Source organism: Mobula birostris, chromosome 10, assembly GCF_030028105.1.
Source record: "Mobula birostris isolate sMobBir1 chromosome 10, sMobBir1.hap1, whole genome shotgun sequence".
Taxonomy (NCBI): domain Eukaryota; kingdom Metazoa; phylum Chordata; class Chondrichthyes; order Myliobatiformes; family Myliobatidae; genus Mobula; species Mobula birostris.
Genome location: NC_092379.1, coordinates 110,470,021 through 110,533,987, shown reverse-complemented (window position 1 = coordinate 110,533,987; position 63,967 = coordinate 110,470,021). Strand labels below are relative to the sequence as shown.

The 63,967-nt window shown below is 41.8% G+C and overlaps 1 protein-coding gene across 1 annotated transcript; it reads left to right on the top strand.

Moving 5' to 3' along the window:
* Positions 1-4,262: 4,262 nt before the first annotated feature.
* On the top strand, positions 4,263-16,687 carry shisa2a (shisa family member 2a). Its single transcript, XM_072271290.1, has 2 exons — positions 4,263-4,966; positions 15,183-16,687. The coding sequence occupies exons 1-2, from the start codon at positions 4,678-4,680 to the stop codon at positions 15,710-15,712; spliced, it is 819 nt and encodes a 272-aa protein (XP_072127391.1). The 5' UTR covers positions 4,263-4,677; the 3' UTR covers positions 15,713-16,687.
* The last annotated feature ends 47,280 nt before the right edge of the window (positions 16,688-63,967 follow it).

Here is a 63,967-nt window from a genome sequence, read left to right as displayed (position 1 = left end):
CGCAGGAAAGCAGCATCCGTCATCACGGAGCTCTGCCACCCAGGTCTCACTGCTGCCATCAGGAAGGAGGTACAGGAGCCTCATGTCCCACATGACTGGGTTCAAGAACAATTATTACCCCTCAACCATCAGTTTCTTGAACCAAAGGGTATAATGTCACTCACCCCAACACTGAACTAACTCCACAACCCAGGACAACTTATGGACTCTCGTTAAGAACTCATTTAAATGAGGAATTAAATGCTTCATGTGACTTTCAGCATTTTTTGCATCTAATGACTGTTAACAATTAAACTATTATATACAACTGTCTTAGCAGCAAATGAAATCAACAAAGTATTTTTTCACAATTCAATAGTGTTCCCCTTTCCATAAGACAAAATTAAAATATTGTGGTTTATGAAATCCGAAATACAAATAGAAAATGCTTTAGTGACTGTGTCAAGAAGCAATAAGTAAGGGGAAAAAGCAGTTAATCTCTCAGGGAAGTATATCATCAGAATTCTCCCACTCGCTGAAACAAAATTACTCAAAATTAATTGAGCAAGTATAAAGATTTTAATGAATCTACGGCTACTCCTCAAATAATTTTGAAAAGCATTTCTACAGAAATTGCTGGAGCTAAAGTGGAAGGGTGAAAAGCCAGAGGTTGTGGTCCATGTAGGTACCAATGACATGGGTAGGACGGGTGTTGAGGTTCTGCATAGGGAGTTCAGAGAGTTAGGTGCTAAATTAAAGTTCAAAGTTCAAAGTAAAATTTATGATCAGAGTACATACATGTCACCACATACAGCCCTGAGATTCTTTTCTGCGGGCATACTTAACAAATTTATGGAATGGTAATTGTAAACAGGATCTGTAAACCAGGGTTGTGATCACAAGTTTCCTACCCGTGCCATGTACTAGTGAGGCCAGAACTGGAAAGGTTATACAGTTTAACATGTGACTAAGTGTAGGAGGGAGGGCATAAGATTTTTGGATCATTGCGCTCTTTTCCAAGGAAAGTGGGACCTGTACAGAAGGCATGGTTTGCATCTGATCCAGAGGGGGATACTATTTTATAGAGAATTGTGCGAGAAACAAAAAAAATCCAGTAAGCAACAGTCTGTGGGTAAAAATGCATTGTTAGTAAGATAGATCAGGGCAGAATGGTCAGTCTACTTTAAGCTTACAGGGAGACTACAGTAACTCAAATAACCATGCATGACAACAGTGGTATGCAGAAGAGCATCTCTGAATGCACAGCACAATGAACTTTGAAGTGGATGGGCTACAGCACAGAAGGCCACCAACATGAACTCAGTGTCAACTTTTCTAGGTACAGGAGGTACCTAATAATGTGGCCACTGAGTGTAGATCGAGGTATTTAAGAACCAACATGACTTGGGCCAAGGAGTCATTTATTGAAAGCTACTATTTTTCCACACAATACTGGATTAGCCAAATATATGTGAATCAGAAGATGCAAAACAGCTCCATTTGAGATGTAGTCTAGACCACTTAATAATACATTTCCTGATATTTTTATCTAAAAAATTTTCCCTAACATAGTGAGTTTTAGGGTTTTGATTACCCTTTCTGATAACTGGGATTCTGAGTTTCCATCAGTCTGAGATTTCAGATGCATTAACGTTAATATAGTACATTTCTGATTTAAGTTTTTTAAAGAAGTTTCTATTCTATTGAACTGAAATCTGCAGTACTCAATGACTGGACACACCAATAGAACATCAGGGATGTCCTTCTTCAAAGAATATCAGAAATGTCCTCCTTTTTCGAAGAACAGGTTTTCTCTTCCTCCACCATTGAAGCCGCTCCTGTCCGCGTCTCCTCTATTTCAGCAACATCTGCGCTCACCCCATTTTCCCGCCGCCTTAACCAGGATAGGGTTCCTCTTGTCCTTACCTACCACCCCATGAGCCTCCGCATCCAACACATCATCCTCCGCAACTCGGCCATCTCCAAAGGGATCCTACCACTGAGCATACATTTACCTCTCTCCAACCTCCACCTCCAACACCTTCCGCTTTCCGCAGGGATCGTTGCCTCCATGACTCCCTTGCTCATTCTTCCCTCTTCGCTAATCTCCCTGCTGGCACATCCCTACAAGTGACCCAAGTGCTACACCTGCCATTCACCTCCTCCCCCATCTCCATTCGGAGACCCAAATAATCCTTCCAGGTGTGGCAACACTTCACCTGCGAGGGTCCTGGGGTCGTTTATAGTGTCCAGTGCTCCTGATGCGGCGTCCTCTACAAAGGGAGACCATTGTAAATCCAAAGGGTTCTGTTGAGCGCCTCCGCTCCATCCAATAAAGTGGAACTTCCAGGTAGCCAAGCATCTTCATTCGATTTTCCATTCAAGTTCCGATATGTCAGTCCATGACCTGGTCGTGTGCCAAGATGAGGCCACCCTCAGGATGGAGGAGCAATAATTTATAGTCCGTCCGGGTAGCTTCCAAACTGATGACATGAATATCAATTTCTCCTTCCAGTAAAAAAATTACCCCCTCCCCTCCTCATATTCCCCACTTGGTCCTCTTACCTTTTCTCACCTGACTATCACCTCCCCTGGGTTCCTATCTCCCATTGTCTACTCTCTTCTCCTATCAGATTCCTTCCTCTCACAAACAAGAGAAAGTCTGCAGATGCTGGAATTCCAAGCAAAACACACAAATGCTGGAGACCTCAGCAGGCCAGGCAGCATCTATGGAAAAAGTACAGACGATATTTCAGGCTGATACCCTTCTTCATGACTTCATCTCCAGCCTTCTACCTTTCCCACACACCTGGCTTCACATTCTAGCGATCCTCATCCCACACCCCCACCGTTCCCCCCCCCCACACTTTTTATTCTGGCGTCTTCTCCTTTCTTTTCCAGTCCTGAATCGTCGACTATTTATTTGTTTCCATAGATGCTGCCTGACCAGTCGAGTCCTCCAGCGTTTTGTGTTTGTTGCAAAAGAAACAAAGAACTGTAACCTTCACAATCATGTGAATTGTTGGTCTTATTGTGAAATAGGGGACTGTAAGGAACTGGAGCTATTCTGGCCTGACTCCACATTCAATTCCATTTTCCAACAGGAATTACAAGAGGCGGAATCCTGTAGCTACTGTATTTGGTTTCCTAGCCCAGTACCAACATACCACCAACGAGATCACTCAGCTCAAATCGGGAACTTTTTATTCTGTACAGCTCCGTCTCCCAACAACAAAGTTGACGTTGAAATACTTCATTCATGCGCGTTTGTAAATATAGACGTGTGAAACAAATTATATCTTCATATCGGATTTCACCATCCCGAATTTTTTTAAAAAATCAACATTTTAATACGCAAACTAAAAACGTCTTTCTAAGTCAGACTCAGGGCAGATTTGTATTTTACATCCTCGAGATCTCGGATTCCACGTGAGTAAACCAGACAGCGAGATTTGTTGTAGTTTCTTTGATCCCGAGACTAAAAGTCCTTTGGGATCAAATAAAACAAGGCAAAGAAATCTGTACAATTGTTTCATTTTATCTCCAGCTTTTCAAATAGATTGACCCACTCTCATCGCATTTCCCTGTGATTTCCCATAAAAAAGATCCAGGTGATGAGAGTGTCTGGCACCAATGAAACGATACCCCTCTAAGGTAAAGTACCTGGAACCATGCCGACAATTTCTGGTAACGTGGATCCAACGCACTTCGACCATTTTAGTTTGAATGACTGGTTTCCCCTGTTAAAAATAGCAAAGAACGGAATTAATTTGCATTCATAAATTATTAATTCGCATTCCATCCTTCCGTTGTCAGTCAAATCAGGCGATGTGTTTGCCAAAGGTTTTGTCGCATCTAACTTATTTCCCTATGCGCTGTATACTGCTAATTTCCCCATCTTCCATTTTAAATACCAAGTTTTACTTAAAGCACATCAGTTCACAGATTACCATGATGCTTGCAAATATCAGTCCTGGCACCTCCCAGGAACCATCTCACTCTGGTCTGCAATGAACCACGCTGCACTTTGCTTTCATTTTATCGATATATTGCGATATAGAGATCCTCTAATTGTCTGTTTGAACAGTGTCCCGTGCCATGTGGGGATCAAGCTGGGGACTATAGCCAAGAGGCGGAGCACAAACCCTTGAAGGCGGCACCTCGCTGGGATTTGTAAACAGGATTGGTGAAGGGATACAGTGGGTCGAGCCTATAAGGATCCACCTACCAGAGTTTAAGCGAAAGATTTTTTTTTCCGCTCAGAAAACAGCGAGCCAAAGACGAATGGGAGGTGGGCAATGTTTCAGGAGTGCTTTAGTATTTGAAAACTGCACGTCCCAGACATTTTACCGGGGTGGATTTTTTTGCAATTGTGCCATTGTTTCCGGCTGAAAGACGTGCTTGCAGATGGAAAACTGGTTGCAACCCTCAGCCTGAAGTTTAGTAGCCGAGCGCCATGAATCGGGCTATTTTACACCGAGAAATGAAGACTCCTGCCCTCCGTCCCTCATTGTCCGGAGTTTGAGGTTCAGGACACCAGAAAAAGGGGAACGAATGAAAAAGAAAGTTACGTGCCAGTAGGGAATTCGTCAAGTGAACTGATACTTTAATCAAACTTTTATCGTTTTCTTCGTCTGTAAAACTACTTTTGCAATTCACTTTGTGAACCGTGTGGTTCTCCTTGCACAAGTTTCGGTAATGGGGGCTGTTCGGTTTGGAACATTGCTTTTCTTCCTTGCGAACAGTCTACTCGGTGCTTGCGCCGGTTCGGGGGAATATTGCCACGGCTGGTCAGACAGTAACGGTAGCTGGCATGCGGGGTTCCAGTGTCCAGAGAGATACGACGGTCAGGAAGCCACCTTGTGTTGCGGATCCTGTGGTCTCAGGTATTGCTGCTCTCTCCTGGACAACCGACTGGACCAGGGCGTTTGCAGCAACGACAACAGTGCGCACCAAGAACCGGGCTCCCACGGAAAGTCGGTATCAGGTAAGAGCACTTTCTGCTGATAGCATCTTCTCTTGCAACCTCTCCACGAATGAATTAGAGCATCCTTAGAGATGCTTTACTAACGTGACACAGAATCCACACCAACTTAACTGCAGTAAAAGTCGAATCCTCGGAGTACGTGGGCTAACATCACGATAATCGGCCAGGGTCCTACAGCCTCCGATTTGGTCTATATGATACGGTTGACTAGCCGATTACAGTTGTTCATTACCATATGCCTTTGTTGCAAGTGGGAAATAAATCAGCCTCTCTTTGCTGCATTGGAGACCATAAGGCCCACTGTGTTTCTGTTAGGTAGTAGGTCCACCTATCCATTTTTTCTCAATCTCTGCTTTTCTCTCAGATTACTCCACTTTAACGTACTCGCTTTGAGGAGAGTTTGTTTGAAGTATTGCTTCTGGGAGTCATAATAGAGTTAAATGACACAATGCATGGTCTTTGCTATGGCCATGCCAACCCATCAACACTAGACCCATTTTCCAGCATTATCCCACGAATCAATCATAGGACCATTTGATGGCTGCGGTTCAGGTATGGTTAATTTAACTCTGATCTGAGCTGAGCGTGGTGATTCAAGTACTTGTCTAGCTGCTTAGGAGACTATGGACTCTAAAAGCAGTAATATATATATATACACTCCAGAATCAGAGGACATGTTGAATGAGATTAAATTATAATTGTATATTTTAAGTATCTTGGATATGCTTGTGTGCATATATCCTTTCCCGAAGATGTTAAATCCATCCTGGGGCATCGCTTTATTGTAAGTACTTTCAATTGGTGATTAGTCACGTGTGAGTGTTGGCGGTGAAGGAACTGCAGTTCCCAATCTCCGACTGGTTACAGTGTGGAAGCCACATGCACTACCTTAATGGAAATGCACTCCAGATACTTCCACTTCCCTACCTTCTCCATATAGTCATGATTTCATTTTTCCTTTCAGTTGCTAATGCAGCTCTCTTTTGAATTCCCCAGTTGAATATGGCTTTATCACTACACCTGGCAATGCGTAATCCCTCATCAATTTGAAAAAAAATCCCCATGTTGGCTTTAATTCTTTTGTCATTCACTTTCTATATATCCTCCAGTTCTTGACCAGTTGGAATAGTTTATAGAATAAGATTCTATTACCATCTGACAACCATGTGCAAGTAGCATTTAGGATTGGAAATGTTGGAAGGTTTTCTCTTATCTAGTTGAATCTGGCCATGTTGAAATTCCAGCTTTTGTCCAAGAAATGATCAGTTAATTTGTTCCAATCTTTGATTAATCACAAGACCAATTGATAGCTATGGTTCAGACATGGTGAATATCTGAAATTTAGATAGGGGTAAGATAATTTTCAATTTAATTTGTTCCCCATTCTTTGGTAATTATCTTTCTTACAAGTATAGTATCATGTGCAAGTATAATGCGATCAATCAATCTCATGGTGTTATCTGACTGGTGTTACCTCCTACAATCCTACTCCCTATATTGTGTTATTTTCTTCTTTGCTATGAACGTCCACACTACTGTTATAATCTGTGGCTCCATTGACATTTTTAATAAAGCTTTTCATGTTGCATCTGCCATCTATGTGGAAGAATGCCCCTCTTTGAGAGGAAACTAAACATCTCCATTGAGAACCCTCCATCTATGCTTCTTTGTTCTCAAGGCACTAACCAGTGGAAACTATCTCATACTACGTATCCCCTTAAAAAAATTTTCAGAACTTTGAAAATTTCTGATTTTTCTTGTAGCCTTTACAGTTCCAGTGAAAAAACTAATTCATTCACATCATATGATCCTGCTGACTCTAAAATGAATCATTTCTATAGCTCAAATATAATGACTTAGTGTTATTTTTCTACTGTTATTGATATTAAAATGTATATTTAATATCTTAAAGTGACAAAAAGTATATAGCAGCCTGTTTTTCGTTTTGCCAAGATATTCAACAAGTGCCGGAGAAAGTATACAGAGTATATTTGTGCCTGTGTATATATATCTTTATATGAATAACTTCCATTGACCAAGTGGCTAACAGGACACTCCCCTAGACCCAAAACAAACTCTCTTTCTGCCAAGTGGAGATTACGTTAGAAGAAAATGAAACTAGGTTCTTGGACCCTCCAAAAGTATGTTTATAGTTGCTTGCGTACATTAGTTATAAAGTTCAATAACAATTGGACTCCATGGAGTAGTTTTTAACCTAATTATTGAAATGACTGTATTAAAAAGAATTGCCCACTAATCTTTTCCCTTTGTAGAACTGCTGCAGGATTCATTCCATGGGTGTCAGTTACCATTCTTTCTTACCCACTTTTTGACATTTTTGTGCTTAATTTCACAGAATATTTACTGATAAGCCATTTGTCAGTGCTGGTGGGTGGGCTGGCTTCACAAATATGTACCTTTATCACTGACATCTATAACTAAACGTGTTCCAGTAGGTGTCACTCGATGCAGAAAGATGAATATAATGATAAGCTTGCGCCAATTCAGATTCATTTTTTGTTCATTTACCCCAGAGTGTAATGAGATACCTTGCTCAGGTGAAGCTCATATGAGATGGATATCAAATTCCTTATCAAAGTCTAACTATGGTATGTGCATGGTTCCCCTTGTCCACAGCACATGTTGGTTCTTCAAAGATCTCCAATAAAGTGGTCAAATATCTTTTAGGATGCTGAGCACCTGGTTGCAAGCTTCCTCCCCATTCCCACCCTGACTACCTGTCCTCAGCCTTCCCTGCTGCCAGGGTGCAACCAAACACAAACTAGAGTAACAGCACTGCATATTCCTCCTGGTTAGTCCACAGTCCAATTGTACAAACATCGAATTCTCCAATTTCTATTTCTATTCTCTATTCCTTTCTCCTTGTGATCAAGATATTCCTTTCTCATTCAGATCCTCTGCAGCCCGTTTCATTCTCCTCCCCCACCTGGTTCTGTCTGCTTATCATCCAGATGGTCGTCTTCCCCCTCTCTTCCACCCCCCCCCCCCACTGGTTGGGCACATGGCCAAGTGGTTAAGGCATTCGTCTAGCGATCTGAAGGTCGCTGGTTCGAGCCTCAGCTGTGGTAGCATGTTTGTGTTCTTGAACAAGGTACTTGATCACATTGCTCTAGTCTGTGCAACAAGGTTGCTGAAGTGGTGCCCCACACAGACTTCCAATCATGCCTTGTAAGGCATGAAAATGCCCAACGCAGGCCTCTCATGGTCTGAGTCGACATTCCCTCCCCTCCCCTCCTCATGGTTTTCATCTGCCCAGCACCTCTCTTATCTGATTCCATTCACAACTGTCCTTATCAAATTCCATAATCTGCAGCCCTTTGTTCTCTCCACTTGTCACCTCTGGGCTTCTGTCACTGTCTCCACCCTTCCCACCCACCCCCCGCCTCATTCTGCCCATCAGCCCCTCCAAATGCTGCACCTATACTGGCTCTCCCCTTTAAACCCTCACTGCCGATCCTGGGTCTGCATGTCCTGTTCCCTCCACAGATGCTGGCTGACCTGATGAATCCCTCCAGCACTTTGTTATTTGCACCATCTTAACATTGCCTGTTCACCTTGCATTTTTCTGTCTCCTGCAATCATAACTTTAGTAATAATTTCTGACATTTTCTGTTAAGCAGATGTTAAGCTTGCCAACAAATGCTGACCTTGCTCTCAGTCATTGAATTGAACAGCACACTTATGCAACTTGCTCTTGATACTACTGCTACCGTGGGGAAAGGGTTCTTACTATCAAAATCCAAAGTCAAAGTCAAATTTATTATCAAGAGTACATGCATGTCACCACATAAACCCTGAGATTATATTTTTGTGGGCATACTTAGCAATTCTGTAGAACAGTAACTATACAGGATTAGTGGACCTGTGCAAATGCAGATATAAAAGGAGAGTGAAATACCAAGATAAGAGACCTTAAAACTGAGGCCATCAGTTTTGGGAACACCAGAAATAGAATGAGTGTAGTTATCTCCTTTTGTTCAAGAGCCTAATGATTGAGGGGTAGCAACTGTTCCCGAACTTGAGTCCTGAGGTGCTTGTACCTTCTTCCTGATGGCAGCATTAAAAAAAGAATATGGCCTAGGTGGTGAGGGTCTTTGATGATGGATGCTGCTTTTGTTTTGCTATGTACCATATCAATAGCTCCAGCAATTTTATATCCCTCTATCAGGTTACCCCTCAGCATCTTTCTCTCCAGGGAAAACAAACCCAGCCATGACTCGCTTCCATAACTCAAGTCTTCCAATCAAATTCATGTACTGGTGAATCCCCTTAGCACATATCCTCCACACAGTATGGTGCACATAATACTCCCAAGTGTAGTTTGATGAGAGTTTTTGTATCATAAAATCCCAATTTTCACATTCTATATCTGGACCAATAAAGAAAAGCAGGCCACATGCCTTCACTGTCTATGTACCTTTGTTGCTAGTCTAAAGAAACTATGGACATTATCTGTAAGGTCCCTTTGTTCATCACCATTCCTTAGTGCTCTACCATTACTGTATATGACTTACCCATAGTTGACTTCCCAGAATTATCACTTCGCACTGCTATATCCTGCTGTAGCCTTATACAACCTTTGTCGCTATCCACATGCCATGAATATTTGTGTATTCCATATGGTTACTAATCATACCTCCTGTTTGGCTGAGGGTGTAATAATAACAACCTCTCACTGAATGTCAACAAAACCAAGGAACTGATTGTAGAGGGAAACCAGAAGTCCATGAGCGGGTAATCATCGGAGGGTCAGAAACTTTAAATTCCTGGACATCACTAGCTCAGAGGACCTGTGCTGGACTCATCATGTTAATAATAATTGTGAAAAAAGCACAGCAATGTCTCTACTTCCTCAGGAGTTTGCAAAGATTCGGCACGTCATCAAAAACCTTGGCAAAAGTCTATGGATGTGTGGTGGAAAGTGTGCTGACAGGCATTATTATGGTCTGGTATGGGAGCACCAAAGCCTTTGAGCAGAAAATCTACAAAAGGTAGTGGATTCGGCCCAGTACAGCATGGGTAAAACCCTACGAACCATTGAGCACATCTACATGAAACTTTGGTGTAGAAAAGAAGCATGCATCATGAAAGATCCTCACCACCCAGGCTGTGCTCTCTTCTTGCTGCTGCCTTCAGGTAGAAGGTACAGGTGCCTCAAGACTCGCACCACCAGGTTCAAGGACAGTTCCTACCCCTCAACCATCAAGTTTTTGAACAAAAGGGGACAGCTGCACCTATTTGACTCTTTATCTTGTTGTTTCATGCTTGTTATTTATTGCTATTTATTATCTGCATTTGCACAATTTGTTTACAGTTCCTGTTTACAATTACTGTTCTATAGATTTGCTAAGTGCCTGTTGAAAAAGAATCTTGAGGTTTTCAGTGGTGGCATGTAGATACACTGATAATAATTTTTACTTTGAACTTTATGTTAATTTACTATTTACTTAGAGATACAGCATGGTAACAGGCCCTTCCTGCTCACGAGCTAGTGCCACTAATTACATCCACGTGACTGATTAACCTGTACGTCTTCAGAGTGTGGAAACTGGAGAATCCGGTGCAAACCCACACAGTCACAGGGAAACGTATAAACTCCTTACAGACAGTGACAGAACTGAACCAAGTTCACTGGCGTAGTAAAAATGTTACATGAACTGCTATGCCACCGTGCCAATCAAAACGAGGGCTAACCAGAGCTGTGGATACTGCTTTGAAGTAAATAATACGGAGATGGATTCAATGCATTTGGAAAAATATGGAGTGTAGTTTTTGTATTGTTTCATGTAGCACCATGGTCCTGAAAAACGTCTCGTTTTTACTGTGTACTGTACCAGCAGTTATGGTTGAAATGACAATAAAAAGTGACTTGACTAAAGTAAAAGGGAGGGAGAGCATAGGAGAGGATCCTGAAGTCTCCAGAATGAAAAAAGGATGGAAAGTTTAGAATGACATTGGAATTTAACTTCAGGTAACGTGCAGACAAACTTAAGAAGAGAGATGGTGTATAGAGGACTAAAAGTGTTGTACAGCATTTGAATGCAAAGAGTATGTAAAACAAGATAAGTGAGCTTATAGAGCTGTTAGAAATTGGTAAGTGTGACATTGTAAATATCACAGAGTCACAGCTGAAAGAAGATCACAGTTGGGAGCAGAATATCCAAACATACACATCCTATCAAAAAGGCAGGCTATTGGGCAGTGGGGTTGGGGTGGCTGTGTTGGTTAAAAAGTGAAATCAAATCCTTAGCAATGTGTAACATAGGATCAGGTGTAGATTTCTTGTGGGTGAAGTAAAGAAACTGCAAGGATAAAAATACCCTATCTTTTGATTCAGTCATCTGATTTGTACCCAGGGTGTGGGGTACAAGTTACAACAGAATATAGAAAAGATGTAAGAAAAGCAATTTACAGTGATTACGGGGGACTTCTGTATACGGATCAAAGGAAAAAAATTAGCTTGTAACTGGATCTCCAGAGAAAGAATTTGTAGAATGTCTGAGTTGGCTTTTAGAAGATCCTGTGGTGAACTAGGTTTGATTAAGGAGCTTAAGATAAAGAAACCCTTAGGAGTCAGTTATCACAACAATTCTCCATGCTGTTTGATAAGGAGAAGCTAAGATCACATGTAGTTCAATAGTTCCATTTAATATCCGAGAAATGTATACAATATACAACCTTAAATTCTGGTTCTTTGCAGACATCCATGAAAGCGGGAGTACACCAAAGAATGAGTGAAAAATGTTAGAATCCCAAATCCCACCTACTTTCTTCCCTCCCCCACACCCCACACACACAAGCAGCAGCAAAGCAATGAACCTCCCCCTGCGCCAATTGCTTCAGCAAACAAAAAGCATCAGCCCCCTCCACCCACCAAGCAACTAATAGCAAAGCCCCCAAGAAAGACGATGACCTGCAGTACAAGAAAATCATCATTCAGCCAAGAATTCAACATAACATAGGCTCTCTCCCTCTCTCCCCAATAAAAGGACAGAGAGGTGTCACCCTTTCACAGCGAGATGAGAGACATAACGGAACAACCGGCTGATTTGTGATGATAAAATCTACCATGTCACCTTTTTTCCCCTGAGTTCTCTGATTCGAGAATCGGCAACCAATTCTTCCCCCACCAATGAGAGAAAGAGAGCGCGTGATTTGCCGAGTACAGATTCCCCCGACAGCCAATCCACTGTTGCTGATGTTCTGCTTTCCCCTGTGACACTTGTGTCAGTGGCACCGGCAGAGTCAGTTCATCGACAGGACTGCAAAGCCTCGGAACCCTGAAGGTGCTCTCTTCTTCTCGGCTGCATCCTTGGGAGATCGAAAAGCAGCTGGTCATGACCCCCCACTGCCATGTCCCACCACTGCAAAGATCCGAAGTCTGAGTGTAACTCTAGTTCAGGGTCTCCGACAGAACCCCATCCACCTTGCAAAGGAAAAAGAGAGGCATTAAGGGTAGATATTAAGCTGGTTCTGCGGATGAGCTTGAAGGAGTCGCTGTTCAGCTCCGTCAAGACTTCACCCCATAATGTATTGGTATTACATTTGAGTGAGGTGTGAGAAAGAGGTTTTCCAAAATTGATGGAAGAGGACCATAGTAGAGCAATGATGGCTGGAGTCTCTAGGAGTAATCTGGAAGATGCAGGATCATTTCATCCCGAGGGAGAAGAAACATTCTAAAGGGAGGATGAGGCAACTATCGCTGACAACAGAAGTCAAGGAAAGTGTAGAAGCAAAAGAGAAGGCAGACAATATTGCAAAAATTAGTGAGAAGCTAAGAGATTGGAACGTTTTTAAAAACCAACAGAAGGCAACTATAAAAAGCTATAAAGTGAGATAACATGAAATATGGATGTAAGCTAGCCAATAATATAAAAGGGGATACCAAAGAGGCAAGAGTGGATGCCAAAAATCTTGAGTACTACATACAAAATGCTGCAGGAACACAGCAGGTCAGGCAGCATCTATGCAGGGAAATGAATAGTTGATGCTATGGGCCTTGACCTTTCATCAGGATCTTGGCCTGTAATGTTGACTCTTCATTTCCCTCCAGACATGAGGGGAGAAATGTTTTAGCCAGAAGATGGTGAATCTGTGGAATTCATTGTGACATATTGCTTTGGAGGCCAAGTTAAATGGTATATTTAAAGTGGAAGTTGATATGTCCTTGATAGGCAAGGGTGTCAAAGACTATGGAGAGAAAGCAAGAGAATGGGGGAATGGAGTTGAAAGGGAAAATAAATCCGATTGAATGGCAGAGCAGACTTGATGGCCTGAATGGTCTATTATACTCCTGTGTGTAATGTTCTTGTATTCATATTCATGTGACAGCTGTATTTTTAAAAAGGAATAAATCTTCAATTTCATGGGATCATGTTTGAGTGACAAAAATGGTGCGGATAGAGTACTGGAATTTGAAATTCTGAATGATCATTGCCTTCTTCGTCTAAATGAAGATATTTGAACAACACACACAAAATGCTAGAGGAACTCAGCAGGCCAGGCAGCATCTATGGAAAAGAGTACAGTCGACGTTTTGGGCCAAGACCGTTCATCAGGACTTGAGGGAGAAAAAGATGAGGAGTCAGAATAAGAAAGTGGTGAGAGAGGAGGAAGAAACACAAGGTGATGGGTGAAACAAGGAGAGGGGAGGGGAGGGGTGAAGGAAAGAGCTGGGAAGTTGATTAGTGAAAGAGCTGCAGGGCTGGAGAAGGGGAAATCTGATTGGAGAGGACAGATCCATGGAAGAAAGAAGAGTGAGGTGATGGGCAGGTAAGGAGGTAAGGTGAGAGAGGGAAATAGGAATGAGGAATGGTGAAGGTGGGGGGCTTTACCGGAAGTTTGAGCAATTGATTTGAACATGTGGCAAGGGCTGGCAACAAAATTAATAAGACCAACAGGCTCATGCTGTTTACCAATATATGAATTGTGGATTATATGAATAAATTCAGCATTTTTTCTTTAAGAAATGCACTTCTATCATTAACTTTGCATAACCAGTTCTAGGAACTTGGCGTATTACTGAAGGCGATATAGTTGCCCTCTTTCCATGAATCGAAACTAATTAAGCACACTACACCCTTATCCATTTCACTCCCACAACTTTTAACTGTCATATGTGAAGAATACTGTTTTAATCTCTGATACAAAAAATCAAATGTTGAAAGTTTAGTTTTTCTTTATCAGAATTTAATTATTAGAATTTTTCTATTAAATGCGATTTTTCAATGTTTTTTCTTTTTCTTTATTTCTTTCACCTCCTCCATCCAATCCTTTCCATTTCCTTGTGTTATTTGTTTCACAGTCCCTATATCTGACTTTTTAAAGACTGTTTTACCAGTACTCTGATCCCGTGTGCTGATTTTTTTCATTTCATTTGCAATTAAGTGTCAGAAAGTGATGGAATCATAGAACGTTAGAAAATGTTGAAGGTGATTTAAGTAGCTGATTAATCTAATAACCAATACCTCTTTAGATGTGGGAGGAAATTGGAGAAAACTTGCATCGTCACAGAGAAACTTTGGACTGGCACATTAGGATTCAAACCAGGTTACTTGTGCTATGAGGCAGGAATTTCTATAATTGTGTCTGTGCCATACCCAAGTTATCAGTTGTCAGTTAATAAAACTTAAGTGAAACTTGGGGAATTTTTATGGTACATAATGTTTTTCCTTGTTTGTTACGTATGCTTGCAAATGATTTATAAAACTGACATTGTTTTCTCCTTTTTATTTCAGATTTGGTTATTGTTCTTTTTTGCTTTACACGTGTAACTTGCTGTTTGAATTGCGTCTTGACGCAGTCCATCGGGTTGCAGGCACTCCTTTTGTTCTGCATTAGCACAATAGTGCTTCCTTTTTGTTATTAAATCCCTAGGTGACATTGACCTGAAATGGTAACAAAGTTTCTCCACAATGGTACAAATCAAATAGCGAGTAATTTTGTTTTTAAAGAACTTTAAGGTCTTCCCACAATTTCTGCCCCTGTTGCGTTAGATGCAAATGCAGTAATCACTGCCTGCGCGGTATTCCAGTGATTCAAGTGAGGTTAGTGGAATGTTATTGTGGAGAATGTACATTTGCTGGAATTTCATATGTTTAACAGCTGTTACTAAGGTTGCAATTCTACCCTCTTTCTTACTATAGCAAAATGTCTTGTGCTCCATGGTAACTTATTTTTAATGTTTCCTTTGCAGTTCCTATGTACTTGCCGTTCCTCATCGTTGGTTCCATTTTTGTAGCCTTCGTCATAGTTGGTTCATTCATTGCAATTTGCTGCTGCAGATGCTTAAAGCCTAAGCCAGAGGAGAACCAGCAGGATGCCCCCACCCAGAGCCGGTTACTGGAGCCCATTCCTCCAACTGGTATCAGAACACCTTCCCGCCACTCTACCTCCAGCACCACAACAACGTCAACTAGAAGTTCTATGGGACGACAGAACAACATCTGTTCCATGGGCACAGATGGTATCAACCTCTACATGAACATGCCTACTAATTTCCCAGTTGTGGGATGTCATCAGCCTCAACAATTCCTGCCTTCTCAATCCACAGGAAATCCTTTTCTACCAGCACAATACCTCAGCTATGGCATTCCACCAGATCATACACTGGTAATGGCTCCCGCATATGTGGATAGACAAGCATATGGACAACAACCTAATAATCCTTATTCACATGGGCCATTAAATGCTGACCAGATAATATACCCTGCTGTGACTCTGTAACATTCATCAACCAAAGGAACTTGACTTGTCTTCATGGAACCTTAAACATCATATTTTGTGTTAATAGATATTGAAAAATTTAGTCAAAGACAATAATTTTTAAAATGTAATATTTCTTCATTTTAACCTTGCTGTAACATGTGAACTTTTGGTACTGGTCTGCTGTTCCCCTCTCACTGGAGTAAATGAATCACTACAGTGTGATTTGCTCCAAACCTGTCCATTGAAATTCATTGATTTGACAAGAAAAGTTAGGAATATAAAGTAAAAAATTAAATTTTATTGCCATCATGATTGTTACTAATATTAGTGATTAGAAGAAATTTGCATCTTTCAGTGATGCTGTCAATTCATTAAACCAGCAGGTAGAAGTTTCCCATCGATTGCTTGTGCTAAACATACATGCATCATAACAAGTGTGCAATGAACGCTGTTTCTGAAATTTGGTAGCATTGAAATCAATGGAGCCAAATTTTGGAAATGAAAGCCAGTGCCTGAACCAACTAAGGATGAACTTTGGACCCACAATTTTGTGAATGACCTAGTATGTTTGATCAGTGCAATATCTCTTGGAATGCAAAATCTTAGTTAATCAACATCCTTCATTTTGTTTTATGGAAGTGACCTCTTCTGTAAAGATATTAAAGAGGAGCATCTGTAGACTTCTCAGACTGAATGCAAACTGCAAGGTACAAAACTGTACAGAAAGATTCCAATTTTAGGTCATTGAACTGAGCTGGAGTTTAACGATTGGTATTTTCAGAGCTCTGACGTACCACTACAGAACTGTATAGGTTTGCATATATGCAGAATATTTGTAAATACATTTGTGTATATTGTGTGGAAAAATATTTTTCTGGAAGATAACCCTTATATATTTGCTTCTAAGCACAAATGCTTTTAACTGCTCATCGGGTTCCTTTGTTCTTAAAGTATTATACAATTTTTGTGAAGGACAGTTTTGTTGTACATTTTCTCAGGTTGTAAATAAAAAGTGAACAACTGACATTGTTATTTCCTCTGGTCACAAAATGTCACAAACATGAAAGGCAAGGAGTGTTCAGTGATAGTCTGAAGAACACTTAACTGAATGGATCTTCAGGGGCTATCTGGGAAAGACAATGAAGCGGCAAGGGAATAGGTTAAGCAGGAAAGATTTAAAATGAATTTGTAAGATACTGAAAGTTCCGATGTGAATGGAGGATTGCAGTAAAGTGGTGGGGAAGGAAAAGTGTAGAGGATGGTAACATCTAAAAGATCAAGAGTAGGTGAAGTGTTAGTGCTTGACTGACTAAAGGTAGAAAGTAGCTGGGAGTTTAATTATTTGGATGAATACATCTGTTCTACCTTTGTCAAATTGCCTGGTGTAGAATGACAGGAATACATGTCACAGATGTTGAATTTCAATTGTTGAATGGTGCTGCGTTGTTTGAATAAATTTGGAGAATTGGACTTCCAGACGATAACAAAAACTACTGGCATCTGGTTTGGAAAGGAATAGTTTGCTAATACAATACCCAATCTGCTGCTTTCTTTACAATTGTGGATTTGCTTTAAAATTCCTGTAACATTATAGGGCATGTGCCTAACTACTGAAGCTCCTGAGGCTGACATTTGTGGATGAATTGTCATGCCACTTAGATATGAATACATTCTGAGAGGAGATAGATTTCAGTATGAGTTTTCAACTGGAGTTTCAATTTTCAGACTCGGTGGGCTGAATTGTCTAATATTGTTCCTATGTCTAATGGTCTTGTGTGCTTCTAATCTATTTAACTGGATGCCATTATCCAGTAAAATAGGTTAAAAGGTTCTAAGTCAACTTCAGGATCAGAATCATATGTCATGAAATTTGTTGACTTTACGGTAGCAGTACAATGAAATACATGATAAATATGGGGGGGGGACTGAATTACAGTAAGTGTGTGTGTGGTGTTCATGGGTTCAATGTCCATTTTGACCTTTGCTTTGCATGGGATGAAGAAAAAGGAAGTAAAGAGTGAAGGAAGGGGCAGATATGGAATGGAAGCAAACAGGAGAATGGTAACAATAATGATGACTTGAACTAAATGTACATCAGGAGCAAGAGTTAGTTAGCAAGGAAAATAGTGGGTTTCCTTAGGAATCAAAGGGATAATTTATGTCTGGTTGGTGTTTGAAATAACGGGTGATTTATTCTAAAAACTGGTATGCTCCAAGAGACCAGCTAAAGCTGACTTAGCTGAACATGGTAGAGCTTTTACATTCTCTGTTGGCGAGATTAATAGTAAAACCACATTTTGGTAACAGAAATGTGGTGATATGAATACTTAATTAAGTTACAGACTAGGTCCTGATTACAGCATAAAATGATGATCCATAAGCCTAGCAGAAAATCTAGTTTTCTTTTACAACGGGTACACTCTATATCATGATTTCCTGAGACTTGGGTATCATCACTGCTGCCTTCCATGTCCCTACTTTAGTCTGTGGTTCCCTGTTACTATAAACCACATCCCTATTTACTAGTTATTAGCCCTCACTATTCTTTCCCTCACAACACTAATATTGTTTTTTCTTTGAGAAGCCAGGTAACAGCAGGCCAATGAGCCTTATATCAGTGGTAGGGAAGTTGTTTGAGAGTCCTAAGGAACAGGATTTTTATATTTGGACAGGCAAGAGCTGATCAGGATAGATTGACCTTGTGCGAGGGAAATCCTGCCTCATTAACTTGATTGAGCTTTTTGAGGAGGTTGCCAACAAGACTAATGAAGACAGTGATAGCTGTCTTGTTTAAATGGACTTCACGTGGTAGGCTGGTTCAGAAGGTTAATGAACATGGGATTCAAAGCAAATCTAAAATTAAAGTGGTGGAAGGAAGGTTGGAAGTCTGTGACAACAGTTTACCTCAAAGGCTGGAGCTGTGATCCATTTTTGTGACAAATATCAATGATTTGTGTTATATTGCAACTTTGCAAACTGGGTGGGTCTGGTTGCCACACTGTATAGTTGTCCTGGAGAGGGTGTAGAGAAAGTTTTCCAGTATCTTGCCGTATTGGAGGGCTTCAGTTATGAGGAGAGATTAGATAGTTTGGGTTTGTTTTCCCTGCAGTGAGGTAGGATGAGGAGTGACATAATAGAGATATAAAATTGTCAGAGCATCTTATTCGCATGGTTAAAAAGGCAACAAAGACAGGGAGATGAGGAAAGCGAGGAATAAAAATTCAAAATGGAATGTTCTGCCCACCTAAATGGAATGTGTGCTCGGTTGTTGAGATAGCTTCAACAATCTTTTAACTGACCTCGTACAAAGGAGTGGTGCCAGAGAACTGAATATTTTTATGCACAGCACACGTATTCCAAGATGCGATTGGGGGGGGGGGGACGGTAAACCAATGACTGCAGGTCAGTTATTCTATGGTCAATGGTGGGAAAACTGCAAAAGTCAGAAATGAGCTATCAGTTGGAAAAATGCCAGTTTCCAAATGAGAGAATAATTAACTATAGAATTCTGGGTTATTAAATATTGTTTCCCTTTACTTTTATTGACTGGCATGGATGAACTTTCTAAAGTGCTTTGAAATTTAGGTTTCTAATGAGTCTGGTTGACATCAAAAAAGTGTAGATTGTATGACAAATGTGCAATTGCTCATTCAGTACTAAATCAATATCAAACACAGTAATCTGTACCTCACTGCTATCTAAAACTTAATCTGACTTAGATGTTGCATTGCTTAGCTGAGAATTCTAAAAATAATTAAAGTAAGGGCAATGTTTAGGCTCACTTCAGATGTCTGCAAAAAGAGACCCACAGTTTGAATTGAAGCGAGGGAGGGAGAAATGGTGCAGAGGGCAATGAATCAGAATCAGGTTTGTTAATATTGACGTCATTTACGTCATGATATTTGTTGTTTTGCAGCAGCAGTATAGTGCAATAAATAAAACTTAAAATAGGAATATGTGAAAAAAAGTGAGTGCAAGAAGAGAGCAAAATAACGAGGCAGTGTTCCTGAACCGTTCAGAAATATGATGGAGGAGAATAAGCTTCTAAAGTTTCTTGAGTGTGAGCCTGCAGGCTCCTGTACCTCCTTCCTGATGATAGCAATCAAAAGAGGCCATTTCCTGGATGGTGCGGGTCATTCGTGATGGATGCCACTTTTTTGAGATTTCGCCTTTTGAAGATGTCCTTGATGATGAAGTTGGCTGTGTCTACAACTCTGCAGCTTTCTCCAACTGAGCATTGATGCCTCCGTACCAGATGGTGAGAGAACCAGTTACTCTTTGTTGACAGCCCAAATCTCTTCAAACTTATCATGAGAAATATTTTTGAAACTGAAAGCCATAAGATATAGGAGCAGAATTTGGACATTTGTCCCGTCAAATCTGCTCTGCCATTTCATCCTGGCTGATCCAATTTCCTGCCTTCCCCCTGTATCCTTTCATGACCTGACCAATCAAGAACCTATCAACCTCTGACTTAAATATAGAGTACATAAAGACTTGGCCTCCAGAGCTGCCTGTGGCAAAGAATACCACAGATTCGCCACTCCCTGGCTAAAGAAATTCCTCCTCATCTCCATTCTAAAAGGATGCCCCTCTGTTCTGAGGCTGTGTCCTCTGGTCTTAGACTCTCCCACCATAGGAAACATCCTCTCTACATCCACTCTGTCAAGGCCTTTCACCATTTGATAAGTTTCAGTGAGGTCAGCCCTCATTCTAATAAATTCTAGTGAATACAGGCCCAGAGCCATCAAATGTTTTTCATTCGATAAGACATTCAATCCAGCAATCATTTTCGTGAACCTCCTTTGAACCCTCCCCAATTTCAGCACATCCTTTCCAAGATAAGGGGCCCAAAACTGCCCACAATATTCCAAGTGAGGCCTCACCAGTGCTTTATAAAGTCTCAACATTGCATCCTTGCTTTTAAATTCTAGTCCTCTTGAAATGAATGCTAACATTGTAGTTGCCTTCCTCACCACAGACTCAACCTGAAAATTAACCTTTACAGAATCCTGCATAAAGACTTCCAAGTCCCTTTGCAACTCAATTTTTTGTATTTTCTCTCCATTTAGAAAATAGTCAAGCCTTTCATTTTTTTCTACCAAGGTGTATGACCATACACTTCCTGACACTATTCTATCTGCCAGATTTTTGCCCATTCTCCTAATCTGCCTAAGTCCTTCTGTAGCCTCTCTACTTTCTCAAAACTACTTGACCCTTCACTTATTTTCATATCATCTGCAAACTTTGCAACAAAGTCATCAATTTCATCATCCAAATCATTGGCATATAACATAAAAGGATTCAGTTCCAACACAGACCCCTGTGGAACACCACTAGTCACTGGTAGCCAAACAGAAAGCTCCCTTTATTCCCACTCTTTGCCTCCTGCCAATCAGCCACTGGTTTATCCATGCTAGAATCTTTCCTGTAATACCATGGGCTTATAGCTTGTTTAGTTCATGTGGGGTATCTTGTCAAAGGCCCTCTGAAAATCCAAGTGAACAACATCAATTAATTCTCCTTTGTCTATCCTGCTTGTTATTTCTTCAAAGAATTCCAACATATTTGTCAGGCTAGATTTTCCCTTGAGGAAACCATGCTGACTACAGCTTATTTTATCGTTTGCCTCCAAGTACCCTGAGACCTCATCCTTAACAATCAACTTCAACGTCTTCCCAGCCATTGAGGTCAGATTAACTGGTACGGGCAGAAGTTCCCACTTGCTTCAAAAAGGTAACAATTATACCAGTGCCTAAGAATAATGTGGACTGCCTTAGCACTCATATCGACAGTGATGAAATGTTTTGAGAGGTTGGTCATGACTAGACTGAACTCTTGCCTCAGCAAGGACCTGGACCCATTGCAATTTGCCTATCACCACAATAGGTCAATGGCAGATGCAATCTCAATGGCACTCGACATGGCTTTAGATCACCTGGACAACACAAGCACCTACGTCAGGATGCTGTTCATTGATTACAGCTCAGCATTTAATTCCCACAATCCTGATCGAGAAGCTGCAGAACCTGGATCATTGTACCTTCCTCTGCAATTGGATCCTGACTTTCTAACAGGAAGGCCACTCCACTGTCTGTACAGGTTGGTGATAACATATCCTCCTCACTGACAATCAACACTGGTGCACCTCAGGGGTGTATGGTTAGCCCACTGCTCTACTCTCTGTATACACATGACTGTGGTTAGGCATAGCTCAAATACCATCTGCAAATTTGCTGATGATACAACCATTGTTGGTAGAATCTCAGGTGGTGACGAGAGGGCATACAGGAGCGAGATATGCCAACTAGTGGAATGGTGGCACAGCAACAACCTGGCACTCAACGTCAGTAGGATGAAAGAGCTGATTGTGGACTTCAGGAAGGGTAAGACGAAGGAACACATAGTGATCATCATGGAGGGATCAGAAGTGGAGAGAGTGAGCAGTTTCAAGTTCCTGGGTGTCAAGATCTCTGAGGATCTAACCTGGTCCCAGCATATCGATGTAGTTATAATGAATGCAAGACAGCGGCTATAGTTTATTAGGAGTTTGAAGAGATTTGGAATGTCAACAAATACATTCAAAAACTTCTATAATTGTACCGTGGAGAGCATTCTGACAGGCTGCATCACTGTCTGGTATGGAGGGGCTACTGCACAGAACCGAAAGAAGCTGCAGAGGATTGTAAATCTAGTCAGCTCCATCTCGGACACTAGCCTAAAGTAGTTGGCTTGAAAAAAGTAATTAAAGGGGAAAAGTAGTGAGCCATGAACACAGATAACACAAAGTGCTGGAGGAACTCTGAAAGTCAGGCAGCATCTATGGAGGGAAATGGACTATTGATGTTTTTGTTTGAGATCCTTCCTCAGGGCTGAAAAGAAAGAGGGGAGATAGCCAGTACAAAAGAGGTGGGAGGGAAGTGGTACAGGATGCAGTGTTTGAAAGGACGAAGAGAGAAAATTCTCCTTATTTGAAGGTCGGGCAGTGAAATTCATCCATATGGACTTCAGTAAGTCATTTAACAAGGTCCCTCATGATAGATAAGTGCAGAAGATTAAATCATATGAGATCCAGGGTTACTTGTTAAGTTGGATTCAAAATTGGTTCGAATGTTCATGTATCATCAAAGTATACAACTCTGAAATTATTCTTCTCCAGATAGCCATAAAACCAAGAAAGAAAAGGAAATAATAAAATGGCAGCATGATAATCATTCCCTCCCCATACACAAAAAAAAACTAGAAAGATTGGTCAAAAACACAGAATACAAAAAAAAGACAATAAAGAAATCTATAGTCCAAGTCCATATCCAAAACACAGAAAAGCCTGGGTAACATTCTCTGGGCCCAGCAGCAGGCAACACAGGCTTCTCTCTCTACAGCGGTGCAGTCTCAACAGTGGTAAAAAGGCAGTCTCCCCTCTCCGTAGTAGCGCAATCTCACCAGCGATAAAAAGGCAGTCTGCCCTCTCTGTAGAGAGTGATCTCACAGCAATAAAAAGGCGGTCTCCCCTTCTGTAGCAGAGCAATCTCCTCAGTGATAAAACGACACGCAGCCCGCGCTCACCTTCCTCATTAGCCTGAATGTTTCAATCTCCCTTGTTGCTTTAATTGCCAAGTAATGGAAGCTTTAATCGGCAAAACAGAGTTGAACATCGACTCGCATCCCGTCCTGCAGGCTTCTCATCATGAGGTTCACTCAGGCTGCTTCTGCCTCCTGGCACCCTCACGGAGAGAACAGAGCGCTGAAACACCCAAACTATCTCCAAACTGCAAATCACAGGATCCAACAGTTCCAGAATTATGTTCAAGGCAAAAAAGCAAAGATAAAAAACATTAAAAAAGTGAAATTTATGGTTTCATGATCTATCCAGAAGAGGTCAACTGAAGGAGCATTGTTCCTAGGCACCATCTTTACAGCAATGGAAAAGTGTTTTCTGACTGGAAGTCTGCGAGCAATAGTGTTCTGCAGGGATTGGTGCTTGAATCTCTTTGTGTTACATAAATTACTTTGACAAAAATTTAAGCAGAGTAGTGTCGCGGCTAAAGTAGTGCTTTATTATTATCAGTGATCAGGGTTCATTCCCACTACTACCTGTAAAGGGTTTGTACGTTTTCCCTGTGACCGTGTAGGTTTCCTCCGGGAACTCTGGTCTGCTTCCACATTCCAAAGACGTACGGGGTATTCTGTGGGCATGTTATGCCGGCTCTGGGAGCATGGTGACAATTGTGGGATACCCACAACACATCCTCGGACTGTGTTGATCATTCATGCAAACAAAGCTTTTCACTCTATGTTTCAATGTATGTAGAACAAGGGTCCCCAACCTTTTTTGCACTGCGGACCGGTTTAATATTGACAATATTCTTGCGGACCGGCCAACCGGGGGGGGTGGGAGGGGGGGTGGTAGGGTTGCCAACGGACAAGAGTAGCAGTCAAATACGTTGTGTTTACCCCGAGAAAGACTACCATGACCATGAAACCTTGTGTGGGCACTTAGTGAGAGTAAGCATTCGGCACAGACTAGAAGGGCCAAGATTGCCTGTTTCCGTGCTGTAATTGTTATATGGTTATATGGTTATATAAGTCACTTATAAGTCACTAGCATCATAACATTTTAAGTAACGTTAGGATATTAAACACACAGCACATATTTTCCCCGTATGAACATATAAAATCATTGCAACACACCAATATCGCTGAATCAGTGGGAGCCCTGGGCTTGTTTCCCTGCAACAAGACGGTCCTATCGAGGGGTGATGGGAGACAGCGATACTTGAAGGAGGTTCCTTATGTCCAGTCTATTCCGCAATTTAGTTTTCGTTGCATTCATTGCAGAGATATGTTGGAAATGAAAGCAACATTTTCAGTGCTTTCATGGCTATCTCAGGATATTCAGCTTTGACTTTGATCCAGAATGCCAGCAGAGATGTTATGTCAAACATACTTTTCAGCCCGTCGTCATTTGCAAGCTCGAGGAGTTGATCTCCTTCCCGCGCTGACATGGATGATGCGTGGGTAATGACCTCGCGTGCGTCCAAGTTCAACAGTGGGCGTGACAGGGAATGAGGAAAGGTGCAGCTGACTCATATCACCAAAACATATTGTTTCCTCACGGCCTGGTAGCACATGCTTTGCGGCTTGGTACCGGTCCGTGGCCAGGTGGTTGGGGAGTGCTAATGTAGAACAAATAAAGCTTTTTTTTATCTTTAATCTTTAGGTGGTCTGACCACTAAACTTGCTGATAAGGAGGAAAGTTGTCAAAGGATACAGTAGGATATAAAGGAGTTGAAGATATGAGAGAAAGGGAGATGGATTTAATCTTGGTAAGTGCAAGGTGATGCATTTTAGAAAAATGCAAGAGGAAAATATGCAGTAAATTTCAGCTCCCTTAGGAGCATTGAGGTACAAGTGGACTTTGGGGTGCAATTCCATAATTCCCTGAAACTGACAACACAAATGGATGGGGTCATAAAGGCATATGGTATGCATACCTTCATCAATCAAGGCATTGAGTATAAAATATGACAAGTCATGTTGCAACTATATTCAACTTTGGTTAAGCCTCTTTTGGAGTATTGTGTGCAGTTAACATAGAACATAGAATAGTACAGCACAGTACAGGCCCTTCGGCCCACAATGTTGTGCTGACCCTCAAACCCTGCCTCCCATATAAGCCCCCATCTTAGATTCCTCTATAACTGTCTAGTAGTCTCTTAAACTTCACTAGTGTATCTGCCTCCACCACTGACTCAGGCAATGCATTCCACGCACCAACCACTCTCTGAGTAAAAAACCTTCCTCTAATATCCCCCTTGAACTTCCCACCCCTTACCTTAAAGCCATGTCCTCTTGTATTGAGCAGTGGTGCCCTGGGGAAGAGGCGCTGGCTATCCACTCTATCTATTCCTCTTATTATCTTGTACACCTCTATCATGTCTCCTCTCATCCTCCTTCTCTCCAAAGAGTAAAGCCCTAGCTCCCTTAACCTCTGATCATAATGCATACTCTCTAAACCAGGCAGCATCCTGGTAAATCTCCTCTGTACCCTTTCCAATGCTTCCACATCCTTCTTATAGTGAGGTGACCAGAACTGGACACAATACTCCAAGTGTGGCCTAACCAGAGTTTTATAGAGCTGCATCATTACATTGCGACTCTTAAACTCTATCCCTCGACTTATGAAAGCTAACACCCCATAAGCTTTCTTAACTACCCTATCCACCTGTGAGGCAACTTTCAGGGATCTGTGGACATGTACCCCGAGATCCCTCTGCTCCTCCACACTACCAAGTATCCTGCCATTTACTTTGTACTCTGCCTTGGAGTGTACCACCTCACACTTCTCCGGGTTGAACTCCATCTGCCACTTCTCAGCCCACTTCTGCATCCTATCAATGTCTCTCTGCAATCTTTGACAATCCTCTACACTATCTACAACACCACCAACCTTTGTGTCGTCTGCAAACTTGCCAACCCACCCTTCTACCCCCACATCCAGGTCTTTAATAAAAATCACGAAAAGTAGAGGTCCCAGAACAGATCCTTGTGGGACACCACTAGTCACAATCCTCCAATCTGAATGTACTCCCTCCACCACCACCCTCTGCCTTCTGCAGGCAAGCCAATTCTGAATCCACCTGGCCAAACTTCCCTGGATCCCATGCCTTCTAACTTTCTGAATAAGCCTACAGTGTGGAACCTTGTCAAATGCCTTACTAAAATCCATATAGATCACACCCACTGCACTACCCTCATCTATATGCCTGGTCACCTCCTCAAAGAACTCTATCAGGCTTGTTAGACACGATCTGCCCCTCACAAAGCCATGCTGACTGTCTCTGATCAGACCATGATTCTCTAAATGCCTATAGATCCTATCTCTAAGAATCTTTTCCAACAGCTTTCCCACCACAGACGTAAGGCTCACTGGTCTATAATTACCCGGACTATCCCTACTACCTTTTTTGAACAAGGGAACAACATTCGCCTCCCTCCAATCCTCTGGTACCATTCCCATGGACAACGAGGACATAAAGATCCTAGCTAGAGGCTCAGCAATCTCTTCTCTCGCCTCGTGGAGCAGCGTGGGGAATATTCCGTCAGGCCCCGGGGACTTATCTGTCCTAATGTATTTTAACAACTCCAACACCGCCTCTCCCTTAGTATCAGCATGCTCCAGAACATCAACCTCACTCATATTGTCCTCACCATCATCAAGTTCCCTCTCATTGGTGAATACCGAAGAGAAGTATTCATGGAGGACCTCGCTCACCCCACAGCCTCAAGGCACATCTTCCCACCTTTATCTCTAATCGGTCCTAGCTTCACTCCTGTCATCCTTTTTTTCTTCACATAATTGAAGTTATACCTGCTGTATTGTAGGAAAGACAAAGGCTTTGGAGAGGGTGCAGAAGAGGTTCACTAGAGGGTGCAGAAGAGGTTCACTAAGGTGTAGTCTAGATTGGAGAGTATTGACTATGAGGAGAGGTTGAACAAACTTGTATTGTTTTTGATGGAACATTGGAGGCTAAAGGGAGACCTCACAGAATGGCCTAAAAGTGAGAGGACTAGATGAAGTAGATGGTCGTTTTTTTTTCTCTCCCAACTGCTTCGAAGGCGTCTATTGAATGGTGCACAAGAGGGGCATGCTGACCTGTTATATCATCCTGTCGCACTTAAAAATGAAATGCTTTGAGATGCTGGTATGGCGTGAATTGACTTTTGCGTCAGTTGAACCGGATCCACTCCATTTTGCCTACCAACACAAAAAGTGATTTCTTTGGCTTTTTACTCAGTTCGGGACCATATGGACAACAGGAACGCGTACGTCAGGCTGCTGTTCATTGACTGCAGCTCAGCATTCAACATAAGCATGCATTGTAAATCACCAGCTTCCAGACCTGGACCTCTGTACCTCCGTCTGTACCTGGAAACCTCAATTAGTGAGTATCGGTAACAATATCCCCTCCTTGCTGATTATCAGTACAGGTTCACCTCAAGCCTGCGTGCTTGGTTCCCTGCTCTGCTTTCTGAAATAGGACATCTGGTTGAGTGGTGCTGCAAGAATCAAACTCTCACAGGACAAGAGCTGATTGCTGACTTCAGGAAGGGGAATGAGGATGAATCTGCACCAGTTTTCATTGTGACATCAGCACTGGAGGAAGTCAGCAGCTTTAAAATTCCTGGGTGTCAACGTCAGATGACCTGTCCTGGGTGCAACACATACATGCAGAAGTCATACTAGCATCTTTGCTTACTTAAGAAGTTAAGGAGGTTCAGCTCAAAACTGAATACTTAATACACAAACCTCTATAGGTATACTGTTGAAAGCATCCTGGTCTGGTATGGCAATCTGAATGCACAAGAACGTAAGAAGCTGCAGAGAACAGTAGACTCTGGCCAATGCCTAATGGGCATATCCCTCCTCATTACTGTTAGCATGTACAGTGGGCACTGACTGTATCTATTATCCCCACCATCCAGGCCATTCCATTTTCTCACACCTACCACTGGGCAAGCAGTACAGAAGCCTGAAGTTCCACACCAAGAGGTTCAAGAACGGCTACTTCTCGTCAACCGTTCAATTCTTGAACCAACTGACAAAACCTTAATCACCGCACTTTAGCAATGCTACTGTGTGACCACTCTTATCATTCTGCACTAAAATGGACTTGCTCTAATTGTTCATTTTCTTGTAAAAATTGCGTATAATCTGTTTTCCTTGTGAATGACGCTTATGATGCCATGTGCCTGTGTTGCTGCTGGAAGTACACTTTTCATTGCATCTGTTCACGTGTGTACTTGTGCACATGACAGTAAGCTTTGACAGTCCTGTGAAAGGGAGGGGGGGAATAGCTGGATATGAATTTTTCACAGGCAGATGGTATTGGTTTAAATTGTCGTCATTACAGGCTGAAGGTCCTATTTCTGTTTTGTACTCTTCTGTTCTTTCAAAAGGAATTAGATAAATACTGGAGGGGGGGGAAATCCAAGAGATTTGGAAATAGAATTGTCACAGGCTTAATGGGCTTCCTGTGATACTTAATTCTATGATTCTATAAAAGAGAATACTGCTTGGATTAGAGAGCATGTCTCATGAGTATAGGTTACCCCTCAAACATCATACTCTTGAACCAAAGGGATAACTTCACTCAACTTCACTTGCTGCAATACTGAACTGTTCCCACAACCTATGGACTCACTTTCAAGGACTCTTCATCTCATGTTCTCAATATTTATTGTTTATTAATAATAATACTAATTATTAGTATTATTATTATTTTGGTTTTGCATTTACAGTTTTGTGTCTTGTTATGTGCAGTCTTTCATTGATTCGATCACGTTTCTTTGTATTTGGCTGTGGAGAGCATTCTGACAGGCTGCATCACTGTCTGGTATGGGGGTGGGGGGCTACTGCGCAGGACTGAAAGAAGCTGCAGAAGGTTGTAAAACTAATCAGCTCCATCTTGGGCACCAGCCTACAAAGTACCCAGGACATCTTTAGGGAGCGATGTCTCAAAAAGGCAGCGTCCATTATTAAAGACCTCCAGCACCCAGGGCATGCCCTTTTCTCACTGTTACCATCAGGTAGGAGGTACAGAAGCCTGAAGGCACACACTCAGTGATTCAGGAACAGCTTCTTCCCCTCTGCCATCTGATTCCTAAATGGACTTTGAAGCTTTGGACACTACCTCACTTTTTTAATGTACAGTATTTCTGTCTTTGCACATTTTTAAATAATTTATTCAATATACATAATTTACTTGTTTATTTATTATTGATTTATTATTACTGTTTTTTCTGTCTCTGCTAGATTACGTATTGCATTGAACTACTGCTGCTAAGTTAACAAGTTTCACATCACATGCCGGTGATAATAAACCTTGATTTTGATTCTGATTTTCTGTGAATGCCCACAGGTAAATGAATCTCAGGGTTGTATCTGGTGACATACAGTATATGTATTTTTATAAAAAGAATTATTTTAAACTTTAAGCTTAAGCAAGCTAGGGCTTTTTTCTTTGGAGTGAAAGAGGATAGAAGTGACTTGATAGAGGTGTACAAGATGACAAGAGGCATAGATAAAATGGAGGCAGAGACATTATCCCAGGGAAAATCCCCCTTGTATTAGCCACTTTTCCTAGTACAGAAATGTCTAATGCAAGGGTGCATAATTTTAAGGTGATTGTTGGAAGTGTAGTATGTCAGGTGTTTTTATTTTACACAGAGTGAGTTGTATGGAATGTGCTGTCAGGGGTGATGGTAGTGGCAGATACAGTACATTAGGGACATTTAAGAGACTCAGAGTAACACATACAAAATAATGAAAGAATTTAGCAGGTCAGGCAGCATCTGGGGAAAGGAATAAACAGTCGTCATTTCAGGCAGAAACCCTTCATCAATAAAAAATGCTAGAGGAACTCAGCAGGTCGGGACTAATGAGGGGTCTTGGCCCGAGTAGTTGACTGCTGAATTCCTTTCCATACGCTGTGCCTGACCCGTTGAGTTCCTCCAGCATTTTGTATGTGTTTCCCTGGATTTCCAGCATACGCAGAATCAGAGACTCTTCGATACGCAGATGGATGAAAGAAGAATGGTGGGCTGTGGGGGACTGATCTTGGAGTAGGTTGGAGGTTCAGCACAACACGGTGGGCTGAAGGGCTTGTGCTATGTTCTCTGCTGAATTGGCACTTTTTAAAACCCAACAAAAAATGGGCCTGCAAGATTGGTGCTGGGATAAGGAGAATTCTACTTGTTTATACTAAGTGATATTTTCTCAAAATCTGAGCTCAATGGTCTGCACTAAAGAAGTTGCAATTATAAATCCCCTGCAGGGTGAGAAACTGTTGTATGATTTGAGCTAAGAAATTAAATGCATTATGCTTTCTTATTGTCCTAAAGCTGTGGGCCCAAGAGAAAAGTAAACTGGGATTTGTACAGGTTGCATAACAATGGCATGAATAGACATTGGATAGTCAACACCAGCTGTGTCAATGGAGAGGGTGGAGCTATGGGGACAAAAGCTGCTTAGGCATATCAAGTAAAACAAAATGAGAGACCTTAAAACGTTCACACTAATACTTAACATGTAAATTACAAATCAGCATGATAAACAGGTTTTAATGGGGGAAGTAGAATTTAATCACCTAAATGCAGATAGCACAGTCTCTGTCATTCTTCAGACATCTCTCAGAATGAAGCTCCTCAGCCCAATTAAATGTCAGAGCTAGTCTAACACTTCTACAGAAACAATGTCAATTGTGGTAAATTCTGCCTTGAGCAGATTCCCTCATATCAACCAGATCCTGTTTTTACTGTATTTGCTATTTCAACTAGTTCAAAGGTTCAAACTAATCATTGAAATCCTAGTTTTCCATGATGAATAAGTGGAATTTCTTCCTAAGGTTCTGCTTGATATTTTCCCCAATAATATCTAAATATCAAATAAATCACTAATCATTTTAAAGATTATGTCGATATATTTTCCAAGACGTCATTTAACTTTGCAGACAGCATTATTTCACACCTCAAATTTGAGTTTACCTACTTTCACTCTGTCACAAAGATGTGTACTTGCCTCTGGTTTAGTTACTAATTCCCTGATCTACTGCAGGGAATGGGAGTGATAGAGTGTTGCAGTTAGCTAGGAGTGCGGGCTGCAGTTTGGATCAACTGAACTTTTCTTTCACTTCATGTTCGTAATTATCCAGGCTAGGGGAAGGAAGGTGGAGGTGAGATTGTCCAGGATAAACACAAGAGATTCTGCTGATGCTGGAAATCCAGAACAAAGCACACAAAATGCGAGGGGAACTCAGTAGGTCATGCAGGATTAATGAACGGAAATTAGCAGTCAGTGTTTCTATCCAAATGATTGTCCTGATAAAGGGTCACAACCTGACATATTGACTGCTTATTCCCCTCCATAAAATCTGCCTGACCTGCCTGCTGAGTTCTCCAGGATATTGTGTTGTTTCTTGTTTATTGAGGAATGAAGTTCAAATGCAAATTCCAATGTAATGAATGTCTTGGAAAGTTTCATGATTTTTTCTGGTTGATGCTGCAAGAGAGTGAGAAATGAAATATTTTTGTGAAGCTGTTGTTGTTAGCAGCTTTCCTATGTCTTAGTAGTTGAGACCCTTGAACAACCCATCTTCCTTAGCGCTCCCCTTCATCCACAGCGCTCCCCTTCATCCACAGCGCTCCCCTTCATCCACAGAGCTCCCCTTCATCCACAGCGCTCCCCTTCATCCACAGAGCTCCCCTTCATCCACAGCACTCCCCTTCATCCACAGCACTCCCCTTCATCCACAGCGCTCCCCTTCATCCACAGCGCTCCCCTTCATCCACAGCACTCCCCTTCATCCACAGAGCTCCCCTTCATCCACAGCGCTCTCCTTCATCCACAGCGCTCCCCTTCATCCACAGCGCTCCCCCTCATCCACAGCATTCCCCTTCATCCACAGCGCTCCCCTTCATCCACAGCGCTCCCCTTCATCCACAGCACTCCCCTTCATCCACAGCATTCCCCTTCATCCACAGCGCTCCCCTTCATCCACAGCGCTCCCCTTCATCCACAGCGCTCTCCTTCATCCACAGCACTCCCCTTCATCCACAGAGCTCCCCTTCATCCACAGCACTCCCCTTCATCCACAGCACTCCCCTTCATCCACAGAGCTCCCCTTCATCCACAGCGCTCCCCTTCATCCACAGAGCTCCCCTTCATCCACAGCGCTCCCCTTCATCCACAGCGCTCCCCTTCATCCACAGCGCTCCCCTTCATCCACAGAGCTCCCCTTCATCCACAGCACTCCCCTTCATCCACAGCATTCCCCTTCATCCACAGCATTCCCCTTCATCCACAGCGCTCCCCTTCATCCACAGCATTCCCCTTCATCCACAGCACTCCCCTTCATCCATAGCATTCCCCTTCATCCACAGAGCTCCCCTTCATCCACAGAGCTCCCCTTCATCCACAGCGCTCCCCTTCATCCACAGCATTCCCCTTCATCCACAGCGCTCCCCTTCATCCACAGCGCTCCCCTTCATCCACAGAGCTCCCCTTCATCCACAGAGCTCCCCTTCATCCACAGCACTCCCCTTCATCCACAGCATTCCCCTTCATCCACAGCATTCCCCTTCATCCACAGCGCTCCCCTTCATCCACAGCATTCCCCTTCATCCACAGCACTCCCCTTCATCCATAGCATTCCCCTTCATCCACAGAGCTCCCCTTCATCCACAGAGCTCCCCTTCATCCACAGCACTCCCCTTCATCCACAGCATTCCCCTTCATCCACAGCGCTCCCCTTCATCCACAGCATTCCCCTTCATCCACAGCATTCCCCTTCATCCACAGCGCTCCCCTTCATCCACAGCACTCCCCTTCATCCACAGCACTCTCCTTCATCCACAGCGCTCCCCTTCATCCACAGAGCTCCCCTTCATCCACAGCACTCCCCTTCATCCACAGCATTCCCCTTCATCCACAGCACTCCCCTTCATCCACAGCATTCCCCTTCATCCACAGCACTCCCCTTCATCCACAGCATTCCCCTTCATCCACAGCGCTCCCCTTCATCCACAGCGCTCCCCTTCATCCACAGCGCTCCCCTTCATCCACAGCGCTCTCCTTCATCCACAGCATTCCCCTTCATCCACAGCGCTCCCCTTCATCCACAGCGCTCTCCCTCATCCACAGCGCTCCCCTTCATCCACAGCGCTCCCCTTCATCCACAGCACTCCATCCCCCAAAACAAAGAAAATCCTTCAAGCCTCTCAGGATCTCCAATCTTTTTAAAGATGTGAGTAGTCATTAGTATGGGAGTCCAGATATGGACTTTCAGAGCTGTATAAATTTAATGTTTTAATAAACAAGTGAATTATACGATCTCTAATGTTTTTTCCTGTTTAGACTAAAGCATATTGAGACAACATATGATTTAAAACATCTGCAAGTTTAGCCTCTCTTACTTTGGAGCTGTTTTAATGCAGACAACTAAGCCCTATTGCAGACCTTCTACTAGGAAATTTTATTTCCTGTGTAAAGTGCACCTTTGCAGACTTCCTTACATTATAAGGCTTGAGAGGGATATAATTCCATTCATAATTCATCAGATAATGAAAAAAATCCATAATTGTGCAGCAAGAACTTGCCAACATTCAGGCAAAGGTGATGAGTGGTGAGTAACTTTTGTGGTAGGTCAGTACCAGTCATTGCACATAGAAATATAGAAACATAGAAAATAGGTGCAGGAGTAGGCCATTCGGCCCTTCGAGCCTGCACCGCCATTCAGTATGATCATGGCTGATCATCCAACTCAGATCCCTGTACCTGCCTTCCCTCCATAACCCCTGATCCCTTTAGCCAGAAGGGCCATATCTAATTCCCTCTCCAACATCTCCAACAAAACAGAATCTAACCATTTCCTCCTTGATATTCAATTGTATTATCTTCACCAAAGCCTGTACCACCTGGTATCCATCCCAGACCATCAACATCTTGACCTTGCTATTGGCCAGGAACATAGCTGTTGAATATAATCTGCACAAAGGGGTACTTACCAACACTGATATTGTTTCTCCAAAAGCGTTATACTAGCTCATACACTTAATTGGACTGGGGATCTCCAGCACATTCAGAGCAAAGGCTAAAGAATGTCACAGACTATGCTGTCTGCAGTTATTGCATTTGAATGATTAAACCCATCAAATTACACAATTACAAGAGCTAGATGTCTTGCCTCACATTGATTCTTCAAAACATTCTATCATCTACATGAGGATCGTGATAGAATCCACTCCACTTGTCAGGACAAGTGAATCCTAAAATACTCATGGCTTAACTCCATCGTGGATAAAGCACCCTGATTGACTGGCACCTCTCTTACCACCCTAAATATTCACACCCTCCACCAATGGCATTCCATTTCTGCAGTGTGTATCATCCATGTAATGTAGTTACTTACCAGGGCATGTTTAAAGCATCAACCAAGCTACAACCAGTTGGGAAGACAAGGGCAACAAACACAGAGGTTATCATCATTTACAGATTCTCTCCTAAATGCTTAGGAAATAAATCACACCTTTGAGTCTAAACACAGGTCTCTACTCAATACCTATGTAAGACTACCACATCACATGGAACAATAGGATCAATGTGTCGACTTACCACCACATTTTTAAGAGCAAATAACGAGTGTGCAATAAGTACTGGAATTGGCAATAATGCCTACAAGTCATAAATAAGTTTAAAATAAAGTATCTATTAGTGTGGTACAGAAGGAAGTAATTTACCTCATTATATTGAAACCGGCTCTTTGAAAGATTATCCAATTAGATTGTTTCTCTTGTACATTCTCCAAAAATATAAATATTTTCAAGTTTCCATCCAGGTAACAGTGTAAACATCAAAGAGTAGATAGAAACTTGGCTATGAGTCATTTTGAGCAACAGCAACAAAAGGGGTTGTTAACCCTACTCAAGGCTGCTATAAAAGGCTAATAGAATTTTATAATTCATCATCAGCTGTAGAATATCAAATCCTAGGGGTAATGATGAGGCTACTTAAAGTGTTGGAAGGAACCCTAATGGAATACTGTCTGCAGTTTTAGGCACTCCATGTTTGAAAACATTAAGACATCAGAATGGACTTGGGATAGATTTAGTTAAAATTCAAGTTTATTGTCATTTCAACTGTATTCATGTACACTGCCAAAAGAAACAACATTCCTCCAGACCAAAGTGCACAACTCAGTATGTATAAATCACACACAACACATAAAGTCATTCTACCACAAATAGATGAACAAATAATAAGGTACATTTACATTGCAAGCTTAAACATAGTTTAACTCCACTGGTGCTTCATATGTGGTGAGACCAGGGTGGAGGCAGGGAGTTCAGTAATCTCACGCCTGGGAGAAGAAGCTGTTCCGCATCCTAACAATCCTTGTTCTTCTCCTACGGTACCTCCTTCCTAATGGTAGGGGATCAAAGAGATTTTTGTGCGGGTGGGAGGGATCACTGACAATGTCACGGGCCCTGAGTAGGCACGCTGCTGGTAAGAATCTTGAATTTACCCCGATGATCCTCTCAGCAATCCTCACAATCCTTTGTAGGGTCTGTGATCAGATGCCTTGCAATTCCTGTACCAGACAGTGATGCAGCTGGTCAGGACATCTCAATGGTACTCTTGTAAAAATTGATTAAAATAAAGTACCTATTAGTATATGGCAGATGAGTGTGGTACAGAAGGAAGTAATTTACCCCATTGTATCGAAACTGGCTCTTTGAAAGATTATCCAGTTAGATTGTTTCTCTTGCACATTCTCCAAAAATATAAATATTTTCAAGTTTCCATCCAGGTAACAGTGTAAACATCAAAGAGTAGATAGAAACTTGGCTGTGAGTCATTTTGAACAACAGCAACAAAAGAGGTTGTTAACCCTACTCAAAGCTGCTGTAAAAGGCTAATAGAATTTTATAATTCATCATCAGCTGTAGAATATCAAATCCTAGGGGTAATGATGAGGCAGGGGAGGGTCTTGCTTGCCTCAATCTCCTCAGGAAGTGGAGAGGGGCCAGGTGAGATTATCTGTAATGTGCACTCCCAGGAATTTAGTAACTCTTATCTCACTCCGCAGAGGAGACATTTATGTCGTGAGGAGTGGTCAATCCGAATCTTCTTAAAGTCCACAATCATCTCTTTAATCTTGTCAGTCACCACAGACTGACCGTGGTCTTTCTGTCAGGAAGTCCAAGGTCCAATTACAGAGAGAGGTGTAGACACCCAACAAGGACAGTTTACCCACCAGCTCGGAGGGATGATCATATTAAAAAGCTGAGCTGGAACACTCTGGCATATATGGCCCTGATTTCCAGGATGGAGTGGAGAATTCATTAGCTTGCTGCTTGGAATGAAAATATTTTTAAAAAATCAGAATTTTCCATTGGAAGGATACAACTTATGTGATCGTAAGATAGAGTGGTCACAATCTCATTGGTTCTCCACTGTGCTTTGAACTATCTGGATAACAGCAATATCCACATAAGGTTGCCGTTTATTAGTCACAGCGGAGCATTCAACACCATCACCTCCTTAGTACTAACCATCAAGCTTCAAAACTTTGGCCTCAATACCTCCCTCTACAATTGGATCCTGGACTTCCTCATCTGGAGACCCCAGTCAGTACAGATTGGTGATAATGTCTCCTCACTGACAATCAACTTAGGCATACCTCAAGGATGCGAGCTTAGTCTGTTATCCTATTCTCTCTGCACCCCAGACTGCTTGGCTAGAAACCGCTCAAATGCCATCAATAAATTTATCAATGACGTTGTTGTTGGCAGAATCTCTGATGACAAAGAGGAGGCACAGAGGTGCGAATCAGGTCAGCTGGTTGCGTGGTGTCACAACAACAACTAGGCACACAATGTCAGCCAGAACAGGGAATTGATTGTAGACTTCAGGAAGGGAAAGTCAGGAGAACGCACACCAATCCTCTTTGAGGGGTCAGCAATGGAAAGGGTGAGCAATTTCAAGTTCCTGGTCGTCAACATTTCAGAGCATCAAAGACTCTCGCAAGTTTCTGCAGATGTACTGTGGAAGGCATTCTGACTGGCTGCAGCGACAAATGGTATGGAAGTGACAATGCAAAAGATTAAGAGGCTTCAGAAAGTTGTAGTCTCAGCCAGCTCCATTATAGGCACAAGCCTTCTCACCTTCAAGGACATCTTCAAAAGATAGTATGTCAAAAGATGACATCCATCATAAAAGGAACTTACCATCTGGGATACGCCCTTTTCTCAGTACAGTGGATTCTGGTTAGTTAGGCCAGCAGTTAATTGGGTAGTCACTTTTTTGGACGACATATAAAGAACTTATCGAGAAAATAGCCAGGATTCACTTTTTTTTGGGACACTGCCGCTTAATTGGGACAGGAGACTGTTGCTAAACAGTTTCTAACTAACATCAGGTGTGTGCACTAGTGTGACTTAGGACACAACACTGTGCTTAGAGTGAACAATTTTTAAATCACATCAGTTGTGCGTGCTTGTGTTCAAAAGTAGTAACTTTTGTCGCTGATAGTTGGCAAGTTGGATAGTGGTAAGACAATTCAGGACTGTTTTGCTCACTGCAATTTCAAGTATTCAGGCCTGGAGATGACAGAAATGGCCTGTAGTGAAAATGAAACGATTTCATGACTTCAACAAGTTAGGACCTATGAAGAATTTGAAGGTATTGGCAGTCATCTTGAATGTTACAATGAAAATAAAGATTTGGAGGGTGCAATTGTCACATAGGTAGTCTATATCTTCACTGGGTGTCTGCGCTGATTTTGTTTATTTGCAGTCAAGCAAATGAATGCATACACTGGATGAATTCATCTCTGTGCAACAGGAGAACATGCATCATAGTACAATAGTCTCTGTTTTGTTATTTCATACATAATTATTGCAGAGTATTGCACAGTATTGCACATTGGTAAATTATTATTGTGTATATTATTATTCTGTACTTTATTATTAGTTGTCTGCACACTGCTAAGTGTGTTTTTAAATGTTGCTGCTGTAACAAAAGAACTTACCACTCGGGATCAATAAAGTATTTATTATTAATTCCTCCATCAATAACTATTAGGAACTATTACACAGTGTCTTACTACTGTAGTAATATTGATAGTGTTCAATTTGTTCTGCATGTTATTTAAGTACATAATTTCTTACTCAATTAATCAGTAGTTTGTCTTTTTATACCTTTTAACTATTTTCATGAAATTTCGGCTAATTGGGCCAAAATGTACAGGTCCCGATGCACCTCAGTTAACTGGAATCCACTGTCATACCATCAAGGCAGAGGTACAGGAGTCACTGTATCCTGACTGAACATTTTAGAAACAGCTCCTTCTTCTTTGCTATCAGATTGCTCAATGGTCCATGAACACTACCTCAGCATTATTCTTTCGCACCATTTATTTATTTCTTCTTATTGTAACTTAGAGCAATTTATTATGCCTTCGCTGTGCCACTGATGAAAAAAAGACATAGCAAAGATCACAGTTTATGTCATTGATAGTAAATCTGACTCAGATTCAGAATTTCACGCACAAAATGCTGCAGGAACTCAGCAGGCCAGGCAGCACCTATGGAAAAAAATGCATTCAACATTTGGGGCTGAAACCCTTTGATAGGACTGGCAAAGGTTTCAACCCGAAGCGTTGATTGTACTTTCTTCCATAGATGCTGCCTGGTCTGCTGAATTCCTCCAGCATTTTGTGTGTGTTATATACAATAAATAATAGACAATAGGTGCAGGAGTAGGCCATTCGACCCTTCGAGCTAGCACCGGCATTCACTGTGATCATGGCTGATCATCCACTGTCAGTATCCAGTTCCTGCCTTATCCCCATAACCTTTGATTCCACTATCTTTAAGAGCTCTATCCATCTCTTTTTTGAAAGCATCCAGAGACTTGGCCTCCACAGCCTTCTGGGGCAGAGCATTCCATATATCCACCACTCTCTGGGTGAAAAAGTTTTTCCTCAACTCCGTTCTAAATGGCCTACCCCTAATTCTTAAACTGTGGCCTCTGGTTCTGGACTCACCCATCAGCGGGAACATGCTTCCTGCCTGCAGCGTGTCCAATCCCTTAATAATCTTATATGTTTCAATAAGATCCCCTCTCAGCCTTCTGAATTCCAGAATATACAAGCCCAGTCGCTCCAATCTTTCGACATATGACCGTCCCGCCATCCCGGGAATTAAGCTTGTGAACCTACGCTGCACTCCCTCAATAGCAAGAATGTCCTTCCTCAAATTTGGAGACCAAAACTGCACACCAGTGTGGTCTCAGCAGGGCCCTGTACAGCTGCAGAAGGACCTCTTTGCTCTTATACTCAATTCCCCTTGTTATGAAGGCCAGCATGCCATTAGCTTTCTTCATTGTCTGCTGTACTTGCATGCTTGCTTTCAGTGACTGATGTACAAGAACACCTAGATCTCGTTGTGCTTCCCCTTTTCCTAACTTGACTCCATTTAGATAATAATCTGCCTTCCTGTTCTTACCACCAAAGTGGATAACCTCACATTTATTCACATTAAACTGCATCTGCCATGCATCTGCCCACTCACCCAGCCTGTCCAAGTCACTCTGCATTCTCATAACATCCTCCTCACATTTCACACTGCCACCCAGCTTTGTGTCATCAGCAAATTTGCTAATGTTACTTTTAATTCCCTCATCTAAATCATTAATATATATTGTAAACAGCTGCGGTCCCAGCACTGAACCCTGCAGCACCCCACTGGTCACCGCCTGCCATTCCGAAAAGGACCCGTTAATCGCTACTGTTTGTTTTCTGTCAGCCAGCCAATTTTCAATCCATGTCAGTACTCTGCCCCCAAAACCATGTGCCCTAATTTTGCCCACTAATCAGCATCTGTAGATTTTCTCTTGTTTGTGGTCTGATTCAGTATTTTTTCATTCTTTAAGATGAAAGAACCAGGCCATTGGAAACAATTTAGGGATGCTGAAGGGTCAGGAACGAAGGGCCAGACATAAGAATAAATGTATCTTTGGAATTATTTGCTTAGGACCTCTGTGCATATTTGGTCTTTGAGCATATTCAAGGCTGAGATTGATAGGGTTTTGGAGTGAATGTAAATGAAGTGATATGAGGATTTGGTGACAAGCAAGTGATATTAAGGGTCAGCCAGCTAGTACATGGTGGATTGAAGTCTGTTTAGTCTATTTCTATTTCTTAGTATCATGTTAAATGTCTAAAAGAGAGAGCAAAACAACAATTAGAGTTGAAAGATTATTGGCTGACACTGAAACTTTTTTATTACCATCGAGGATTATGTTGTTTTGGTGGGGGTGGGATATATGAAATAGAAGTTGAAGGGATAGTGGTTTGAGAGTGTTGCGCTGAAAGATGTCGGGGCAATGATATCACACCCCATTTGGTGATTTGGTTGGAGGAGAGTTCAGAGTCATAGAATTGTAGAGAGGAATATATCCAACAATTCACAAATAAACATCATGTTTGTGTTTCTTTAGAGGAGTTGATTGCTGACTAATTCCACTGCTGGAAGTCACTATGTCATTTGACATAAAATGGACAAAAGAATAGGCTCGAGAGTTCTGGTAGCTAAAATAGTGACCTGCACCAGCCATGGACAAGGTTGTCCAAGTATGGGTGCATGCCTCTTGACCGTTCTCTGAAAATGAAATTAGTTCCTGTTACTGTAACATGATTTAAATCACGCAACACACATCAAAGTTGCTGGTGAACGCAGCAGGCCAGGCAGCATCTATTGGAAGAGGTACAGTCGACGTTTTGGACCGAAACCCTTCGTCAGAACTAACTGAAAGAAGAGCTAGTAAGAGATTTGAAAGTGGGAGGGGGAGGCGGAGATCCAAAATGATAGGAGAAGACAGGATCTCCCCCTCCCCCTCCCACTTTCAAATTCTTAATAGCTCTTCTTTCAGTTAGACCTGACGAAGGGTCTCGGCCCGAAACGTCGACTGTACCTCTTCCAATAGGTGCCACCTGGCCTGCTGCGTTCAACAGCAACTTTGATGTGTGTTGCTTGAATTTCCAGTATCTGCAGATTTCCTCGTGCTTGCGATGATTTAAGTCACTTTGAGTTACAGTATTGTCTGAGTTCCATGCCTGCTTGCCACTAGGTTCGTGTGCTTGGCAACCATGGCAGATAGAGACTAGATTAGAATCACAGAGCAGCTGCAAGAATGTAACCAGAGGCTAATTTGTTTATTAAAAGAAGGATAATATTGATTCCTTGCAACTACCCACTCAGATCTCAATCACATTTTCTTTTTACCTGCCCGCCTGCCTGATCTGGTTCAAAACTGCCTTTCAAATAAAGTTTTGAAAGTGAGGAAGTGAAGAACACAAATTCCAGTTTTCACTTAAAGGAAAAGCAACTGGAATGTGCCATTTATGAAAAGGCTCAGGGACGATGTCCTTAAAATATATTCATAACAAACAAAAGTAAGATAGTTACTATTTTAGAAAATCAGTCAGTTGCTGAAGAAATAATATATTCATCCTTTAGGTTAGGTTAAAATGAAATTTTGCTTTTAGAATACAAAAACTTATTGATTAGCTCAAATACTTCTGCCTTTCCTTTGGCAACTCCTGCTCAAACAGTACAAAGGTTCTTTCAGGCCAGGGTCCCAGGAGATTAAACAAAGCAAAAAAAACCTTTAAGGAGTAAATGATTACCATCATTGAGAATTTATCTGTCTCCTGAATGTCCTTATAATCAGGGCCAAAGACAAATATAAAATAATTATGGACAAAGAATATCACTGCTAAATTTTTAACTATTTTCTTTGTTGACTTTTAAGTGCAATATAATGGGACATTAATGCGATACCCTAAATGTCTGTGTCAAAAGCCCTTTCAACAGAGTGACGTTATACACAATGTAAACTTGAAGTTTCTTTTCTTACCAGGGATCTTTGCTTTTCAGAAGATTAGAAGATGCATGCAGATGCAGAGAACCATTTTACCCATCCAGAAAACATTTACAATTCACAATAAACAACCATGTTTTCTCAAATGGATTCTAGAGTTTGTGGTCTACCCTGAAGACCACTGAAAGTGTAAATCATTGTGTACATCTGTATTTTCCATTTGTCATTATGAATAAATGATTTGTGCCAAAAATAGAAGATCTGAACTTTTTTCCTGTTATTTCTTTTTCATAGTCTAGAATTTTCTCCAGTCTAACCTATGTAGCCATTTTCAGAGAGCTACGAACATCCTCACATCAGCACTGTCAATGTTCTTATCATGAACAGTGTACTGACCCTCCCAAAGTGCAACACCAAACTCCATCTGCCATTTCTCTACTCATATCAGCAACTGCTCTATATCCCACTGTATCCTTCGGTAATCTTCTATACAATCTTCAACACCACCAATCTTTGTTATGTCTGCACACTTACTAACTCACCCATCCATTTTCATCCAGGTTATATACATATATATATCACAAACAGCATGAGGTTCCAGTACGGATACGTATGGAACACTGCTAGTCTCAGACAACAAAGTGAAAAGTTCAAAGTACATTTGTATTATCAAAGTACACATAAATCACTATATACAACCCTGAGATTCACTTTCACAGGCATACTCAGTAAATCCAAGAAACACCATAGAATCAATGAAAGATCGCATCCAACAGGAGGGACACACAACCAATGTGCAAAAGACATCAAACTGTGCAAATACAAAATAAAAATAATCATAATAAACAAATGAGCAATAACTATCAAGAACATGCCAGGATAAGTCCCATTAACCAGTACCCTCTGTCTTCTACAGGCAAGCCAATTCTGAATCCAAACAGCCAATTCACAGTGGATTCTGTGCATCTTAATCTTCCAGCTGAGCTTCCTCTTCTGGATTGAGTCCTTGTCAAATGCCTCACTAAAATCCATGTCGACAACATCCACAGCTCTACTTTCATCAATCAACTCTGTCTTTCACATCTTTCTCCTTGATAAATATTGATGCAAAGTACTCATTTATGACCTCACCTACATCATCTGCCTCTAAGCACTTGTTCTCTCCTTTATCCTTGAGAGGTCATACCTACCCCCTAGTTATTCTTTTGCTCTTGATCTATGAATAGAATGGCATGGGATTCTCTTTAATCTTACTTGCCTAGGACTTTTCATGGCCCCTCTTGGTTCTTCCAATTCCTTAGTTGAGTCCTAGGCTCATTACCCAGCGCCAGGTCCAGTATGGCTCCTTTTCTTGTCAGACTATCTACATTTTGGTTTAAGAAACCCTAATCAATTCAGCCACACCTAAACCTCTTGCACTAAGGAGGTCTGAGTCTATGTTAGGGAAACTGAAGCCAACCACACCTCTGTTGTTTTTACATATTTCTTTTCTGCCTACATATCTCTTCTTCAATGTCACAGTGACTATTGGGGGTGTCTGTTGTACAATCCCATCAAAGTGAATTCACCCGTAGGCTCATTAGATGAACCCTCCGTTATGTCCCGTTGGGGTGCAGCTGTACTTTTGTCCATGATTAATAGTGGAACTCCCTCTTCCCTTTTACCTCCTTTCCCTGAACATCTGCAAAATGAATTACTCATCTATATACTATGTAAACCAAGCTGATCAATTCATTCCTCTGTTACTATTTCTTAATCTGTAAGGGGCATGAGGGACAACCCATAGTGGGTTTTCCATGGAGATCTGAAACAGAAAGAACAGCTTAGGTATAACTCAAATATTTCCAGCATTAAGCATTAATCAAACTTCAAAAATGCTCCGTAGTGTTGTGGAATGTCTTGATGGATTGCAATACTGGTCAGCATATGACAAACTTAAACCTATATGAATAATGAGTTCACAATTATATGTAACTGGAGAGCTGCACTCTTGATTTGAGTGCTATCAGGAAAGCTCTTCATTTAGCAAGCCAGTTACTGAGAAAAGAACATGCTGTATGCTTGAGGGGAGGACCGAGATTGGGTGGAAATGGGAGGACTGAGGACACTGTAGAAGCAGTGTATTAAGTAATGCTGACAACTAAAACTATCACATTAATCAAATACTAAAGTTGCCACATCTGTTTTCATTGATCACTTTAACTTCTGCTGAAGTTATAAGTTTCCTCTTTACTATTTTCATTACCACCCAACAGCACCCTGCTTGTCTAACTACAGGTGATGAGAGAAATGAAACCAGACTCCAAAATTCATCATGGGCTTTCTATTTGCAATGAATGGCAAAGGTCCCGCCTGTTTCCAGTGGCTCCATTGGCTAATTAAATTAAAGCTTATTCAAGAACTTCTATCAGGCAGGCAGCGGCTTTTGAACTCTGCTGGGATTAGAGATTGAGGAACGTAATTGCATTAACACTAAAAATTAGACTGGGTAAGAGGAAAAGAGGTTGACAAGCAAATAAATGTGATCAGGACATTTTTGCTCATGGGGTAAATAGCAAGGGAAATCTTTATGAGTTCTGTGGGGCCCTGAGTGGCCAACAGTTTTGAAAACTTTATTTATTTTAATGTCACTATTTTAATAATTTTATTGTTTATGTTATGTTTTGGCAGAAGTGAACACTTCTGTAGGATTTTTTGTTTGGTGTCACTGAGACAATCCTATATCACTCTACTGTTCAAATAAAATAACATTGTTTGGACAATATTGCCTGTTTTGATGTTTTGATTTTGTTTAACTACAAATGCAAGAAATGTAAAACAGTTAGAAACGTGTTTTCCTTTTTATTTCTGATGGCTGAAGTCCCTGCACATATCTTTAAGAGTTACCCTTCTAAGGTTCCATGAGTGCTTCTTAAAAGCATTTTCTCTGTACAACTAAGTCATTGTTGTCTCCATCTGCACAGTTATTTAATTGTAATCCTGATCCGCGGTAAAGTTGCAGGTCTGGCATTGTGGGGGTGTGAAGGGAGTGTGGGGGAGAGGGTTATCAATATCCAGTGTCCCTTTCTGATAATTGCAGAGTGATTGATAGAGCCATTGCACAGAAACATGAGAAGTTGAACCTGCTGGCCTACTTGCTTAAGCTCAATCAGCTAGAATTCAATTCATGCTATTCATGTTCACTGGGGAAAAAAGGAACTGCCTAATGTGTACTGGGGGTGGAATACGATTAAATATTACTGAATTACTCCTTTAATAAAACAATGTGTCCTTTAATCTGATTGCGCCTAGTAAACATGAGACCTTTCTGAATTCTTATAGCAGAATTTCCGGCATTCTACTTTGCAGAAAGTTTTTCTGTCGATAGAAGTTTGGGTTTGCTTGTGGATAGTTAGATAATTATTTGAAGGAGAAAAGATTATTCATCAGTCATTGTACTCCTCTCGCAATATGTTGTCAGGAGCGTAGTAAAGCAGGCAACCAATGTTACTTTATCTGTTTTGCACGACAAAATAGGTAAGTCTCTGCCTCCATAGTTGACATTCATAGAGCATATGTAGCATTAGTAAGAAAAGAGTTCAAAACTGTTTATTGGTATTCAGGAAAACAGGAAAAAAGTGCAATAAAACCAACATGTCTTAGATTCTTTTAAAAATTATTTTACATTTGAGGACTGTTCCAAATTTCTCAATAATCTTCCTCAGGATCCTAGGATACATCAAAGCAGGTTTTGGGGTTTGTCCTCCTTCACCGATATATCTTCATGTAAGCGGAACAAGTGCTACACATGCCCTTACACTTCCTCCCTTACCACCTTTCAGGGCCCCAGACAGTCCTTCCAGGTGAGGTGACACTTCACCTGTGAGTCGGCTGGGGTGATATACTGCGTTCGGTGCTCCTGATGTGGCCTTCTATATATTGGTGAGACCCGACGCAGACTGGGGGATTGTTTCGCTGAACACCTACGCTCTGTCTGCCAGAGAAAGCAAGATCTCCTAGTGGCCACACATTTTAATTCCACATCCCATTCCTATTCTGATATGTCTATCCACGGCCTCCTCTACTGTAAAGATGAAGCCACACTCAGGTTGGAGGAACAACACCTTATATTCCGTCTGGGTAGCCTCCAACCTGATAGCATGAACATTGACTTCTCAAACTTCTGCTAATGCCCCATCTCCTCCTCCTACCCCATCCGTTATTTATTTATATACACACATTCTTTTTCTCTCTTTCCTTTTTCTCCCTCTGTCTCTCTCACTATACCCCTTGCCCATCCTCTGGGTTCCCCCTCACCCTTTTCTTTCTTCCTAGGCCTCCTCTCATATCCCTTTTGCCAATCAATTGTCCATCTCTTGGCTCCATCCCTCCCCCTCCTGTCTTCTCCTGTCATTTCGGATCTCCCCCTCCCCCTCCCTCTTCCAAATCTCTTTCTAGCTCTTCTTTCAATTAGTCCTGACGAAGGGTCTCGGCTCGAAACGTTGACTGTACCTCTTCCTAGAGATGCTGCCTGGCCTGCTGCGTTCACCAGCAACTTTGATGTGTGTTGCTTGAATTTCCAGCATCTGCAGAATTCCTCTTGTTTGTAGACAGGGAGAATCACATTTGAACTTGGTTCTGTGTTCAGTCAATTTTCACATGCATATTTTGTATCAGGATGCGGAGAAGGGATCCTGGTTAACTTTCCCCTCTTGAATCTGGGAATATTGAATGCTCACCTCCAAGGTCCTACAGCTATCCTGGCTGAAATATCCTTGCTTTCTAGACTTAGTATCAAACCCAACCATGTAGTGGAATTCAGTCCAAGATTTTCATCTATAAAAATGTTCTGCATTGTCACTAACTAATTTCTGAAAGGACTGGACTGCAACTGAATAAGGTAGGCTGAGCCATTAGATGGTAATATTCAGCTTTGTGAATCAGCTTCTCAAATGGGATCTATCCCAAATAGATTTTCCTACATGCAGAGACGAAAATAGTTGGGCGGCAAGCAACAGAAGAGCATTATTGGCCACATTCCAGTGGGTAATATTAAAGCCCCTACATACACAAAAAAAAAGACAGGGACTTAATCTGAAAAATTCAAACAAAAATAAACTAGAAGTCCCTGTATAATTGACTGAGTACAAAGGAACCTCTGAAACTAGAACATAAATATGAACTGACAGGAAATAAATGAAGTAGCAGCACGAATGACACATGAACTCAATATTCAGTGTTTCCATAAATAGAAAATATTTTCCTTATCACTTTCTGCAAATTGATTACAAGACCAGCTTGGTTGTGTTGTACCCATAGCAGGACATATATCTTGTACCAACTGCTGGAGAGTCATAAATATAAAATGTGATCTTGATCATGACTACAAGAACTGTGTGCGTTAAAATATATTACAGCCATTTTTCTTGGCCAACTTTCGCACTACGGTTCTGCAGACTTGAAAGTGACATTGTTCATCACTTCATGGCTGGTAATGAACACCAGTCCCTGCACCCACCCCTCCTGCCAATCCACCAGCCAATACATTGCCCAATTATCCATTATTGATATATGAGATTGGAGAGGTGATGTTGAGCTACGTATTCATAGTGTGGAGCCATCACTTCACCTGAGACTCATCCTGGTTTCATTAACATAATCTCCATTAACACCCAGCCCTCATCTAAAACTATCCACTCCGTCTACAGGTGGTACTTGGCACTTTGTCACATGACCTTATACCTTCAATTGAACCACTTAGTCAAAGAATGTTTTCCATTGTATAACTGGAAATCTTGTATAACTGGAAAGATGCCATTTCAAACAAGCACCTTTTATTCTTGCATTGCTCACAGGAGCGTTTAGATCAATTTTTAATTCCAGAAGGAAAGGGGCATTGGTATTGCTTTATGATTGTCACATGTACCAAGATATATGGAGGGGGCGACTACTCGCACGTCCACATACTGGTTTGTAATAAGGTCTGCTTGATAGTAATCAGCAGACAGTCTCCCCTTTCCCTGCTCATATGTATGATGGCTCCAAATGAGTGCAGGTTACTTAATTCAGAGCAGGGTTCAAACCTGGCTTGTGTCACTCAGCCTCTCACAGGATGAAAAGAATGGACGCTTAGAATATATTTGTATTTGTTTAAATTACCATGAAAATGATACTAATCAAAAAACATGAAACTGAAGCTGAAATGGTGGTGCCTTTTTGTTAGGTGCATAGAACAGTCTGGTTGCTATGACAATAGACAGTTGGGCCTCCACATAGGAGGTCCAGTTTGAATACTAATCACAACTGATTTTCCCTTGTTTCGCTGACCTTTGGCAGCTCAGACACTCCCTCTGGTGACTGAACCTGCAATGTAATACACAATCTTAAAATCGTAAACTGTAGATTCTGGAAATCTAAAACAAAAGCTGAGTCAAAGTTGAGTCTGTTTCTCTTTCTGCAGATGCTGTCTGATCCACTGGTATTTCCAGCATTCTTTGTTGTCATTGTACTACATAGCTTGGGCCACCTAAGTTTCAGATCCAGTACATTGGATAAACATAAAAGTTGCTGGTGAACGCAGCAGGCCAGGCAGCATCTCTAGGAAGAGGAAGAGGTGCAGTCGACGTTTCAGGCCGAGACCCTTCGTCAGGACTAACTGAAGGAAGAGTGAGTAAGGGATTTGAAAGTTGGAGGGCGAGGGGGAGATCCAAAATGATAGGAGAAGACGGGGGTGGGGTGGGGATGGAGCCAAGAGCTGGACAGGTGATAGGCAAAAGGGATACGAGAGGATCATGGGACAGGAGGTCCGGGAAGAAAGACAAGGGGCGGGGGGGACCCAGAGGACGGGCAAGGGGTATATTCAGAGGGACAGAGGGAAAAAAAGGAGAGTGAGAGAAATAATGTGTGTATAAAAATAAGTGACAGATGGGGTACGAGGGGGAGGTGGGGCATTAGCGGAAGTTAGAGAAGTCGATGTTCATGCCATCAGGTTGGAGGCTACCCAGACGGAATATAAAGTGTTGATCCTCCAACCTGAGTGTGACTTCATCTTTACAGTAGAGTCTTTCCCTCACTCTCCTTTTTCTCCCTCTGTCCCTCTGAATACACCCCTTGCCCATCCTCTGGGTCCCCCCCCTTTGTCTTTCTTCCCGGACCTCCTGTCCCATGATCCTCTCGTATCCCTTTTGCCTATCACCTGTCCAGCTCTTGGCTCCATTCCCCCCCTCCTGTCTTCTCCTATCATTTTGGATCTCCCCCTCCCCCTCCAACTTTCAAATCCCTTACTCACTCTTCCTTCAGTTAGTCCTGACGAAGGGTCTCGGCCTGAAACGTCGACTGCACCTCTTCCTACAGATGCTGCCTGGCCTGCTGCGTTCACCAGCAACTTTTATGTGTGTTGCTTGAATTTCCAGCATCTGCAGAGTTCCTGTTGATTGGATAAACATAGTCCATTGTGAAATTTTATTTCCATCCTGTTCCAGTACTGTATTCCCCCCCTCCAAGTGCCATGTATCTCTGCTAATTGGAATGGCATTCCTGTCAGATGCTGAGTCAAAAGATGACCAATTCAAAAATACTTGCAAAAGAATATAGATCTCCACTCTGCTCAAACAAGGGAAATTCACATTTTTCTCTTTTCTGGTATGGCTGTTATACACAATGATAATGTAACTGTGGCTTTATGTAAGATCCATTTTAGCAGCAATTACTTGCTAGCAAATTCTAGGACGGGTCATTATTAAAAATGAGAAGGCATTAGATGGCTTAGTGGGTTTAAAATTGGATACATTCCCAGAGCTTTGTATCTAGGGTGTATTAGGAAGCAAAGTGGTTGCAGAAACATTTACCGAGACTTTAAAATCTTTACAGGCCATAAGTGAGATACCAAATGACTGGAGAACAGCACATATGGTATCTTTATTCAAAAAGGGCAGCAGGATTAGGCAGGTAATTAAACAGCTGTGAGTTTAATGATAGTGACAGGGAAGTTACTCAAATATAGTCAGCATAATTTTGTTAGGAGTAAGTCAGCGTTGGTTGATTTGATTTAATTTGTTGAAGAGGTAATGAGAGAAATATGGTTGATGTCATCTGCTTGGTCTTCAGTAAGGTCTTTGACAAGGATCCACATGTGAAACTACTCTAAGAGGTTGGAAGCAATGGGATCCAAGACAAGTTGGAAAATTAGATACAACATTGGCTTGGTATAACAAAGCACATTAGAAGTGTTGTTTTTGTGATTGGAAGTCTGTGACCAGTGATGTACCAGAGGTGTTGGAATTTCTACTTTTGTGGATCCTGGAATAAGCCTTCAATTACATTGGATAATTTGTTTTCCTGAAAATCTTTATCAGGTAATACTACATAAATTTCTTGACTATTGAGTTTTCTTTATTAGATTTTCTGTGTGGATCTAACATTTTTGCAGCATCTCACAAACAGGAGTCTCTTTCAAAGAATCTTAAAACTGACGGAGAACATAATATGTCTAGTCACTTCTGATGGTTAGAAATCCAGCAATTGTATTATATGCAGGATCCCACAAACAGCAAGTTATTTAAGGCCAAATAAATTGATCCAGTGATTTTGTGTGGGTTATAAGTATTGGTCAGGACTGACAACAGCTCCTCTGTTCTTCACATTAATGTTATGACTTAGTTGTCCTCTTAGAGAGTGGAGAGATCTTTGGTTTGCTTTGTTTGGCATCTCCAATAGTGGAGCATTCCCTCAACCAAAATGGAAATGGTGTTGCGCCAAAATCTTGGTGTGCCATATTTAGTGAATGTCTGTGCAAATGAACTGTAGTGGTTCTGCATTGTACACACACCCCACCCTCTCAAAGGAAACGAGAAATGCATTGCAAGCATAGCCATCATTTAACAGCAGACCCATGGAATTTCTTCCAGAGTATTTCCTGGTACACCCCATCCTGAACTACAACAGACTTTGTTCCATTTCTGAGAAGGGTAAGGGGTGAATTGATCAAGAACTTTGAAAGACATTGACAGAGTTCTCAGGAAATCAACCTTGCCTTTGGTTGACACAATCTTAAAATTAGTACTTGCTTGAATAAAAAGTAACCTACCAGGCATTGGGAGGTCTGATTGAACTGTATTTTCATTTGGGTTATAACATATTGTGGAGGAAAGGCTGAAAATGGAAATAAAAGAAACAAGAGGGGATACATCACAAAATGGATGAGCGTGCTCAATAAGTATGAAGGCCAATTTCTATTCAAATGTTAGTAAGTAGAAGATGGAACAGTACAGCACTGAAATTTATCCTTTGGCCCAAAGTGTCTGTGTCATCCATGATGCCAACTTAAACCAATCCCACCTCTCTGTGCACTCTATAATTCCTTCCATTGTCTGCATTTTCATGTGCCTGTTGAAATGCCTCTTAAACATTTGCTTCCACCTCTTCCCCACCCCTCAACCACCTTGGCAGCATGTTCCAGGCACCTACCATACTCTGTGCCTGACCAGGCTTGCCTTGCTCATTTATACTTTATACTTTATTGTCACCAAACAATTGATACTAGAACGTACAATCATCACAGCGATATTTGATTCTGCACTTCCCGCTCGCTGGAGTACAAATCGATAGTAAATATTAAAAATTTAAATTATAAATCATAAATAGAAAATAGAAAATGGAAAGTAAGGTAGTGCAAAAAAACTGAGAAGCAGGTCTGGATATTTGGAGGGTATGGCCCAGATCCGGGTCAGGATCTGTTCAGCAATCTTATCACAGTTGGAAAGAAGCTGTTCCCAAATCTGGCCGTACGAGTCTTCAAGCTCCTGAGCCTTTAAACTTTCAAACTTTTTTTTTCCTTCAAACTTTCCCCTTTAATCTTAAAGTTATGCTCTCTAGACACTTCCACCCTAGGAAAAACATCTACCCTCAACTATGTCCAAAAATTTTTACAAGCTTCTTTCAGATTACCCCTCAACCCTTGACATTCCAGAGAAAAAAACCCATGTTTGTTCAATTTGTCCTTATGGGAAGTACTATCTAACCCAGCCAACATCTTGGAGAATACCCTTTCCAAGGCCTCCACATCCTTCCTCTAAATCAGCAACCAGAACTGCAAATATGCTGTAATCTTAACAAAGTTTTATATGTCTGCAATATGACTTGTCAACTTTTATACTCAGTGCCCCGACTCGTGAAGGTAAATATGCTGTATATCTTCTTTATCAACCTTTCTCATTATGTTCAAGTTCAAGTTTATTGTTGTTCAAATATACACATTTACAGCCGAACAAAGCAACGTTCCTCAGGGATCAAAGTGGAAAGCAGAATACATATATCACACAAGGCACATAAAATAATATTAACACAATAATATTCACAGATAAAATATGGTATCCTGTACATGTAAAAGTTGACATAAATGACATACAGTTAAATATACCACTATATTACTGCTACTGGCGCTGTCATAAGTAACTACTGGGTAGTAGCAGGGTGTGCAGAAGTCTCACAGCCTGGGGGAAGAAGCTGTAATCCAGACTAACAGTCCTTGGTCCTATATACGGTACCTCTGCCTAATGGTAGAAGGTCAAGGAGATTGTGGGACAGATGAGAGGGTTCTTTGACAATGCTGAGAGTTCTCCAAGCATAATGCTTCTCGTATACAGTATGTCCTGGATGGGGCTGGGGGGTTGGAGAGAGACCCCGATAATTCTCTTAGCCGTCCTCACAATCCATTCCAGAGTTTTGCCGTCAGATGGCTTGCAACTACCATACTAGAAAGTGATACGGCTGGTCAGGACACTCTCGATGGTGGTCCAGTAGAACAAGGTTAGAATGGGGGTGGGGAGACTTGCTCACCTCAGTCTCTTCAGGAAGTGGAGGTGCTGCTGTGCTTTCTTAACTAAAGAGGTGGTGTTGAGGAACCACATGAGATCATCTGTAATGTGCACTGCAAGAAACTTGGAGCTCCTGATTCTCTCCATGGAGGAGCCATTGATGTGAGGTAGGGAGTGGTCAGCCTGCACCTTCCTGAAGTCCACGTTGAGACTCAAATTGGTGTGTTAGCACCAGTCCACAAGCCGCACTTCCTCCTTTCAGTAAGCCAAATCATCACTGTTGCTGATGGGACCAATCACTGTTGTGTCATTAGCGACCTTAATGATGTAGTAAGAGCTGGATCTGGCAGTACAGTCATGGGTTAGCACCATGAACAGCAGAGGACTGAGGATGCAGGCCTGGAGACACTGGTGCTCAGCGTAATGCAATTAGAGATGATGCTGCCAACACAGACTGTCTGAGGTCTCTCCATTAAGAATTTCAAGATCCAGTTACAAAGATCTTGAGACCCAACAAGAACAACTTACCCACCAGCCTGTGGGGTATGATTGTATTGAACGCTAAACTGAAGTCGATAAACTGCATTCTGATGCAGGAGATGCCATTCTCCATGGGGAACAGGACTAAGTGGAGGCCAGAGGTTTTTGCATCATTGGAAGACTGATTCAGAAGATATGCAAAGTGGTAGGGGTCCAATGTAGTGGGAAGGTAGAATTTAATGTAGTTCATGACCAGCTGCTTAAAGCAGTTCCTTATTATTGTGGTCAGTTTCGTTAGACAGTAATTGTTAAGGCAGGTTACCATCAACCTCTTGGACACTGGGATGGTGGTGGTGCAGGGACAGTAGACTGTTTCAGTAAGATGTTAAAGATGTCCATGAGCACATCTGTTAGCTGGGCCACACAGTCTCTCAGCACCTGACCGGGTATGTTGTCAGGCCCCACAGCTTTGGGTTAACCATGACTGGGGTCTTCCACACATCAACCATGGCCAGAAAGGGTGCCCGCTCCTCAGTGGGGAGTGAGACCTTCCTCGCCGGTACATCATTCAGTGCATCAAACCATGCGTGGAAGACATTCAATCTGTCAAGAGGAGAGCATTGCTGTCATTGAAGCTATCATTGGTTAACATGCATTGACTAGCGTTTTATGAAAAGAATGATTATCTGAGTAATTACAACTCCACAAAATTCTGAACTTTCAGTCAAGAGAGAAGGAAAATTGGAGGCAAAATGCAAAAGGTAATGCAGATGGTAATGTTGCTTTCCAACATTTATCACTGTCTTTGAGGTTGGAAGTGTCACGATTAATGACAATATCTTAGGAAGTTTTAACACAAGACGATGAAAGCTCCTCTCGTACTGGGTGTTCTTCAACACTCTGGCTGTGCTGTGAAACCAGTATCGAACTGTACATGGTTCCAGCAAAGAGCTGAGACATCCTTTGGGAAGAGGATTATAATGTTATTATTTAAGGCTAAGACAGCTGTATGCTGTCAGAATGAAGTTTAAGTACACAGAGACTGAAATTGACTGTGGGGACATTTATTTATTTTGGTAGATTAGTTCTGCAGAAACTCTGAGTAACTTGAGATTCAAATAGAAACAAAAATTACAAACAGGGTCAAATACAGCTGGGAACATACAAAACTGCATTCCTACATTTTGTATTTTATTACACTATTTGTGCATCGCTGGTAAGCTCAATATTCATTATTTATCACCTTTCAAGAAATGAGATTGAACTCTCCTTTTGACGGACTGAAGTGCGTTTGGTAAAGATAATCTCACCATGCTTTTGGTTAGGCAGCTGCAGGATTTTGACTCCATGGTAATGAAGGAACTGCAGTCTGTACAATGTAAGTTAATCACAAATATGACCGACAGATATTCAGCATGCAAAATGGTCACAAAAAAGAAGAAGCAAAGATCAGGATACCCTACTGGCCCTCATATTTCCAGTGCAGTATCAAACAATCAGCTGGTGGAACTTGCCAGTTTGTGCAGCATTTGTGGGATGAATAATTGTTGGTATTTTGGCAGCGCTGAGAGTGGAGAGGGAAGATAGCCAGCATAAAGAGGAGTAGGGTGAGGGCCAGTCGGCAATTGGTGGACTGAGGAGGGACGAAGGATGATGGGCTGATTGAGCCAGGTAGAGGAAGGAGAAGAGTGAAGTTAGGAGACAGAGGCAAACGGATATTAGTTGGATGGATGGAGGTGGGTTGAGAGAGGGGAGGGTGAGACTATATGTGAATTGTTGTTTTATCTGGAGGGGTATTTAAGCCCTTGGAAGCTAGTGAGGGCAGTGAACATTCAAGGGATCAGAATCAAGTTTATTGTCACTGACCCTGTATGTTGTGAAATATGTTTTGTGGCAGCAGTACAGTGCAATATATAAAAAAATTACTAAAAGTTAAAAAAGAAATATAAAAAATAAATAAGTAGTGCAAAAAGAGAACAAAAAAGAGCATAAAAAGAGAGCAAACTGTGAGGTATAAAGGTATAAAGCGAATCATAAATGAAAGTGATGAAATGCTTTGAGAGTTTGGTCATGACTAGACTGAACTCCTGCCTCAGCAAGGACCTGGACCCACTGCAATTTACGTATCGCCACAATAGGTCAACGGCAGACGCAATCTCAATGGCTCGCCACACGGCTTTAGATCACCTGGACAACACAAACACCTACGCCAGGATGCTGTTCATCGACTATAGCTCAGCATTTAATAATATCACCATCTCCTACCTACCTAGCTCCAAGAACAGTAATGGTGTATGCTACATATGACAGTTCAACCCAGCCGAAACAGATATTGATCCTCAGCCCATCATTCTATCCCTCAGATCCTCACCCCAGGTGTCTGGTATCTTGAGAAACAGATCCAGCAAGCCCTAAGCACTAGCCTGCTCCAGCAGTGACACCTGACAACCGCATGTACGTGCTGGCAGCCATGCGCTTTGAAGCACTCCAGAGGGCATACCTCTCACCCTTCTGTGGCCATCCAGGCACACGATGGATCACTGACTTTCTGCAACACTAGTTCTGGTGGCCCACCATAATTATTAGTAAAATATCATTTACTGCTAAATTGTCTCCACTACTCTGCTTTTGGGACAAGCCTTCTCTGTATTTCCAGACAGAATGAGATTCATTTTCTTGGGGCATTCACTATACCTGCAAAGAAGTACAATAGAACCAATGAAAAATTGCACACAGAAAAAGATGGAGAAGCAACTAATGTGCAGAAGACTACAAACTGTGAAAATATGAATAAACAAATAAATAAATATTGAGAACATAAGTTGTAGAGTGAATGATAGTGAGTCTATAGGCTGTGGAATCAGTGCAGCGTTAGTTTGAGTGAAGTTATCCATTCCAGTTCAGGAGCCTGAGGGGTAAAAACAGTTCCTGAACCTGGTGTTGTGTGATCTAAGGCTCCAGTACCTCCTTCCCAATGGCCTTCTTAATTGACCTGTTGTTTATTTCTAAAGCAATACATTAACATATTTTCTGTACATTTAAATTTTAACTTTTTTTTCCACATATGGCTTATTTTTATAGAGTTCTCATCACTAATACAATATATATTTCCTAGGAGTAGATAGAATTTGTTGCAAATAACAAAAAGCACAGGCAGAAGTGTTATGCACAACCATCATGACCTTTACCGAAAGTAAGGTTTCTTTCTAAATGTTATTCCTTGTTTAATAGTTTTATCTCTTCCCTGACATGGTATCCGAATGGCATTTTCTCTTAGTAATGGCAGGGCTGAAGGAATATGCCTCAGGCCTTTCAGTTAATGTTCATTTACCTTAATAATAACTTGGGGCAATTCGATCTCTTTATTTCATTATTAATACCTTCATATGGAAGTATAGCTATGCTGAGAAAGTCTGCATGAAAAGAGCAAGTCAAAACTTTGTCTCTTAACTTTCCATTAAAAGCCCATTGCTGTTTTTATATGCTGTGCCACAGAATCCTTCCAAGTGACAGCTCTAGTTAAATATTGCAAACAAGAAGAATTCTGCAGATGCTGGAAATCAAGCAACACACATCAAAGTTGCTGGTGAATGCAGCAGGCCAGGCTGCAACTCTAGGAAGAGGTACAGTCGACGTTTCAGGCTGAGACCCTTCGTCAGGCCTAACTGAAGGAAGAGTTAGTAAGAGATTTTTGAAAGTGGGAGGGGGAGGGGGAGATCCAAAATGGTTGGAGAAGACAGGAGGGGGAGGGATGGAGCCAAGAGCTGGACAGGTGATTGGCAAAAGGAATATGAAAGGATCATGGGACAGGAGGCCCAGGGAGAAGGAAAAGGCGGGGGGGGGGAATCCAGAGGATGGGCAAGGGGTATAGTCAGAGGGACAGAGGGAGAAAAAGGAGAGTGAGAGAAAGAATGTGTGTATAAAAATAAATAACGGATGGGGTACGAGGGGGAGGTGGGGCATTAGCGGAAGTTAGAGAAGTCAATGTTCATGCCATCAGGTTGGAGGCTACCCAGACAGAATATAAGGTGTTGGTCCTCCAACCTGAGTGTGGCTTCATCTTTACAGTAGAAGAGGCCGTGGATAGACATGTCAGAATGGGAATGGGATGTGGAATTCAAATGTGTGACCAGTGGGAGATCCTGCTTTCTCTGGCGGACACAGCATAGGTGTTCAGCAAAACGGTCTCCCAGTCTGCGTTGGGTCTTGCCAATATATAGAAGGCCACATCGGGAGCACCGGACGCAGTATATCACCCCAGCCGACTCACAGGTGAAGTGTCGCCTCACCTGGAAGGACTGTCTGGGGCCCTAAATGGTGGTGAGGGAGGAAGTGCAAGGGCATGTGTAGCACTTGTTCCGCTTACAAGGATAAGTGCCAGGAGGGAGATCAGTGGGGAGGGATGGGGAGGACGAATGGACAAGGGAGTCGCGTAGGGAGTGATCCCTGCGGAAAGCGGGGGGGGGGGGAGGGAAAGATGTGCCTAGTTGTGGGATCCCGTTGGAGGTGGCAGAAGTTACGGAGAATAATATGTTGGACCTGGAGGCTGGTGGGGTGGTAGGTGAAGACCGGGGAACCCTCTACTTAGTGGGGTGGTGGGAGGATAGAGTGAGAGCATATGTACATGAAATGAGGGAGATGCACTTGAGAGCAGAGTTGATGGTGGAGGAAGGAAGCCCCTTTCTTTAAAAAAGGAGGACATCTCCCTCATCCTGGAATGAAAAGCCTCATCCTGAGAGCAGATGCGGCGGAGATGGAGGAATTGCGAGAAGGGGATGGCATTTTTGCAAGAGACAGGGTGAGAAGAGGAATAGTCCAGATAGCTGTGAGAGTAAAATATTGCAATTGATTTACTTTCCCTCTAGTTATTTCTTCATTTACTTCTTAAGGGTTTATTTCTTGCTGAATGTGTTGACTGACTGCTGCCCAATTTAGTCATTAACTATGTGAAGCCATGGACAGTGAGAGTGTCAGTCTATACCTCAGTATGGGAACTTAGTTCAAATCTGTCTTGTAATATCTGTATGTGTGCACCAGTCAGTAACAGAAAGCAATGAGGGAATGTGCCCATGTCATCACCTCAGTGTTTATAACTGGGCCAGCACTCAGTCAACACTCACTCACGCTGAGCTACTTGAGTCCAATGTCAGTGGGTATCTGGTGTCCACAGAATGGGAGCATAGAGCGAGTCAACTCCTTGGCAAGAAAAGTGAAAATGGGAATAGTTGCCTGTAAACAAAAGGACAGCACATGGTAACAGTACGTTCCAGCTCAATTAACTTCTACCGTTGAATCTTATTTCATATCAGTTCTGAGTTACAGAAGGTCTCAATAGACTTTGATCCAACGATGTTCACCGTGGGTGGCCTTTAATTCGTTCAAATAAACAGAGATCAAGGGCAGGGAAACAAAACATTCAGGCGGCGTTTTTTTGTGGAACTGTGGCTTTGAAATATCCAATCTGTCACTCAGTCCTTTAGAACTCATGAAGCATGCTATTGCATTTAAGTATTGATGTCTTTACGTGTAGCGTTGTTTATTAACAGGAGCCAGTTACAGCAAGCTGATGATGTTAAATGCTTTGTATGCTAGTGGTAGAGCATGGTCAAAATGTAGTTCAAAGGGGAAAAGCTTGCTCTATGTTGACAATATCATGTTATGCCTTCAGTGGGACATAATACAGATGGTGACCCCTTGTTTGATACTGCCTCAAATACTAGCTTTCAGAATCTACAGCACTGGGTCTTGGAAACTATGAGGTGAACAGTTTGCTTTTTTAAAATTGGCAACTGTTGCAAATGGTTTCCCGTCCATTAATTTGGAGTGCACTACTGATGCCCTTGCAGTTAGATTTAGTTGCAGATAACTTCCCCAACCCCATTTTGTCCATCGTGTATGTTATTTATATTTATGTCAGCTTCCAGCTGATGGTTCACAGTCATAGAGTATAGAGCTTAAAAGCAGGCTCGACAGCCCAATTGTCCGTGTTGATGATGTTGCCTGCAGTTGGGCCCATAAACGTTTTCAATCCACGTATCTGTCCAAATATCTTCAAAATAATGTAAACATATCTCCAGTAAGTACTTCAAAGTAAATTTTATTATCAAAGTACATATATGTCACCATATACAACCCTGAGATTCATTTTCTTGTGGACATACTCAATAAATCTATAGAATAATAACCATAACAGAATCAATGAAAGACTGCCCAACTAGGACGCTCAACCAGAGTGCAGAAGACAGCAAGCTGTGTAAATCAAAAAGAAGAAATGCTAATAATAAATAAAGAAACAATAAATATTGAGAACATGAGATGAAGAGTCCTTGAAAGTGAATTCACTGGTTGTAGGAACATTTCAATGTGGGGCAAGTGAAGTTGAGTGACGTCACCCCCTTTGGTTCAAGATCCTGATGGGTGCGAGGTTGTAACAGTTCCTGAAGCAGGAGGTGTGAATCCTGAGGCTTCTACACTTTCTTTCTGATGGCAGCAGCATGAAGAGAGCATGTTCCGTGTGGTGGGGGTCCCTGATGATGGATACTTATTTTCTGTGCCAATGTTTCACGTAGGTGCACTCATTGGCTGGGAGGGCTTTACTCGCGATGGACTGGGCTGGTTCCATTACTTCTTGTAGGATTTCCCATTCAAGGGCATTGGTGTTTCAACGCTAGGCTGCGATGCAACCAGTCAATATACTCTCCACTACACGTCTATGGAAGCTTGCCAAAGTTTTAGATGTCATGCTGAGTCTCCGCAAACTCCTGAGGAAGTAGAGGCACCGCCGTGCTTTCTTTGCAATTGTACTTATGTGCTGGGTCCAGGACAGATCCTCAGAGATAATAATAAAGAGGAAGTTGAAGTAAATATATTTATTGAATACTTCATACAAATGGCAATTACTTGCATTTATGTAATTCCTTAATAAGAAGATTGTGCCAAAAGTATTTCACAGAAGCATTATTAACCAAAATAGATGCTAAGCTAAAAAAGAGATTGGGGGTGAAAGGTTACGTGTATAGACTAAAGTGCAGATCTGAGCAAATAATTGAATCAGTATGATCATATTAAATAGTGAACCAGACACGAGACCAGATTGTCTACTCCTGCTTCTAATTCCTGTGTTCATAATAATTAGGGGTAAATATTTATCCTCAGTGGAAATTCATGAGCATTTGACTTGAGAAATAGAAGAAACAAGGCAAAATATGCAAAAAATTGACTGAGGGTCAACATCAGTGGCACAACAGTCCAACAATAAAATTCAAATAATCGATAAGCTGTGGTCCCTTGTATAGGCAGACCCATTGATGTTATGTAAACACAGTGGGATCCAGCTAATTTGGTTATAAGTTGATTGGTGCAGCCACTTACTTGGGACAACTCTTAAAGAACAAAAACTAATTGAGAAAATAGCTAGAATTCCTTTAAATTATTTGGGGCACTATGGTGCTTAATTGGGACAGGAGACTGTTGGCAAGGAATTTCTAATTAGCATCAGTCACATTCATTTGTGTGGCTGTTAGACATAATTAGGGCAGTTTTCAAATAGCACCAGTTGTGTTTGTTTGAGTTCAAATTGCAGTGTTTTTTGTCACTGATAGTTGGTGAGAAGTACACAATAAGACAATTCAGAACTGTTCTGCTTACCACGGTTCAAGCATCCAGGTTTCGAGATGCCTGAAACAGCCAGGCGTGAAAGTGAATTGATTTCACAACTTCAAGAAGTTAGGAATTATGAAGAATTAAGGTATCAACAATCAACTTGAATGTTACAAAAATAAAGACTTTGAGGATGTAATCATTGAAAGCAATGTATAAAGGCAGTCCATTATCCTCACCAACTGTTTGCGCTGATCTGGTTAATTTGGTGGTGGTGGTCCATTGTATCCGACAATGACAGGAAAACCTGTGCGGGAGAGTTTTTAAAGTGGAAAAGACGTTGACTGGAGCAGTTCCACTCTCTCGACCTTGGAAGTCTGGGTCCAGTGGTATGAGTAGTCATCACAACTGGGGTCTTCCTTGGTAGCGGTGCATGACCATAACGTCTTCTATGCCTCGCCATACCCTTCTCTCTCAGTGGAGCACTGCAGAACTGCATTCCTGGCTATTGGATCTCTTTGTAGATCTTATCTGCCCAGTCTGCTAGAGCTGACTTCACTTAGAATCAATCAAAAGAACATGGCAGCGTACACTGGATGCATTCCTCTGTCGCTAACTATTAGGATCAATAAAACAAAGTTGTATAGTACTGTAGAGGTATTGGAAGTGTTCTAATTTATTCTGTACTTCATTTAAATATATACATTGTTACTCAGTTAAACAGAAGTTTGTCTATTTTTATACCTTTTTAACTATTTCCACAAAGCTTTGCTAATTGGGGTGGCCACTTAATTGGGCTAAAATGTACTGGATCCGATGTGTCTCTATTAGCTCGCTACATTCCTCCTTAGAACACCTGGAGAATAAAGACGCATACGTAAGGCTCCTTTTCATTGACTACAGCTCTGCCTTTAATACCATCATTCCAAATAAACTGATTCCTAAGCTCTGGAACCTGGGCCTTAGCACCCAGATCTGCAGCTGGATCTTCAACTTCCTCACAGACAGGACCCAGGCTGTAAAAATAGGGGACAAGCTCTCTTCTACAATCAATCTGAGGACCGGTGCCCCACAAGGCTGTGTACTCAGCCCCCTGCTGTACTGACTTTACACCCATGATTGTGTAGCCGAGTTTCCATCAAACTCAATATATAAGTTTGCTGATGACACAACAATTGTAGGCCGTATCTCGGGTAATGATGAGTTTGAGTACAGAGAGGAAATTAAGAACCTGGTGGCATGGTGCAAAGACAATAACCTATCCCTCAACGTCAGCAAGATGAAGAATTGGTTGTTGACTTCAGAAGGAGTAGTGGACTGCACGGCCCAATTTACATCGGTGGTGCGCAAGTGGAACAGGTCAAAAGCTTTAAGTTCCTTGGGGTCAATATCACAAATGACCTGACTTGGTCCAACCAAGCAGAGTTCACTGCCAAGAAGGCCCACCAGCACCTTTACTTCCTGAGAAAACTAAAGAAATTTGGCCTGTCCCCTTAAACCCTCACTAATTTTTATAGATGCATCATAGAAAGCATTCTTCTAGGGTGCATCACAACCTGGTATGGAAGTTGTTCTGTCCAAGACCGTTAGAAGCTGCAGAAGATCGTGAACACGGCACAGCACATCACACAAACCAATCTTCCGTCCATGGACTCACTTTACACCGCACGCTGTCGGAACAGTGCTGCCAGGATAATCAAGGACACGACCCACCCAGCCAACACACTTTTCGTCCCTCTTCCCTCCGGGAGAAGGCTCAGGAGCTTGAAGACTTGCACGGCCAGATTTGGGAACAGCTTCTTTCCAACTGTGATAAGACTGCTGAACAGATCCTGACCCGGTTCTGGGCCGTACCCTCCAAATATCCGGACCTGCCTCTCGGTTTTTTTGCACTACCTTACTTCGCATTTTTCTATTATCTATTTATGATTTATAATTTAACTTTTAGTATTTACTAATTTTTTACTATTTTTAATATTTTTAATATTTAACATTTGTAATCCAGGGAGTGGGAAGCGCAGAATGAAATATCGCTGTGATGATTGTATGTTCTAGTACCAATTGTTTGGCGACAATAAAGTATAAATAATAAAGTATTTTGCTTGGAGATGCATCATACAGCAAATTGCAACACAGCAGAGTGTTTAAAATTATTTCATAACTGGAATTGCTAAGTCTTTTCAGAGATAAAGCGGCATTTAAAATTTTAAGGTGGCCCAGAAAATTGATGTTGAACATGCTTGTTGGATGTTGATTGCTATGGTTGCACATTTGATTTTGGAAGAGGTACAGAGAAAATTGTGGTTAGCGGTAGATATAGGCAAGGGTTTAGAATGATGTCCAAGGTCATTGCCAATTGAGTTAATTCTGCTCTGAGGTTAATGATTCATTCAGATCAGACCAGCACCATATTAGTCAGGACACACTCTAGCAGCTGTTGGCCTAGTCAGTGATATGTCGTACACTTATACAGGATAAGTTTTGGCCACTTGCTTTTTCATTTTGGAACAATGGAAGGCCTTTGACACATGCATGATGGAGAAAGAATCAACATTCGCTGGCCATGACTGTTCTACACAGACATCAATTGTATGGTTCAAAGTAATGACTGGGAAGGCCACCCTGCTTCCTCCGTTTTGTTTGTGTACTCATTCAAATCTCTGAGTCCACTAGCTAAAAATAAAACAGATGATGATCCTGAGCAGTGAAAATATTCAGGTTAATTCCTCTTTGTATGCTTGTCAAAAGGGACGGTAATCTTAAATCTTAACTCGGATTCTCTCTCCACAGAAGCTGTCTGTCCTGCGGAGAATTCTCAGCATTTCTTTTTTTTATTCCAAGACCTTTCTTGGCTGGCGGTATTCCTATTTAGGACTACTACAGCTGAAATCTACAGCCATGGGTCCTTCGGTAAGCAGAATTGTTACTACTTCTTATTATAAATTATAGTTTTTATTA

Coding starts and splice junctions, on each gene's coding strand:
- shisa2a (XM_072271290.1), top strand. CDS start 4,678: ATGGGGGCTGTTCGGTTTGGAACATTGCTTTTCTTCCTTGCGAACAGT. Junction 4,967..15,182: donor CCACGGAAAGTCGGTATCAG/GTAAGAGCACTT, acceptor TTTCCTTTGCAG/TTCCTATGTACTTGCCGTTC.